Source organism: Pseudochaenichthys georgianus, chromosome 14 (assembly GCF_902827115.2).
Source record: "Pseudochaenichthys georgianus chromosome 14, fPseGeo1.2, whole genome shotgun sequence".
Classification (NCBI taxonomy): domain Eukaryota; kingdom Metazoa; phylum Chordata; class Actinopteri; order Perciformes; family Channichthyidae; genus Pseudochaenichthys; species Pseudochaenichthys georgianus.
Window position 1 is genome coordinate 33,066,256 of NC_047516.1, and position 71,671 is coordinate 33,137,926.

General features: G+C 42.4%; 4 protein-coding genes across 8 annotated transcripts; all 4 read left to right on the plus strand.

The window, feature by feature from the left end:
- The first annotated feature begins 1,989 nt into the window (after positions 1-1,989).
- On the plus strand, positions 1,990-9,858 carry LOC117458601 (nuclear apoptosis-inducing factor 1). 4 transcript variants are annotated; one of them, XM_034099185.2, is made up of 5 exons: positions 1,990-2,079; positions 6,690-6,885; positions 7,115-7,531; positions 8,059-8,112; positions 8,193-9,858. In XM_034099185.2, the coding sequence occupies exons 2-5, from the start codon at positions 6,759-6,761 to the stop codon at positions 8,732-8,734; spliced, it is 1,140 nt and encodes a 379-aa protein (XP_033955076.1). In that variant the 5' UTR covers positions 1,990-2,079; positions 6,690-6,758; the 3' UTR covers positions 8,735-9,858. The 4 variants fall into 4 exon arrangements, with proteins under 4 accessions (XP_033955076.1, XP_033955075.1, XP_033955077.1 ...); XM_034099184.2 differs by having other exon boundaries at positions 1,995-2,084; XM_034099186.2 differs by lacking the exon at positions 1,990-2,079 and adding an exon at positions 2,237-5,728.
- Positions 9,859-22,806: 12,948 nt separating this feature from the next.
- Positions 22,807-27,965, plus strand: dlb (deltaB). The gene is made up of 7 exons (XM_034099397.2): positions 22,807-23,038; positions 23,131-23,370; positions 23,506-23,563; positions 23,713-23,970; positions 24,962-25,323; positions 26,061-26,277; positions 26,490-27,965. The coding sequence occupies exons 1-7, from the start codon at positions 22,988-22,990 to the stop codon at positions 27,206-27,208; spliced, it is 1,905 nt and encodes a 634-aa protein (XP_033955288.1). The 5' UTR covers positions 22,807-22,987; the 3' UTR covers positions 27,209-27,965.
- Positions 27,966-28,899: 934 nt separating this feature from the next.
- On the plus strand, positions 28,900-40,049 carry ppp1r14aa (protein phosphatase 1, regulatory (inhibitor) subunit 14Aa). Its single transcript, XM_034098393.1, has 4 exons — positions 28,900-29,137; positions 35,628-35,708; positions 36,058-36,090; positions 39,147-40,049. Exons 1-4 carry the CDS (start codon positions 28,937-28,939, stop codon positions 39,282-39,284), a joined length of 453 nt encoding a protein of 150 aa, XP_033954284.1. The 5' UTR covers positions 28,900-28,936; the 3' UTR covers positions 39,285-40,049.
- A 1,823-nt stretch (positions 40,050-41,872) lies between these two features.
- On the plus strand, positions 41,873-59,239 carry exoc3l2a (exocyst complex component 3-like 2a). 2 transcript variants are annotated; one of them, XM_034099891.2, is made up of 13 exons: positions 41,873-42,015; positions 44,346-44,887; positions 46,203-46,420; positions 46,890-47,640; positions 47,738-47,852; positions 47,935-48,045; positions 48,142-48,242; positions 48,510-48,620; positions 48,715-48,850; positions 52,386-52,508; positions 52,607-52,762; positions 56,095-56,216; positions 58,369-59,239. In XM_034099891.2, the coding sequence occupies exons 2-13, from the start codon at positions 44,370-44,372 to the stop codon at positions 58,682-58,684; spliced, it is 2,778 nt and encodes a 925-aa protein (XP_033955782.1). In that variant the 5' UTR covers positions 41,873-42,015; positions 44,346-44,369; the 3' UTR covers positions 58,685-59,239. The 2 variants fall into 2 exon arrangements, with proteins under 2 accessions (XP_033955782.1, XP_033955783.1); XM_034099892.2 differs by lacking the exon at positions 41,873-42,015 and having other exon boundaries at positions 44,805-45,036.
- Positions 59,240-71,671: the final 12,432 nt, after the last annotated feature.

Here is a 71,671-nt window from a genome sequence, read left to right on the forward strand (position 1 = left end):
AATCAGAGGCCAAGGGGCTACTGGGAGAGATGTAAGTCCAGAATGAAATACTGGAGAGGCTGACCGGTGAGTAATGTGTCAACTAATGTTTCAACAGGTATTAAAGTAACTGAGGTTTGAAATGTAGAAAGAACATATTTACAGTTAAGCTAAAACATAGTAATGTAATGAGACACAATGTAATTTAGACAACATCATGTAACTAGTCTGGTAAAGAAGTAAAAGCCATAGACTTTATTGTTTAGGTCATTATGGGGATATACATTTCATCTACATTTAGAAAGACATTTGATGACAGTTGGTGCGAATTCTGTATTCATTTTTTAGTAGGATAATATCTAAGAACTGACGGGTAGAAGCAGTATCACCAGGAAGCCATTCACTTTGTTAGTATTGTGATTTTGGTTGTTTTTGAATCCATAAGATTAGTGTGTTTCTTTACCAGAAACATTAGCAGTTCATATTATATTTAGATTTTTAATGGGATCTCAGGGATTTCATTTAAAAATAAATACAGATGCTTGTCAGAAATTCAGAGCTATTGAAATATGTTATTTAGTTTACCTAAAGATGTTGGGGTTCTTATTTAGTTGGCACAGTCCAAGTATTAAGATTCTGAAGCTGCACAATTAATTTAGAAAACCTGTGCACCGACGTCTGTTGTTTTAAGACACCCCACCAACAGGCTCCAAGTGGCCAGGCACTGGTGGGTCAAACAGCCGAGGGCCCCAGAGCCCGGAGCGTAGGCTTGAGGGATTGGTATCAGATTTCTCCACACAGGTTGTGGATGCCAAAAGGGGGACCCGAGACGCAGGAGGCTGACTGTCAACCCCAGGCTCTCCAGCCCCGACCGAGTGACCCAGAGGACATCCCGTGCCGTCCGCCTACAAGGAAAGGGGGACAACTGGTACCACTGTGCGGAGCCAGTGTGCGGCGGGGGAAAACACCTGCGAGGACCCTAGACGACATCAGGACGGATCGGGCTCTCATCAGGGAGGTCGACTCGGAGGCTGTCATCAGCGGATTGGAGGAGAAGGACATCCATCATCCATCCAGCAGTCGTCCCAGGAGGCATCATCAACGGACCGGAGAAGGAAGATCGGGAGGACATCTATTCAGCATCGACTCAGAAGCCGCCGTCAGCAGATCAGAGGGGACAAAGACACGGCAAGCCAGGACGGCACAGGGGACTCCACTCTCCGCTGAAACAGGAGTGTGGGTTAAGTGCAACAAGACGGTGTATGGAGCCAGCCAGGCCTGCCAAGCTATGGGCAGCCTCTACCATGACAGCTGCTTCACCTGCAGCGCCTGTAGTCGAAGGCTGAGAGGGAAGGCGTTCTACTATGACGCAGGAAGGGTTTTCTGTGAAGAGGACTTTCTGTACTCTGGGTTCCAGCAGTCTGCAGACAAGTGCAACGCAGGTGGACATCTAATCATGGACATGCAGGCCGGCAGGCCCTGGGGAAGTCTTACCGCCCCGGTTGCTTCCGCTGCGTCATCTGCAACGAGAGCCTGGACGGAGTGCCCTTCACTGTGGACACTGAGAATAAAAAGTATGGAGACTCAGCAGACAAGGATGCAGTTTTTTGCAAGTGCCTTGTGTAAATTGCACTCTCTTTTTAAGAGTGCAAAAGAGGGAATTGTAAGGAAATATTTGTATGTATTCGTGCAAACTGTGAAGAAACTTGAAAATGATTTGTGTAGACAACTGGGCTGGTTTTGGGCCTGCTAACATGTGGTTTTGTGAGGACAAAGGAAGAAGGGCTGGTAAGGGTTTTATTGCTGTGGGGGAGCTGGACCGAGACCCCACTGTGGTCTCGGAATGTGATGGGGGATGTGTGTCGGTGCAGAGGCTGCAGAAATAGGAGACAGTGAGGGTCAGAGGTGTTTATATGAGATGACTGGACCAGTTGTCCTTAAACTCCACCCCCTCCTGTATCATTTGGTATGAAAGCCTATCCAGCTTGCTGTTCTGTCTCTCTCTTCACGCGTCGCTGGGACAGGAGGTCGTGGTGGCCTGTGGGCAGGAGCCAGGAGTAGGCCAAACTCCTGACATTACACATAATACGATATGATTGTGTATGGTAATGTATTTGATTGTATTGCATTGTATATTACCATTAAAGTGGATTATTGTTAAACGGTTAAGTGTATGCTCTGGATTCCCTTCATGTAAGATAACAGCTTGTAGGAACGCGAGGAGATTTAAGCCTATATCTCCTAACAGGATGTGCAGGGCCTTTAAGTTTGTTATGGCAAACCATAAATCATTCTGAGCTGCACTCGACTACTAGCTATGTAAAGAGAGTGTGTCTACCTGGGCAGAGAACGAGGTCACGCCACTCGGTGTTGTAATCCCAGTGTCTCTGTGCTTTGTTTACTGAGCTAGTTTCCGCATGCATGCAAGTCTGTGTGTTCACTGGCTCGCTAATGTCTGCCGCCGTGCAATGTGCCAACGCAGCACTTATAGCTGATGACACCTCTGCTAACACCTATAATACCACTTAAAGTTGAAACGGGGAATAAACCTAGGTTCAGTTATTGTGGCGGAGTAGACCTCTAAACGGGTTGAAGTAGGATGAAGCTGTTCTGAGAATCACTTGGTCACCAACTCCCATTACTCATAAAGATCATAGGGTGCAGTTGTCCCCTTCTAATTGGAGTGTATAGAGATGGCTCTCAGTCCTGTTTATTAGACCACAGACATTATCTGTGAAACCAGCCCCAAACCCATTCACAGGAGATTCTTCTTCAAAAACAACTATGAGACAAAATCAAACCACTTGAGGTTGAAGTAAGGTACTGCAGCCTAATTCAAACGGATCAGGGTTTTATCATTTGTACACTCACATATGGGTCAGGGAGTGGGACGCCAGGGTCCTTTACTAATAGTCATTTGTAACGACTCAAGAGACAATGTTTTGTTTGGCAATTCATATTTAAAGTGTAATGATGGTAGTACAACTTGGCCATGGCTTTCTCTATGGTTCACTAACTATTAGTTATCTCTGTACTGTGTACTTTCAAATTGCCTGCACCAAATAATACCAGCACAATCTGTAAATTGATCATATATATATATCATGTTTATGCCACTAATGCACGCAGCCAATAGCAAAGATGCCAATATTAAATGTGTTTAACGATGTAGTTAGCCACAGTCATTAAACTGTTATTAATAATGCTTGGTCAAATAAATCCCTGTGCCATATTTGGAATAATGGTATGTTGAATGTGTTATTATTGGCAAATGTTTCGGGATACTTTGAATCATTAGTCAGTCATGTAATGAATGTCATTATGGTTGAATTGGCGATCTGTTCTGGCCCAGCTGATTGACAGTGACAGTATTTTGAATTGAAAGTTTGACCAAAACAATATTTGTTTGCTCAATTATTGAGTTAAAGCCAATATTTTGTGTTGACAGTTTGCTCAAAGGAGTGTTTCAATGGTGGGTCTGGTATTTCGTAGCCAGAGGTGGAAGAAGTACTCGGATCTTGTAATTAGGTACAAGTAGTACCAGAGTGTACTCTGTTACAAGTAAAAGTTCTGCATTCAAAATGTTACTCAAGTAAAAGTATTCTCATCAAAATAAGTACTCATTATGCAGATTGGTCCATTTCAGATTATTATGTTTTGATTATAATTATTGATCATTAAAGTGTTCTCAAAGGTGCAGCTAGTTTGAATGACTTTGCATACTGCTGGGTATCTTGTGAATTTACTCCAGGTGGAACTAAAGTCTGATTTAAGACTTAATTACATTTCACATCATTAATCCAAATCTGTAAAGTAATTTAAGATATTAAGAAATGTAGTAATACATACTTATACTACAGGGGAGAGTGGGGTAAGTTGAGAATTTTTATTGTTATGCTGTCCGCTAAGCAAGGAGAAATGACACATAGTAAAAATGAAAACGCACCTATAATTCAGGATGTCTCCTATCAATGGCAATGATAATAATTAATATTTGATCAAGGGCAGTGAAAATATTACTTCTTTAAAAAAAAAAAAAAAGTCTCGTGGTTCAACTTGCCCCAGTGTAGGGTATAAGTTGATCCAGGTCAGGGGGTACATTGAACCACTGTTCAAACCTGGGAATACCTACAATAAATCTTAAAGGTAACTATAAACAATAAATAACAAACCAAATACAAACTTAGTTTTTCAAACAATTTTAATATAAATTTCGATTGAATTGATTCATTTTTTAACATGTTAAAAGGAAAAGTAATTGGGTGCTGGGCATTACCTTTACTTTGGACCCAGCACTTTATAAACTGGGTATACTGCCCAGTGATATGGACAGAAATGTAGCTTTCTTACTAAGAATCCTTCTAATTGCGAAAAAAATGATAACGGTCTCGTGGCTGAACCCCCAATATAGTCCACTGGAGAAACAGGGTAAAAAATGTTTATTTAATGGAGAAAATCACAGCAAGACTACAGCTGAAAACTGACAAATTCGAAGAAAAATGGTCCCCATTAATACAAGCAACACCAGATCTCTAGCAGCACCTCTTTACTTATTTATTTGTATTTCTTTATTTTTCATTTATTTTATTCACTGCACTTGTACTTGTTTTATCTGGATGGTAAAGCACTGGCTCTTACTATCATAATGGTTCAGGTATTGTGCGATCATGTTTCCGATGAGGGGGAGTGATAATATCTGTAATATGTTGATAATGTTTGCACAATATAGAAATTGATAACACTAAGAAACTGTATGTCTTTTTGGTGCCCAAGGAGGGTATGTATGATTAATCCTGGTGTACAATAGCTGCAGTTATGTAAGCATCTCCATGTATGTTCTATTGATGTTATGTATGAAAAAAATAAAAAGGAAAAGTAATTATACAAATGGTGATACAATTTCATACATCTTACCAATCAAACACAGGGTAAATTAAACTTAAATGTAGCCTACAATGAGCTCTTATTATCAACTTGGCCTACTTTCATTCATTTCTCCATTGACAAACTGGCTCAATTTACCCCAAGGCCCATGGTTCACTTTACCCCATAGCCACCATTTTAGAAAAAATAGCCTAGCATTAAAATTCAGAGTCATCTTTAGCTTAATGATTCACATGGTTTAATACACTGCCAACACATCAACATATACAATATGTGTTTAACTTTAAACCTGGATTTTTTTTTTGACATGACAGCCGATATAGCTGACATCTAGAAAATGTACTTTGACAAGCAAAAAACGTTTTTTTTGTAAAAATGTTTACTTACCAGACCACAATGAGTATCTCTCTTTCACAGGCAATGAGAAATGGGTGGAGCTTGCATACTTTCTGGTCACTTGATTACAACTATAAAGCGTTGCCTGGTTACAGGGGGTGGTTCAATTTACCCACTGGCTCAACTTACCCCCTTCTCCCCTACCTCTGAAATGTAGTGAAAAGTACAAAGTAGCAAACATTCGAAATACTACTTACTAAAAGTCTCTAAAAATTGTACTTAAGATTGAACAGTACTTTCTTAGCTATGTTTACAATACTATTCGTTGCTATCTATCCATCCAACCGTAATGTTTTTCTTCCAGGCTTGTAGTCGATCTGATTCCTAAAATGCTTTGAATGTGTGTTTGTGTGAATGTGTGTGTGTCAAGAAGACCATACATATGGTCAAGACAGCCTACGTTACCAGAAAAGGCGTGCTCCTTCAAAATAAAAGCATTGTCACAACGGGAAATGTTTAAGAAACAAAAGTAAGTGAACTCAATTAGCAAATGTGCTAGATATATCGTTGTTATTGTTAAACTTTACATGTAAAATAACACCTAAACGACATGAACTATATCCATACTAAGATCAATGTGTTCATCAATACTTGTTTTAGCCAGCGCCTTTAGTTAGCTATTACCTGAGGGTAACCGGACATCTTTTTAGGAGCGTTAGCTGCATTCTGGCTAGCTTGACATTAGCTATCTTGAAGATAGGGACATTTATCATTACGTTTCTGGACCAAACCCCAACTTCTTTGACTTTGGGGTATGTTCACCATCTCAATAACTATGTTTGGCATTAAGGTATTCGTCTGGAAGTCAGGAAACGTCAGGTTGTCGCTTTATTAGTCATTTGTGAGTCTTGTGTTGCGTTAGCTAACGTTATCCTGCTGCAGAGAGAGCTAACCTAGTGTGTGCTATGTGTTGTATTAAGTGCAAGTTGCACTATATAAGAGACATTTAATAACCGATACTCATTCAAAATAATCATGGAAATGTGGCAATCAAGGTATTATATGTGTGTAATGCTAACTACGAGTGCTCTTTAGCTAACTAGGCTGTCGCGTGTGTTAAGCGTCGATAGCATCGTCCATTGTCCATTCACTCTGACGGCTAGCAGACATACATTGTTGTCATCGCACAGAACTTGCTCCATTTCCTGTTTAACGATATGAGACCACTTAGACATATGTATTAAAGTTCATTTCAGTACAAGTGTTGATAATATTAATGTATTATCTATATTGATCAACTCAATACATCTGCACGGACGGTTATTGCTAAGCTGTTAAGCACGAACAAGTGCAACGCTGTCACTGAGCGATACTACTAATCTTATAAATGCAAGTATAGTTTAATAATCAATATATTTGTGACACATGAGCACATTCATATACATCACATAATTAACACTCCCATGCTTTGTGTTGTTAACTGTCATCAGACAGCAGGATAAGTGGAAGCACAGCAGAGACTACACAGTAGCTGGACACCAATTGACACTTTGGGGAGGATGTCTACACCAATATTCTACAACCAAGACAGTTTTATTCGCTTCAAGAAAAGAAAAGCTCGCTTCTCTTTCAGTGAAGTCCACATACTGCTGGACGAAGTGAGGAAGCATCGTATGGTTGTTGTGGGTAAGTTCATTCAGATGAAAGAATAACACTGAGGTCTGAGTACCTGGAAATGAGATGATTGCCTCGTAGCTTGTTAATCAAAAACATTAAACCAAGTAACCAATACAATGGTTAAGTCATAAAAGTGAACATTACAGTGAAGCTGTGAGAAATACAATGTTAATGAGATCTGAGACGCAATATCATTTTAAGGCAAGTGCTTAGGGTCATTTTGTTTTGTCCCCCAAAGGCAAATTCAATCGTGGTGTACCAACAGACATAAAGAAGCGCACGTGGGCAGAGATTACTGCCCGTGTCAATGAGATCGGGGAGTGCCAACGTGAGATCATCGAGGTCATCAAGAAATGGTCCGATCTAAAGTGTGACACGAAGCGGAAAGTGGGTGCCATGCGGTCAGGGGTAGTGCCCAACAGAGGCCTCAACTCTCGACTCTCCCGAGACCTTAATCAGACGGAAAAAATAGTGCTCCAGATTCTAGAGATGGGCGAGGAAGACCAGAGCTCCGGGGACTTTGGCCCTCTGGGAGATGACGATGATGTGCCAGAGGAGGAAGAAGAAATGGAAGAGGACATTATTGGAATGCAGAGTTCTCCTAATGGCGGGTTGGACGGGGCATCGATGCCCCCACCAATGTCCTACACAATGAGTAAGTGTCAGAAACAATCATATGTCACTATTTACTCACCTTCAGTTCATTCTAAACATCAGGGAAGTTCATCTATCCATCCATCTTCTACCTCTTATCCGAGTCTGCTCGCGGAGATATCAGTTCCAGTAGAGCAAGTTCATATGTCTACATAATCCACACACCAAAATATTCAGAGCAAATCCACCTCACCCTCTTCTCAAAAGCAAATAGGATGCATTTTCTCACTGGATACAAAGGTGTGGAATATGGGTGACACAGACACACAAACAAATTGTTGGAATTTTTAGCCGGCCAGCTAACCAATCAGAGCAGACTGGGCTCTGGTTTCAGACAGAGGGTGAAAAGAGGTGCTGCAGCACGAGAACAATAAAGTGCTTTTTGAACATTAAAGCATGGAGACACGTCCCAGTACAAGCACAAAATACCAATATGAACCTGAACATGAGTAAAATGGGTCCCCTTAAATAAGTTCCTGTGGAGAAATGCATTCAAATTGTTTCATTAAAATGCTTTGAATGTTGCAGAGGACTCTTCACAGACTGCCTATGATGTGCAGTATGAGATTCCTGCAACAGAAGGTGAGTTTCTTCTTTGAAGTACAGATTTAGGTTTTTTCAGAATAAGAAAACACTGATGAGCCTTTTCTCTTTACTTCAAGATGTTGACGCTGCATTCGGAGACTCAGATGACGACCAAAGGGAAGATGTGCTTCCTTCCACAAAACCAACTGAGATTCACCAAGGAAACAATGGCATCCAAAAACAAGGACCACCTCCGACGTCTTCCGGCCCAGCAGCAGCAACAGCAGCAGCAACAGCAGCAGCAGCAGCAGCAGCAGCAGCAGCAGCAGCAGCAGCAGCAACAGCAGCAGCAACAGCAGCAGCAGCAACAGCAGCAGCAACAGCAACAACCCCTACGCGTCCACTGCCAGGTCAGCCCTTGCAGAACATGAGAGACAACATGCTACACACTGCATCGCTGAGCCTTGAAGAGCAGCATGCCACCAACATCCTGCTGGAGACGGTTTCACGCTCCCTGGAGCTTCTGTCCGAGTCGGTGCAGCAGCTGGCAGAGACTCAGCAGGAGTTTGTGCGCGAGTCGCTGCAGCTCCAGAGGGAGACGGTGCAGGTTCTCAGAGACTTTACAGACGGAGCTATTTCTCTTATGCATGACAAACTGAATGGACGGCCAGCATTATAGCAAAAAGGTGTCAAACAGAGATGTTGTTGTCATACATGGCCTTCAGGTGCAGGAACATTTGAGTTCCGCTGGACTCCACCGCTAGTTGCTGTACTTTTTGATAGTACTCAACAGGTTCTTTGTTGTAAGTTTTAAAAATTGTATTATTAGAAACATTTTATTGATTGAATTACTGTCTGTGGGGTTACATTGTACATCGATAAAGAAAGAAGATTTTAGTTTCCCCTTTTGCTACTGAATTTAGCATTTTTTATTAAGCCTACACCACATTTAAAGCCTCGATATGCTTTAACAATGACTTGCAAAGATCTGGTTTATGTTCTTGGATAAGTTGTAGTTGCATCAATGTCTGGAGATGATCACATGAACTGTAATGGTCAGTGGATTTCCGCACCTGACCATTATATGGTCTGTATGTCTGAAAGCTAAACAAGGTGTTAGATATTTTGAAATACATGTAACTGAATAAGTTGTCATTGTCTGATTTACTTTTTTTTTTACATTCCAAACATCAACACTTGAATATGAAGAGTTTCAACAGGTTTCTTTTTAAATGTTAAATAAACCTCTGATTTATTGAAACAGAACAGAAGTAATATTCCTTCCTGTGACTCTAGTGGACATAGATCCAGTGATCTGAATGTGTTAATCCATCTCTGTCAAGAGCTGCACTCTCCCGTCTTCAATGATGGTATATTTCAAGTTATCTTAAATTAGAAATGATGAAGGATGTCTTACATATGTACAAACAGAACATGTGTAATACACATTACAAAAAGACCGTACAGAATAAAGCTTGAAATATATTCAAAATATTTCCTCAGAAAAGACCAAAACCAACATTGTATTGATACTAACAAGTATTACCTCTGTATCAAAATCATGATGTATCTTATTCCTCTGTGCCGTATAACTATATTATCGTGCAAAAACTATTAAGAATCAGCAAGCCATGTTAAATTCATATCTCTTAGAGCACAGAATGTATTAATCCGCTTCTGAAAATAGTCCCTAACAAATGTGAAATCTCTCCTGTTTCATTATCCTTTTCTGATACTTACAGTGCCCACTTTATTAAAGGAAATACTGAGCCTTGTTTAAAAAATAAAGTACTTGTATATCTATATATATATATATTTTTTTTTTTCCCGATTTACTTCAATAATAGGCTTTACTAATAGCTACACACAATATGATTGGAAATAATTAAGACAGTTGTTGATTTTGGTCTTATTAAGATAAGATAAGATGGAACTGTATTAACCCCGTGGGTAAATTCAGGAGTTTAAAGTGTGGTGGAAAAGCAGCAACAGAGTGAGAGTGAAAAACAGGACAGCACAGATTCACACAAGGTTAAAAAAAAGTAATACAAAAATAAAGTTATATTGTAACTCATAAAACAAGATATCACAGCAAGGTAAACTTGATAATTAGAATGAACATATAAACATACATATTTGAGTATGGACTATTATAGGATGTATTAATAATAAGAAAATGGCAGAATACCACCAGATTTATGCAACATTGCAGTATCTTTGATCTTCCTTTACTGAGACACATGTTGACACTACAGGTCCAACAGACACTGATGTCCACCCGGTGTTGCAGGTTCACAGACCTGTCAGCAGGGGGCTCTGTTGCAGTCAGTGGTGATGACACACACCATGAACCATATCCAGAGTTTGCTCTTTTCAACGATGTAATCAACAATACTATATGTAATCGAAATACCTTTTCAGAGGTTTGCATGAGCATCCTTGGCGTTTGGCTTATTTTACTATGTCACCTTTTCATGGGTATTTGGTTTTCCTGTGTACAGTATGATGCAAACATACTTTCATCATTGTCAGATCAAGCCTGCATTTTTACAGCAGCTCCATTTGCGAGAAACAAGAGAAAAGACTTTTAATATTGAAATCACTGAAGATCATATGTTCAAGACCCTCTAGATTACGTATGATTTAACTTTCTATTCATCATTTCCATTATATGTACTTTTAATGGACAATAAAGTATTCTGAATCTGAATTTAAGTTAAGGATTGACTGGTGCACAAAGGAGTGCATTTGTCTGTTTATCACATCAGGATATATTACTAACACGTAAAAAGACCCAAAATTGTAAAAGGGGGAAGAGAGTCAGTGACACACGCTCACATACACAGTCACACACATAATGAGTTCAGTCACATTGCATTGTCTGCCTGCAGCCCCTCCTGCCTCAGTTGGCCTAACAGCTGCCGAGGCCAGCCCAGCGTGCTGCAGCAGGAGGGGGGGGGGGGGGGCTTGGGTCTGCTGGGGCTTCCTTCAGAGCTCGAAGGCAGGGGGCAGCATTAGGGACTGTCTGGGGGGTTGAGGTATAGGCAGCTGCATTCACATTGTGGTCCTTCAGTTCTTTACGGAGCCCTTAAACCTGCAGACTTAAGCCTCTCTGAAAGGGCATTATTCACTTTGAGTGCCAATAAAACTGTTGTCTACTGTCTTTAGAATATAAATACAACTCGGTTCGGTTTACTTGGAAAGTGACCTGTAACTGAATAAATTGAGTTTTTACATTCCTGTATAGGCTGATCTTCTCTGTTCTATTCATCTTGAAACGTTGCATTCATGTGGTTGAAAAAGCATGCCACATGAGAAGAAAACAAATATAAGCTCTAACTCAGATAATATGTGTATTGAAACGTATCACAGTACATTGAAACAACATTGAGACCAATTTGATTGTACACAAATATTTTTCCAAAAGGGCCAATTCAGCCGTTATATTTTGCTCCAATGTCTGACTTTCTCCAAGACTTTTTTTCCGTTTTTACAAAGTTGGTCGACATCTGGCGAAAACAGAACTAGGTTTAGGGAGGCACAATGTAAAGGAAAAAAATCCATCCATCGATCGTTCCCTCTGCAAGTCTATATGTACGTTTCCTCCCCCTTTCTATTGCCCCAGTTGACCCCTGTGCCCTTTCTTTTTCTTCAGTTTTCACCCCCACCTGTTCTCATTCCCCTGCTCCTCCCAGCTTCCTCTTTCATCCACCATCTGCCACTGAAGCTGCAGCAGAATGAGTCTGGAGAGGAAAGGTAGGATGGAAGGAAGGCAGATCTGCCGCTCAGATTGGATGGGATTAAATCATTATCATGCCTCCTTTTGTGCCTCAACAAAAGAGTCATTATAAATCTGCGGCTAAGCCTAACACACTTGTCATATATGTGGACGTGGGGAGAGTTTCTGACAGGATCAATGTCTTATAGAGGTAGATTTGTTTGGTCCATATGCTAGGAAATAATCTGATTGTATATAATAAAAACACTATACTACATTTTTGTCAATTTTTTTTTTTCTTTGTTGCCTTTATTTATCCAAGTAAAAAATCCCATTGAGATCAACGATCTCTTTTACAAGGGAGACCTGCCACACATTGGTTACACATGTAGCAGAAAACAAAAGGACACATACAACATAATGCTAGAGGAGCTGCGCACATAAAAGCTTTAGTGCCTAAAACAGTCCTAGCACTTGGTACATGTAATGAAAACACATCCTGGGATCCTAGGCAATAGCTACTTGCGACACTCTGTGATATCAGTGAGCAGATGTAAGGTAGTAGTTTACCCAGCATGGCTTTGTATATGAACATGTACCAATGACTGAGTCTCCGAACAGTAAGTGATGGCAGACCTGCTCTGGGGTACAGTGATGAGTAAGTGCTTTACAGTTAGTAACAAATCTCAGAGCACTGTGAGGCGGCATCTAACTTGATAAGGCAATGGGCAGGTGCATTCATATATATCAAATCACCATAGTCCAGCACAGGTAAAAAGGCCACAGAGACTAGCCTTTTCCTGGCTTCAAATGAGAAACAGGACTTGTTTCTGAAAAAGAAACCTAGCTTCACCCTTAGCTTTCTAAGCAGATTATTGATCTGAGGTTTAAAAGAGAGACAATCATCAAGCCAGATAAGGTATTTATAACAGGTAACCACTTCGAGTACTTTTCCTTGCGTAGTAGCAATATCCAAAGTGGTCTCCGGTGTCTTTGTGGCTTTTGAAAATAGCATTGCCTTCGTTTTATCCACATTTAAAAGAAGCTTAAGCTCAGAGAGCTGCGTCTGAATAATATTAAAAATAGCCTGTAATTGAACAACATCCTCCTTAATGGAGGGACCTGCACAATACATCACGGTATCGTCTGCATAAAAATGTGAAGTTGCTTCATCCACATTTTGACCTAAACAGAACTAGATGGAGAATAAAAGTGGACCTAAAACAGAACCTTGTGGTACACCATTTGTAATGTTTAACCACTCAGAAGTGAGCCCATCAAGATATGATGATCGACGGTATCGAAAGCTTTGGAAAGATCAATAAACAATTGATCTAGACAATTCAGCAGAAAACCAAGGATTATCTCGTTCCTTCACTATAAATGTACGCAGGTGCATGTCTATCAATAATTTTCATAAAACCAAGATAAAATAAGACCATGCAGTTTCAACATCAGCACATAGATCGATTTTTCCCCAATCAAAACCAAACAGATCATGAACAAAACCCTGCTCCACAAAATGTGTTGTGTCTCTCTTACTGATAATACGTTTACCGTTTTGGACTTGTGTGTCCCTAATTGTGGCTACAACACAGTGATCACTCAAATCATGAGCAAATACTCCCACAGATGAGTATTTATAGGGAGCATGAGTTAAGATGAGATCAATTAAGGAGGATTTATTTGGGAACTTAATGTTAGGGCGAGTAGGACTGTCAACAATATGAGTAACATTTAAAGAGATACAAAGGTTTTTAAAATCCTCTGACACTGTAGTTAACCAGTCCCAGTTCAAATCTCAAAGTAGCACTATTTCCTTGTAGTCAAATTGAGATAAAAGTTTTGCCAATGAAGACAAGGAGTCCTTGACAGCTGAGGGGGGTCTGTAACAGCCCACCACCATGACCTGTTGACCCTTTGCCTCTTCGATATTTAAGGGTAAACATTTTAGTTGTTTACTAATTGATTTGGAAACCAATGTGGTTACACTAAACGTATTCTTCACATAAATGGCAAGAGATTTATTTAGCCATGTTTCAGATAAGACAATGACATCAGCGTCAGTCGAGCTTGTCCAAATGCGGACAAAATCTAGTTTAGGTAAAAGACTGCGCACATTCAAGTGGATGAAACCCAACCCAGACCTAGCTTTAAAATCAGCAGGAGTAGCGATCTGACTACTGCTGGGCGGACCAGGGTTAGGTTGTACATTTCCTGATAGCAATAATAACAAGAAAACCAGACATCTTTTCCTCTTAATCGACACACATACATTATCATCTACTTTAAAATCACTGCGAGTTTCTAAGGTGGCCTATACCCAGCCACAGCAGATCAATTGTCAGCAACGGGGAAATGTATGGTACTACAAAAGCAAGAGTGCAGATTAATTAAAAAGAGTAGACTTACATATTATATAAAAAAGTACGAATAAGTTATTAATAATAAAAACACAATAAGTACACTATGGTTATAAAAAAATACTAAGTAGGCCTAGCAGTAGTTTAAAATAAATGATCATAAAAAAAAGCAGAAGCAGCTTGTACTGTTTTCAGCGTGAATTGCATGAGGGTATATTGCACAAAGTATTATGGTAAATCCTGCAGTTGCATGTGTTCAGATTGACTACATCTAAGAATAGTATCCTAAAATCGAATGATATAGGTAGTGCAAGGCTAGGCAGCACCCCCTTAAAATATATGAAACCACAAGGGGGTCTACAAAGACTACTCACAATGTTATCATCTTGTGCATGTGTCAATACATCTTCTTTCCCCGTCAAAAAAAAGACTTGTGTGCACAGAGAGCATTCAAAAAGAACACAGAAAGAATATATAGAGGGGGTAACATAAGTCACCCCAACCTTAGAAATGTTCAGACCCTTGGAGATAATGAAGTCCACTGTGGCTCTTATGGTGTGTGGTCTTTGTCACATGCTGAGTCAGTCCACATACTAAAATCTGACACACTTCTCTGGCCCTCAACATGGATGTTATAATCACCAACAATTACTACACAGTCAAGGTCAATGACAGCAGTTCAGTAGAGTCAGCTAAAGTGTTGCACAGTATTTTACAGATATTTAGATGCATAGCTTGAGAGGAGAAATTCAGCTGAAGAGCTACATATTCAAAAGAAACCACGTTTAGGAAAGATATCTGCTTATGTTGGAGGGAGTTATTAAAGAAAACGGCGGCTCAACCTCCTTTCTTATGCTTTTCTATGCCGCGGTTTCAAAAAAGATGACACAGCAGAGGGGGGAGGGGGGGTTGTTGGTTTGGCAGTGACAAGCTTCTTCGTCTGGTCAGTGAACTCTTACTTTAAGTCCTTACCCTGCTGTGTGAAGACGCTGGTGAGTTGATCCTCAGATCCCGGGCACTGGGGAACACCAGTTTGAATCCCGCCTTGACCGCCACTGCAGTCAACATGCCGTTGTGTCCTTGGGCAAGACACTTCACCCTAATTTGCTCCTGTGGGTATTGTCCACAGTATCGATGTAGTACATGTCTGATATGTGCAATATGTGGAGCAAATCTGTTCAGCAGTAGCACACTTGGTTGTTGGGGATGATAGTTGCCAGTTTGCCCGATCATAACTGTCAATGGAGCCTGTGTCCTAGTACAGGGGGGGAAGAGGCGCTCTGTCAGGATGATAATCATGCAGGCCAAAAAGCTCAGAGTGCCGGGCTCTGTCTGTTGCTCATCCTCTCAGTTATCATGCAAAGGATTTACTTAGGCATTGGAAGATATAGGGAAGATAACCACTTGTTGATGTTTTAACCGATAACAAGCCCTTCTGTTTCATGGTAGTTTTATACAGATAGCCTTGTGTTAGCATGACCTTGTCCACTCTGTTGAGATATTCGTAACAGTGTAGGTCATTTCCAAAGAGTGCATTCACTTCAACGTTCCCTTCTAACCAACCAAATCTTAGTTCCAGTGTATTGTTGTTTATGGTAGGACCATGGGTGAAGAGGAAAATCATACCACACCACAAGGAAATGGTGGCAATAAAATAAACCTGTAATTCCCTAATCTTCAATTATTAAACTGAAACATATGGTTTCCTTGCGTCCATTTAACAAATTCTCAAAGACCCAGTATCACTCCGCAGCCCCAGGGTTAGCAATCTATAGCTTGGTAAACGAGACTGCCTCAACAGGCTGCAGCACTAAAATGCTGATCACATTATTAATCTTCAGTAATAGTAATCCAACAATGCAACCTACGTCATGTTACTTTTAAACCTTTGCTGGAAAGAGTATTGTTGCATTGTGGTATCTCAACCTTTACTTATATAAAGAATCTGTATATTCGTCTGAATACTGTTGTTTTGTCATATCGTAGATAGTAAACTAACAAACAACCTTATTGCTGTGCTGTCTGCATCTGTATGGGCTTTGGGAAACAGGATCATCAAGCCAAAAGGAGTCAAGGAAACAAGGTACAGAGGCACAGCAATGTTACAGTGCGATGATCCATGTGGTGGCTACGGAGTACAGCAACCAGCTGTTCAAGAACAATGGGAAGAACAGGATCCACCTGAGCCCAACGTGGTATCGACTATTAGGCCTGCATGACTCCAATTACCAATATACTGACGATATAAATACAATTACTGAAAATACAATAGAACCTTTACCCTGCAAAGGAGAGAAAAGGTGGCCCTTAAGTTCATGGTGGTAACTGAATGAGGTTTTGCCAGTGCGGTAAAAATCTGAGCTGATGGGTAATAAGTAGTGCTGTCAATCAATTAAACCATCCGTGTAATGTGCGCTACATAGGGCATATTATCTCTGGTGCTATCATACTGCGAGCACTATTTGGGAACCCCTGTCAAATAGGTGTGCCGTCTATTACTGCTTTATTCTCCAGTCAGTGCAACTACATACAGTATGTACAGTAGCTTGTGCCCATTTCTCTGCTTTCTTTGCCTTTTCACTGCCATGTAATTCATCCTGCGGAATTACAGGAGAAAGTTTTGGTCAAATTTTGTAATCTGCGTTAATCTCTATTTACGCGCTAAGATTTCCAGATTGATTGAGAGCGTTAAGCATTAATGTTGACAGCCCTTAATTAGTGACGATACTCATCATACTGGGATCACTGACTATGATGATTAAAAACAACAATTTCACTGATTTTGAAGAGAAATCAATCGTTCTTAGGTAGCGACCTCATTTAGGAACGTAGTGGCCTGAAGGTAGAAGTTCTTCCTGATCCTACTTACACACATAAACAACACAGAGAAAAGACCATTATCTGGATGGGCAGGAGGACCCTTCATTTGTATGTGTATCAATCATTCCCATAGCCCTTCCTCACTTTGTATCTCGTTTGTGGCTCCAAATCATTACCGACTGTTTCTACAAACCTAATCAAATTAACAGTGGCTGTTTGACTGCAGCATCGTAGTATATTTATTAAATATTGAAAAAAACATGAATAACTTTTATTTTTATAGTGCTGTTTTCATCAGAACAACTGCAATCACAGTTGCTGCTGGTCCTGCTTCTTCCGGTCGGTAGCGAGCAGGATTAGGTGTTGTCTTGAAACCAGCGGGTAAGGGTCTCCACTCTGTTCAGGTGGACCATTTCTTTGTTTTCAGCAAACTTGATTATGCTGTTTGAGTCGAAAAGGGAAACATAGTATTGTCTGTATCCAAAGTACAGCAGTGGGCTCGAAACAAAGCCCTGGTGTTCCCCGGTGTTAAGGACGAATGTGGAAGACTTGTGTCGCACGCTTGTCCTTGGGGTCTGCCTGTCAGGACGTTAAAGATCCACAAGCACAGTGATTCATATCTGTATACAGGGTATCACAGGTCTTGAGCGTGTAAGGGAACGTGTCCATTTGAATGAAATGTTATGTGAAATGTGTGTTTTTGCATTTGACACAGAAATATGTTGCTTTTGACTGTTGGCATGTTTTTAGAACCCTAACCCTAGATGTGTCTCTGTGAAGCACTTTGCTAATCACATGGTATTCTTTATATTGCCTCCATCTATACATCCTCTTTGCTCTACTGTCTAAACAAGTGTAATAATCAGACTTAAAGAGGACCTGAGGGCTCTATGTGTTGCAGGAATAAGAAGGAGGAAGACTTTAGAACGTGGAGGACATCTGAGGTGAAAGTAGAGAGAACAAGGAAAGTGCAGCAGCTCTGACTGTTTAACAGGAAGTCAGCTGTCCTGCAGGTGTCTGGAGGAGGGAAAGGAAAGGAGATACAGTATTTAAACACCGATGGAATCAAGAGTGTTTTAAAACACTGATTCAAACAAGTAAAGCCTACTGTACATATATTTAGGCTTATTGTAAGTCGCTTTGCATAAAAGTGTCAGCTAAATTAAATGTAATGTAATGTAATATATCACAGTATTTCAATATGTTATGTTGCTTGCTAATGCACCTCTACCGCACCCTCCTCTGACTCAGCATTTTGTTTTGGTGATGTTGCAGCGCTGTGCATCTTTAGGCACCCAGCAGCACTAAAGCATCCTGAATCTTAATGAGTTCCACCAATCAACCAAAGGACATGCATACATTTGAGAATATATGTATGCACTGACAAACGCACACACAACCCGAACATCCTGGCCATCCACACCTTCTATTGTCCCAGAGTCAGACAGCAGGCTGGGGCTCCAGAAGTGGCCACAACAGGCGGACTTCTCCCCCGAGAGCTGCAGGGTCAGACCTGCAGCAGCTCCCCCTCTCTTTCTCCCAGTGTCCTCTGGGAGAGGGATCTCCAAGCTGCTGTGAGGAGGCAGATGCCGGCCACTCTTTCTAATGGGAGGTCCGAGGGTGGGGGTGACATGACTCTTCTTGGGTTCCCATGCCCTGTAGCACACTCATGTCACACTCCTGCAAGTCATACAGATGACAACAGCAGAGAGGGTGCACTGTCCATCTGCTCCCCCGACACAAAGACACTAAGAGATGCAGCGGTACTGTAACTGCACGCTGAGCATTAGTGCGTGTGTACAATAGGATGTGTGGGCAGTGTGTGTGTGTGTGTGTGTGTGTGTGTGTGTGTGTGTGTGTGTGTGTGTGTGTGTGTGTGTGTGTGTGTGTGTGTGTGTGTGTGTGTGTGTGTGTGTGTGTGTGTGTGTGTGTGTGTGGCATCCGGGTGGTCAGATATATAACATGATGTATAGGAACAAGTGCCACACACACACACACACACACACACACACACACACACACACACACACACACACACACACACACACACACACACACACACACACACACACACACACACACACACACACACACACACACACACACACATTATGTGGGATATATATATCTATATGTGTTCCTTTATGCTGAAGGCAATGTAATCCTTGGGGATGTGAGCAGAAGGGAGTCTTTATCTTTTCACATCCAATATTCATCACATTTTACTCAGATTTATTTTGTATTATTTGGAATCAAGTTGTGATGACAATATGATGATGCTGTCGAGCAGCCACAGATTGCCTGTGCTTAGTTCCCTTTTATTCACAATTGTTTTACCTGCTATTTACTAAGATCATCGAGAAGCTGCAACTTATCTGTTTAGGTTCTATAGATACACAGAATGCCTTTTGTCTTTGTGAAGAAAACACACAACACACAACATCAACCTCAGATAATGAAAACACACAGCATGCTGATACGACACCATATTCATAACAGAGTCAGTAGAACACATTTCAAAATGTGTTAATCATTTACACTAAGCTACACAACAATGTGAGCCGTTGCTAAGGAACGCATGAGGAACCAATTACCAATTGTTAACCTTAAGTTAATTCCTTATTACATTTGAGTTGCTTTTGATCAATGAATGCTTGGGTACATTTGAGAAGGCAGTGAGAGTAGGTAAGATCTTAAGATTCAAACAAAAAACCTCGCTCAATGCCGCCAATCCTTTTCCAGCAATAAGAGCATCAGCACTCGCTTCAAAAGGTGTTACATTTAGCGAACAAAGTTCTAATGTTGCTATTTTGACAACCCCTACAGACCACTTCACCATAATAATGTCCAATCAATACATTCGACCGGACGAGATGATATATCACCATTAACGCATGAGTACTGAATAGTTACTTCATCCTAACTATTCAGTACTCATGGTGATATATCATTTCGTTATCTTTACAATTAGTTATTAATGAGGAATCAAAGACAGGTTTCTTTAACACGTTTATTTTGTTCATCATATACGTTAACAATAACACATGGATATTATGAACATTATATAACTTCACACACTAACCCCATTGGCTTCATTATCGTGTGTTGGTTAGCGTAGCATGCTAAGATGTTCACTCCAGTCACAAGTTGTTGTTGCATGGAAACAGTTATTTTCTGACGTTGACTAAAGGAACATAAAAAGTCAACCTGACCATCTTATCTTCATACACAATGTAAGTTGACTGTTGGTGCACAATCTATACACCCTACCTGCAGCCAAGCGACATGCACATGTGCAACTCTCAACCAACACAGATGGGAAATCAGTGAGATGGGTGAACATGCGGTGTTTAATAAAGAGTGTTTCCCCTTGGAGAGAATATTCACAGCATATACCTCATCGGAATGCATCAAGAAGAATTTAAACTTGATGATCACTGTTTCTATTTCTGAAGCTTGGCATGATTATTAGCTGTTTGTCAGATAGTCAAGTTGAATGATTTGGTATTGTTACTTATCCTGACATAATGATTAAGCACGAGGGACTGCGTAGGAACTTAAGAACCACGTTTCACTTTACTTGGGTGCAGAAAATCACAGGCTAACACATTTTTAAGAAAGTCCTTCTTCTCTTGTTTCTTATTTGACTAATCATTAGCTATAATATGTGATAAGGAGTTACTCGTTAACTTAGGATTCACCAGCAGTTATTTCCTCTTTCCCCCTCACGTGTTCCCCGTTAACTCCTTTGTGTGTCCCTTTTGTAGTGTTCCCAAAAAGTGTACTTTGATGATGACCGTCTTCTCCTTATAAGATACATAATGCTATAAACAAGCCATTTTCATTTATAAGCATGTTTTTAAATGTACTCTCCAAAAGTTGAATGAAACTTTGGAAAACAAAAGGAATTCCTTGGCCCCCCTTTTGGGACCACTGTTCTGGGCTTGAGGTTTGACATTAAAGTTAGTGAGCTAACCTTGAATAACAACAAGAGGCTGCTCCAGTCTTTTATCTTCACATACTTTGCATACAACTGTGTGCTTCCTCCTCCTTTAGGACTCTGTCCTGCACAGAAGCGTGCCAGGATGTGCAAGGGGCCACCTCAGGCACGCGTCCTCTTCCCTCATTACAATATCAATGGAACCCCACCCCCAGCCGCCTACTACCACCATGCACACACACGCGTTCCAGGGTGGAATTGATAAACACAGAAATGTCATGCAGTTGTCATCTTGAAATCTCTGACTTTATGTCAGTTTGTTGAATGTGTTCCTTCCCTTTCTGAATCAAACTGGCTTTTTATATCCATTAGTGATTATGTGTTGATGTATTACTACCATCGCTGTTGGGATACAGAAGTGTACGCGCCTTCAAGCGACCATAACCATGAAGAAGCAAACAGAACACCAATGCTTATTTTAAGGTTGTGAAACTTAAATGACCTTATATTATAATATACATCTGATGCTATTCACTCTTGAATCGGTCGTTCGGGTGGATCAGCCTTAAAGTAAATAACCGTGTAGGTGTGTTTGCCCTCCCTCCTCCATCCAGCGACGACAGCTGCTGAAACCGACGGCCAGCCAGAACCCTCCTAAATCAATACTGTGTGTGTGTGTGTGTGTGTGTGTGTGTGTGTGTGTGTGTGTGTGTGTGTGTGTGTGTGTGTGTGTGTGTGTGTGTGTGTGTGTGTGTGTGTGTGTGTGTGTGTGTGTGTGTGTGTGTGTGTGTGTGTGTGTGTGTGTGTGTGTGTGTGTGTGTGTGTGTGTGTGTGTGTGTGTGTGTTGGAGAGGGGGCGGGGGTCCTGCAGAGTTTGGACTATCATGTTGCTTTTGTCTGGACTCATGCGAACAGCTGTATGGTAATCAACGGCACATGGTCGACCGTGTGGGGCTCCAACCCGGCTATTGTCTCCCCAAAGCGTCCACACACACACACACACACACACACACACACACACACACACACACACACACACACACACACACACACACACACACACACACACACACACACACACACACACACACACACACACACACACACACACACACACACACACACACACACACACACACACACACACACACACACACACCTCCCCCTTCCTTCTTGTATACCCCCGCACCCTCCTTCAGGAGCGCGACAGAGGTCTGAATAGCCGCCAGACGCACAATAGTCCCTCTCCGGGACCTGCCCACTTTCTTTGTCACCCCACACGCGTTGGAGCAATTACAACGTTGGCATGAAGAAAGAGAAGTTATATGTGCTATTCCTCACTGCTTCCTTCTGATCTTGGTGTAGGCAGCTCCAAAGAAAAAACAAATAATGATCTGTATATTGGTGAAACATTTAATGTAGTGATGATGTAATGCACGAGTCATTGATTGTATAGTTTCCTGGCACGCTCATTGTTTGACACATTCCCACAAATATGGATGTAAAAGTATTTTTACATATGTTTATGGCGTGTGTGTTATATAAGGCATATAATCTACAGTTTTCCTTCCACTCAGTTATAAGATAGAAGACATTAATGTTTGGCCTCACGAACTTGGATAGACCTTTTGTGGCACGTTTGACTCAATTCCACCACCCACATGCATTAGGACGCATTCAGATATGCTTAGATATCTGCCTTGCACTAGTTTATGCATATCCATATTACAAATTCAGTCTAGGTGTAATGTGGGTTTCTAAATCCCCAGGCAGGCGGGCAGGCTGGCCCCCCGTGTCGGGCTGCTCCCCTGAGGTCTGCCCCTGCTCCTCCTCTTTGCCAGTGACGCGCAGCAACAAAGAGTATAAAACCACTCTGCGCCTTTTACGTAGCAGAACCAAAACAAGTGGAGTACCAACCAGGACCGAGTAGAAGCCTGTCACCAGAAGACAAGGATTTAGGATAGACCACCGGGATAACAGATGTCAAAGGGATGACACTTTTTTCATTTTGATCCAAAATAATTTGGGAATATTATCGCAAGCGACGAATGCGAACATTCACATAGAACTGGAATCAAACTCCGAAAAGAAAATGGCACATCTGCACCTGAGATACCTATTAGCTCTGGCCTTAGTGCACGTAGTAAGTTGGCTACCTTGTTATGTCCTGATAAGATCATCTTAACATGTCTTTACGCACAGCGTGTCTGACTTCATGTGTTTCTGTCATTGCAGGTTTGTTCCTCCGGTGTGTTCGAGCTGAAGATAAACTCATACCACACGGCGCAGCGGATCTGCAGAAGACACAGGGACTGTCACATCTTTTTCAGGATTTGCCTTAAACACCCCGAGGATGTGATTTCAGCCGAGCCACCGTGCACCTTTGGCACCGGACACACCAATGTTATCAGGGCTGATCACACCTCCATCTCTAGCAGCGCTCCTATCAGGGTGCCTTTCCACTTCAAGTGGCCGGTAAATGGAAAAATCATACTTAAACAATTACACGTTTTAGATTTCGGAAGTTTAAGGTTTGAACTCGGGCAATGTAACAATGACAGATTCGTGCGTAAATACCCCCATTGACCAATTCCGTTTTCTCTATTATAGGGAACATTTTCGTTGATTATTGAAGCCTGGAATGCCGAGAATCCGACTGAATACACAGGTGGGTTGTTTATTCTACGAGATGCTAAATCATTGAATCGAAGTTGTATGTATATCACTAAAACTTGATTCTGATATAAATCACAAGTGCACGCGGCTTTGGGCTGACGCAGGCAAGGGTAATAACAATTGTGCTCGTTCCCTCTTCAGACAACCAAAACAACCTTGTGAGCCGCCTGGCCACCCGGAGGAGACTTGCCATCGGGGAGGATTGGTCCCAGGATGTTCACTTTGGAGAGCAGAGCGAGCTGCGCTACTCATACCACGTCTTCTGCGATGAGTACTACTTTGGAGACGGCTGTGCCGAATACTGCAGGCCGAGAGACGACACGCTGGGCCACTACACCTGCGACGAGGAGGGAAGCCGCATCTGCCTGGAGGGCTGGAAGGGAAACTACTGCTCTGAACGTAAGTTTAATAATAAGTACCAAAGTGTTCTGGAGCAAGGCGCCTTGTAATAGTTTGCTGAGGCACTTTAGGGACTAAGATATGAGAGAAAACACTGCAGTTGATGACCAAAACACATGTACAAAGTGAATAAAGTACAATGCAATACAAGAAAAAAACAGTAAGAAAAAAAGAAACACATTCATTAAATGTCATCATTCTGGATGTTTACTGTAATTCTATAGGAGTTTCCAGTCAGTGCACTCTCTTCACTAAACAAAACAATACATCACAAAACACACCAACACACATCTAAGAAAGTCAAGAAATGTAGGGCATTTATTGAGTGGAGACAAATGTAGGCATTTGTTGCTCAAAAATCTGTTAAATGGAGGAAGAAACCCAACTCGTTGTCCTCCCAAGGCTTGAACAATTACACCCAAGCTTTGTCAAAGCAGAGATAAACATAGCTTTTTTACTTAGCACTCAGGTTGATCTCTTACAGTTCGATATGTGTTCAGAGCTTATATCAGAGTGATGTCCCGTAGTGCTGCGTTACCGGCTGTGGTGCTCCATCTGCCTTTTGTTCTCTGCTACAATGAGAGAAAGAGCTGTGGCCCCTATTACACACAAACACACACACACTCACACACACCTACACTCAAACCACACTGTGTGTGTGTGTGGAGTTGGAGATAAAAGAAAGCGTTTTCTCCGGCAGTGTGCCTACCAGCTGCTTGGCTTAATACTTAACCAACAGTGAAGTCTGGAGCAGCGCTGGGGTCAGACATGGGGCCCTGTACGTGTGTGTGTGTGTGTGTGTGTGTGTGTGTGTGTGTGTGTGTGTGTGTGTGTGTGTGTGTGTGTGTGTGTGTGTGTGTGTGTGTGTGTGTGTGTGTGTGTGTGTGTGTGTGTGTGTGTGTGTGTGTGTGTGTGTGTGTGTGTGTGTGTGAGTGAGAGATGTATGAGGAGGCATTCCCATTGTAATCATGCCCCCCCCCTCCCTCTCCAGCCATCTGCTCGGCGGACTGCAGTGAGAAGCACGGTTACTGCGAGGCCCCTGGGGGCTGTACTTGTCGCATGGGCTGGCAGGGCCCCTTCTGCACCGAGTGTGTTCGCTACCCAGGCTGCCTCCATGGGACCTGCGGCCAGCCCTGGCAGTGTACTTGCCAGGAGGGCTGGGGGGGCCTCTTCTGCGACCAGGACCTCAACTACTGCACCAACCACAAGCCCTGTGCCAACGGGGCCACCTGCACCAACACGGGCCAGGGCAGCTACACCTGCACCTGCCGGCCCGGCTTCGGAGGGACCAACTGCGAGCTGGAGACCAACGAGTGTGACAGCAACCCCTGCAAGAACGGAGGCAGCTGCAACGTGAGTACAAGGGGATCAAGTATATTCGTTTGATTTTAAGGTGCAATTATACTGAAACACAAGCTTTAAAGATAGGATAGATAGGATCCCATGCGTGGAATATCAAGCGGCACAACAGCAGAAAAATAAGAACAGTGTCAGAATACTTTATTTATATAGAAACTGAAATAAATGAAAATTGAATAAAAATACACATGAGAAGTTAAAGTAAGAATGTGCAATACAAAGTGGAATACTTTATAAGATTTAAATAAATAAATGTATATAAACTGAGGAAATGAAAGTAAATGTTTAATTAAATTAAATGTAATACAAATATGTATATAAAGATAAGAAGCTAAAGTAGAAGGGTGCACATTGTACTACAATATTTAAAATGTATATTGCAATATATACAGTGGGGTATTAGTATTAATAAGATAATAATGCAGCACAGTTTAAAAGGGGTTGGCTGCTGCTGATGTCATAGTGCCAGTCTATTAATTTACAGTGCTACCAGTATAAAGATTATTTTGCATTTAAGTCGTGTGAAGAGACTATTCATTTGCAATAAACAAGTAGATTGCTGAACTACAATGTACAACTTCATGTACTCATTTGATGCATATTGAAAATGAAGAGCTTGTATCATCCCTTTACCTAACATTAAAACAGCTGCAGAACAACATGGCGCCACACATCCATCCCGAACTCTATTTCTTTCTGAACATATACCTTTTATCTCCCTCTGTCCACAGGACCTGGAGAACGACTACTCATGCAGCTGCCCTCAGGGATTCTACGGTAAAAACTGTGAGATCATCGCCATGACCTGTGCGGACGGTCCCTGCTTCAACGGAGGCACCTGTGTGGAGGCCATGAGTGGGGGCTACACCTGCCGCTGCCCCCCCAGCTATACCGGCTCCAACTGTGAGAAGAAGCTGGACCGCTGCAGCAACAGGCCCTGTCTGAACGGTGAGTGTTCCTCTGGCGACATCTAGTGGCCGAAAGACAACCCAGCAGTTACTTGGCAAAATATCAAATCGTTTTCCTGAATCACTGTCAACACCCCAGCATCGTTGCACCTGCTGCAGGGAGTGTTAAGATGCAATCACATTAACAACCCTTTTAACAAAGAGTCGTCTCAGATCTCTTGGATGCTCAACAGTTTTTTCTCTCTCCTGCAGGTGGTGATTGTCTGGATCTCGGCCAGAGCGTCTTGTGCCGCTGCAAGGCCGGCTTCACTGGTGCCAACTGCCAGGTCAACATCGACGATTGCGCCTCCACCCCCTGCCAGAACGCTGGAACCTGCCAGGATGGTGTGAACGGCTACACCTGCTCCTGCACCCTGGGGTACACCGGCAAGAACTGCAGCGTGCGCTCAGATGCCTGTGGAGTCCTCCCATGCCAGAACGGGGGCACCTGCTTCACCCACTTCACCGGGCCGGTGTGCCAGTGCCCCAAAGGCTTCATGGGTCCCAGCTGCGAGTTCACCCTGCAGCCCAGCTTCAAGCCCGCCCTGCGTCAGACCTCGCGGCCCTCCTCCGCCACCCTCACCGTCTCCTGCATCCTGGCCGTCCTGGTGCTGGTCCTGCTGGCAGGTATCATCTTCCTGAGGAGGAGAAGGAGGAGGCTGCAGGGGAGGAAGCAGCTCAGCGACGTTGCAGTCTACAATGACTTAGAGAATGTCAACAATGTTGGAGGAAGCGAAAGAGACTCCTTCCTCGGTCCCAACGGCTTGTTCAAGATCAGCAACGGCACGGCTCGCCTCAGCCTCTCCCTCTGCCCAGACGGAAGATCCGGGTACAGACCCCCTCCTGCTGAGAGCAGAGCGGCCAGAGACGAGCGGCAGGACTTTATGTGGAGGGACGAGGCCAGCCTGGGCTCTGCAGCAGGGCTGAGATGAAACACTGAAGGAACATAGACGTTCATACAGGGGTAAAGAAAGATTAGCACTTGTTGCTCCTCTCTTGTCATGCACAGTGAAGAAAGGAGCGAATCCATGAGTTGAAAACCACTCGTGCAGAAGATGTACCATTAAAAATGTAAGCATACAAAAAAAAAAAAGACAAATGAAATATTTTGTTGAAGACGATTTTCAAAGATTTTGACTAGGTGTATGGGGCAAAGCTCTTCCACGTTTAAGATCCAAAGAAACAAATAATACGATCAACCCTTCATAGGACCTACAACACAAACCAAATACAGGAAGTCACAAAACTCTTTGGAAAAATATGTATAAGTGAGTTATTGTTTTTTTAATATGTTCACTTTGTTTGGCTGTTTCTCATTTTTTAAACACTGATTTTTGTGTTTGCTTTTCAATCTTCCTTTGGACTTTATTTCCTCATTGTGCGTACCATCATAATTATAATTTATATTATTTATTTACAAAAATGTTGTTATTAATGTCTTCTCTTCGATTGTCAAAGATGTAGAGATATATTTATATGATGCTGAATGAAGAGCGACACGTGATGTAGCTGGATGTTTTACGGCTGTGTGAAATATCCCAAAGATATTCAGAGCAGGGATATGAAGACAATGTGCTTCTACACAAAGGCAGCCGTTACTGTAATTTATATATATATAGTTTATATACTACTGATTAAATTCATGTGCCATTTTATGTTCATGCCAAAGTTTGTGTTATGTTTTCATTCATATTATTTAATTTCATCATGTTGTTGTTGTGATGTCAAATAAACAATTTGCTTTAATGCTATTCTGGTTTTGTCTCTCAATACTTAAGGGAAATAAAATGAGATTTTCGATAACATTGCGTATAATCAGGTGTCAGCAAGAAGACTTAAAGGGGCCCTATTATGCTTTTTGGGGTTTCTCTGTCCTGTGGTTTGTTATGGAGGTGTGTGTGCATGTCAATACGTTCCTTCCGGAGGGAGTTCCTCTCACACACCCCCAGTGACATCACTATACACTTGCGCTTCTTTTGGCTAGCACCTTAACACATCGTACGTGATAAGCGGTATAAGTGGTTGACCAATCACAGCAGAGTCAGCCAGCTAACCAATCAGAGCAGACTGGGCTCTGGTTTCAGACAGAGGGTGAAAAGAGGTGCTGCAGAGACAAATAAAGAGCTTTTTGAACATTGAAGCATGGAGACATGTCCCAGTAGAGACACTAAATACAAATATGAACATTTGCACAAGAGGGCCGTTTAATATATTATCCACTGAAAACGTACACCCTCAAAAACCACTTAGAATATAAAATATATCATGCCAGTGGCCATAAGGACAGGGAACACTCAGGAGAACCGAGCAGTGTTGTAGGAACTTTTCATAAAGGAATTCAAAAACGGTAATCAATCATCTTATTGATTGGTATTGACGCTACACCAATGTACAAATACAAAGGTATGTTGTAGCTATCCATGTCGCAGAGGTCGGATGCTGTGAGTTGTGAGTCCGCCATAATGATTCCACTTTGCAGTGCTGGAGTAAATACACTATGTTACCTTGTAGTTTCATTCGAAATACCATTTAAGTCATGCACTGGTTCAGATGGTTATTTGTATACCCCGTGCGTAAACATCCCAGGAGAACAGAATGTCCCCCCCCCCCCCCACACTCCTCCAGAGGAAGGGAAGCAGTCACACCAGCGCACAGCAGACATGGCAGCCGAGCGCACCGGAGCTGCTCTCGAGGAAACGGACGAGGTTCATTCATCAGATTTTGAGTTTCAGGAACACGGTGGTAACATCCCGAAGAGACATGCCCGGGTTACCGTGAAGTACAACCGGAAGGAGCTGCAGAGGCGGCTGGACGTGGAGAAGTGGATCGACGAGAGCCTGGAGTGGCTGTACGCGGGGCAGGTGGGTGGAGGAGCGACCTTAAATACTAAAACAAGTCTGTATTGTACAAAAAGCAGTGGTGGGACAAATGTTCAGATACTTTACTTAAGTAAAAGTACAAATACATCAGCGTCAAGATACTCCAGTAGCCTACAAGTAAAAGTCCTGCATTTAAAATATCACATAAGTAAAAGCAGGCTATAGGAGTAATATCAGCAACATGTAATTAAACTATTAAAAGTAAAAGTACTTATTCTGCAGAAAATGTGCCTCCATATGTGATATTTTATTATGCATGGCATTATTAGAATGTTAATAGTGTTGCATTAATAAGCCATTTACTTTTGTGGACAAACAACATAAATACACAGATACATAAATTATTGTTGTTTTTTTAACTTTCTTGTCATGCAATTGGTTATTTGTCCTTTTTACCTTAAACTGATATTCCACTGGTTTGTAATGCAACATCTGAAAAGTAACTAAAGCTGTCAGACAGTACATCTGTTGGAGTAAAAGTACAATATTTATATGAGATGTAGTAAAGTATGAAGTAGCATTAAATGGAAATACTTAAGTGAAGTACAAGTTACTCAAATTGTACTTAAGTACAGTTCTTAAGCAAATTAACTGAGTTACTTTCCACTGCTAACAATAAGACAGTATCCTAATCAAACAACATGTCATTAAAGATGATGTGTGAAGGTGTGACTCCAGTATGGGAAATGAGGCAGGACGCTTTCAATATAAAGTTATTATATTTCAATAATTTGGTATATTGAGATCACACAGTCCTGAGCTGCAGGCCTCCTGTGGGGGGTGATCATTACAGGAGAGGTGGCCCACCCTGGTTCTCCTTACAAGGCCAAGCATCCTGTGCTCCACAGAGATCTGTATGTGTCTCTGGGCTCGCCTTACATGGTCACTGTGGAACTGAGAGGACTTAATTTATGTGAAAAAGGATTCGGAGCAGAGAAGGAGCTGTTGTTCAAATCCCAGGAGGACACCTCACAGCTGGACTCTGAGGCGACGGACAGGGGTTAAGGGTCTCTCAAGAGGACATTTTTGGACAGGAAGTCCGTGTTTGTGCTGTTTAGCCAAGTATGTTAAATTATAGAACATATCCGCAGATCATCTCAATGATAAGGCAGTTCTTTGAAGCAAAAGGAGCAAACAGGGCTCAATGGATTCAAGGATTCAAGGTCTTATGCAGAAAGCTATTTCGTTAGCAAGGACACTCTTAAGTTCCAAGCTCCTCCAGCAATGCAACTTACTATATACTTAACATAAAGAGAACAATACACACAATAGTACAATAGACATTACATTGCAGGAATAAGACGACATGAGTTAATTTGACATATTATAGAGTAGAATAAACATTTCAATAATATATAAATATGTGTTTTTTTGGAATGAATAGATGTACAGAGTATCAGTGTAATTTAAACACAGAGAATGAAGGCTTCAATAAAAGCTTTAACCCAAAATCAATGGCATATCCACAAGAACCTCACATCAAAACATAGATTTGATGCGGTATTTCAGAAAATTGTCACTTTAGAAACTCTTATTTTCATTGTAATGGTTCGTATCTGTTTTGTATTCTCTAAATACTCTAGACAGGATTTATTTAGTTGAACACAAACAGAGGTGTGTTTTTGAGCTGGACCTGGATGTGGACGATGTGAGCTGCATGTGATCTGTGGGGCTGGAGAGCAGAAGTCCTGTCTGTGTCAATGGGATTACACAGTTCAGATTCCACGGTCCCTTTCGCCCAGCTAAACTGGAACAACAACTGTTTGTTTAAACAGAACAAGCCACTCTCTCATTGCTACGTGAACATTGTCACCATTCAGCCCTCAGAGCCTAAACATGCAAGTGATGGATATGCAATGTGTGCAGGCGGCCTCTGAAGTCTTCAGTTGCTCGACACATGGTTCCAGGATGCTACATATTTCCTTCTGCTATTATACCTGAGGGTTCCCTGGAATGAACTGCTTGTGTAAATGGATCATGGCTCCTGCGTATATTTACAGTTGCACCAATATTTGTAGCCGTGGTATTTCTATGGCTGCAGGTCAGTCAGTTTGTTCTTCGGCCGCTATGAGGTTCATTCTGCAGTGCAGAGGGAAATAGCTTGTCAACGAATGAATGGATTGCCCTGACATTTGCTACAGTTATTCAATGTCTGTACGGATGATAAATGAACGTTCCCTTTGACCCATTGACTTTCCCTCTTGCAACACCAGATGCTCAGAGTTAATCTTAAACACATATTTCAACATTTAGGCTATTGATGGATTGAAAAGGATTGTTTTTTTAGATATCAGTGGTCCTCAGAAAGTCAATTGTTCTCTGACTTTTCCTCTTGCGCCACCATCAGCGTAACCCTGGCATACTGTTGCCCTCAGGCAACAAACCACTTCTTTCGACCTCACACTGGCCCTCTAAATATTTTATTTTTTTAATATATACAATGTCACCTGACATGCTGGTTTCCAATACAATGAGGGAATGATATGGGTGTGGCATTTTGTCTGGGGGTGGAGCAGTCCTTTCTGCAAGCAAAGCTGCAGGGACTCAGGGCCACCACTTGGTAAGATCATTTCACTTTTTAACATATTAGAAATGTACACAACTTAAAATAAAACATATATGCATGTGCATGAATACATAAAGAAGTATATTTGATTGTTTAAAGACTATTTATAAATTTGCTAAAACTATGTTTTTTTGTTCGTTGCCTCAGAGCAACACTGTGCCACTTAGACCACTTTTTTCCAGGCAATATCATGCAAGTGTGCTCAGCTGTAAAATGATAAACCTAATCAATGTTTTTACATCTACTGATATTTACAGGAAATTGACCCCAACACATGTTATGGGCAGAAGGGACACGATCAGGCTGTTAGGGCTATTCCGTCTGACAGTGAGGACAGTGAAGGTCAAGAAAGGGTTAGGCACACAGACATTACATTTTTACAACATCCTCCGAGGGCCGTACAAATGATTGACCTCTGCTTAAAAAAACAAAAATCACAGCCCATTCATTTGGCCTTTCTTTCATGCTGTGCAAACCTTAAACTCTTAATCCAGATATCTTACCATGACTCGCGCATGCATGCACGTGCACGGGTGTGGCATGACCACCAAAATATGGACACAAGATGTGTGCAAATGTATTTAGTGCGGTGTGAAACGGGGAGCTAGTGGAGTTCTTTGAGGACCGGGGGGATGTGATGCCATGATTTGGTGTGGGTGAGGAGTCTGGCGGCTGCGTTCTGTAAGGCAAGTTTATTTATATAGCACTTTTCAACACAAGGCAATTCAAAGTGCTTTACAAAAAATGAAAGACATTAAGCATTAAAAAAGAAAAGCTAATAAAATAAACATTAAAAGAAAAAATACATGGATAAAAGTTACAGTGCAGTTTAAGATATGAATAGTTCAATTAAAAGCAGCGACAAAAAGAAGAGTCTTCAGCCTGGATTTAAAAGTAGTCAGAGTTGCAGCGGACCTGCAGGTTTCTGGGAGTTTGTTCCAGATATTTGGAGCATAATAACTGAACGCTGCTTTACCATGTTTAGTTCTGACTCTGCAGAAAGCTGACCAGTCCCTGAAGACCTGAGAGGTATATACTAGGTAGATACTGTATAGTATTTTATACCTGTTTACTTTATTCTCTTGTTTTTTGATAACTATAATGATCATATAAAGATGTGCCTTTACCTCACTGGTTGGAGAAAAAGCGTCTTATATTCGTTAGCATAGCTAGCTAACCAGATGCTAATAACAACAAAGTTATTGACTGATCAGTATGACAGATGAACAGATCGCCACTGGGCTTTCAACTAAGACACAGTCGCAAAAACTGCGGCATGTGTACGCAGTGGCGTTTTTATATGTACAAAAGTGGTGGGGCACAAAAAACATAGATGTCTATATATAAGCTTCTGCAGTGATGTTCATGGCTGGTGAGGCACTGGCACTGACTCTTCAGGTTTACAAATATTATATTTTGACCTAAATCAAAATATAATATTATTTTCAAAAGCTTTTTTAGTCTGATGCTTCGATTAATTTTAAACAGACAGTTCAACAAAAGGATACCCAAAAAATGTAATTTTATCATTTAAATATTGAATTGTTCTCTCTTAGTAAGATCCCATTTTCAATAGAATGGTGGTCTTACCTTGACTTGAAGATGAAGTCCATTTGCCTATCCCTCTGGACAAACATCTCTATTACTTTTTTGTAAAAGTCCTCCTTATCTTCTTGTAGTTTCAAAAGTCTATCATAAATCTAATCGATAGATTTATGATTCGAAAATGATAAAAGTAGGGTAGACATGTGGATATTATCCGGCTGAACAAAACGCGCATTTATCTAACAGGTACGTTTCCCACAGATCTTATTTGGAGCTATTTTCTAAAATCCTATGGAGAAATCTCTGTCACTACCCGATCTGTCCCCCTGCCCGATCTGTACATGTGCATGTGCGCATAACTCATAACTCATCTCGTTCATAACTTGTTTTTGAGCTTTGCTAAAAGCCACTGTGTCAAGTGTCCTACTTGGGTTGCCGTCCGGAGTTGTCCAATATGGCGGACCATCTCTCATATGCGCAGTACAGATCGGGTAGTGACAATCTCATTGCTTTTTTGTCGAGGGAAACAATTCGCAGCTTACTTCCGGGTTTTAGGACGGGTCACTGCAACTCTCTCATCTCCTCTTCACGCGGCACACGTACTTACAGCCAATCAGCTCTGAATTATGTGAGATGACGTATGGTGGGGATGGCAGCTCAGTGCCCCGATGGTCATTATTTTTTTGCCACACACATTACATTGAAAAATACTCTAAGCATGCGCAGTGTAGTGACTTAGACAGTGAGAGGGAGGGGCATGATCGGGTTTTGTCGTTTTCTTACACGACCACTAGAGGTGCTACACTTTAAAACGTGGCTATGGGTCGTAATAAGCTGCTGAACAATCGACCTCTTTGGTCGTTTTTTGTAGGAGGACAGGCTGTTTGTCCCACATGGCCCAAAACGTCTCAATAGGCACACACTGTAGACACTAATTAGAATAACACAGACTAAAACAATATACAGACGAATCAGATGATTAAACGTGATCTTAAAATATATTTTATATATATTTTTATTTATTTTGTTGTAATCATTATTTTTAATACTTTCTGCTGACTGGGTGGGGCTGTGCCTGTCGCCACTGTGTGTACGGCTCACGGGTACTGCAATTTCTGAAGTACCGGAGCGGCGTTCTGGTGCTCTCCGTCAGAACTGCACCCCTGTCAGACGAGACATATACCACGTGATGACACGTTAGGCTCGTGTTGTGTTCAAGGACCCTGACCGTGGCCAGGAAAAACAGGCACTCGCTTTTTTAATTATTTTGCGGTCTAGATTTGTTTTCTTTTTTTGCGTGTGTTTATAAATTACCTCCAGGGCCGTATCAAATGGTCTCGCGGGCCGTATACGGCCCGGGGGCCGGAGGTTCCCCACCCCTGCCATAGAGGGTTAACATTTGTTCTATTTTTATTAAAGTATCTCAACAATTATTTCTGTGACATTTGGTACAGACATTCATGATTTTGGCAATTGTGACTGTGATCCCCAGACCTACTTATGACCTGATACCTGATGGCAATCCTATCAGCCTCAGCTGTACTTTGTGTTAAATGCTATCTAGCAAACGTTAGCATGCTAACATGCTAAACTATCTGCAGTCTCGCAGACCCACTTATCTACAGATACTGAGATATTTTCCTAATCCTAACACTAGCTGTGTGTCCGCACAAAGACCTAAGTCCTAGATCGTTAGATCATAATATCTGCTTAACATCAGCAGGCTAGCATTGTTAGCATGTTGACACCTTAGTGAAGCCTTACAGAGCCATGAGCATGGCAACACACCTTCAGGCTTTTCACTTTAACAGTGTATCAACATTAATGATGCTTAAAGGTTGCTTATTATACTCTTTTTCAACAATATATTATAGGTCTTAATTATTTACAAAACAAGTCTGAAGAGTTTGGCTGAAATACCAAACAGATCATGCATTGTAGCATCTAGCATGCCATAAACCCCTCTGTTTCAGCAATGTTTCAAAAGTGCCGATTCTGTGTATTTAGTTTTAATGCTAATGAACTGCTGCTGGCCACGCCCCTCTGAAAAGTGATTGGTTTGAAAAAACACAAAGGTGCTCTAGGAGGAGATTCAGGTAATAAGGTGTGTGGGGGGGGGGGGTTACCTTGGTTGGTTATTGGCTAATGGTTGCACAACCCAAAAAAACCTTGTGACATCACAAAATGGCCAACATCTGATCAGCTCATTTTTAGAGAGGTTTTTATATAGATGGATCAAGACAAAAAGAGAGCGAACCTTTTTCATCATCATCATCATCAAAGTTTATTTATATGGTTCAGTATGATACTTTATTATAATGTTTATGATAATTAAGAGTCTGTACGGGTTTGTTTTATCAGGAAGGTGACATGCCAGAGGAGGTGAACATTGACGACCTGATTGGCCTGCCTAACGATGATGAGCGAGTCAAAAAGTTACAGGTAACATGACCTGCGTGTGAGAAACTTTAAGAATATTTAATAGTGCAGTGTTAAATAATGGTTTAAATTCACCTCATGCTCATGATTGAAGTCTTTCTGCACCAAGATGAAGATATTGTGTGAAGAGAACCAACATTAACACACACATATTCACAATAACCCTTACACATCATTGCTATTTTATGATTTTATGAATTTCTTTTTAATCTTAATTACTTGGACTATTCTGTTCAACAATTCACTCATAAACATATGTTATAGTTGATACTGTAGCAGTGATTGATATTGTTAGGTCTTAAAATTACTATGTGTCTGGTTTGTTAAAACACTATCCCTCTTTCTTCGACAGGAGCTCCTTCGAACGTGCAACAACAACACAGAGGTATGTTTAACTTGGATGTTTTTAGATTTGTAATTATTATGCATACCTTATATGCAAATGTACACTTTAAGTGTCTGTGTACAAATACACACACTGGTCACATGGACCTAAAGGGAAGCTGCAGCTTCTGACACCTCGTGCCATAGTTTCTCCACATGCTTTAACAATGGCTTTCTGTGCTCTCTTGCCTTTTTCTGTTCATTTCAAACTGAAACAATGAGTCTTTCTGGACTCAGGCGCTGGCCTCGCTGGGGCCTGGTCTGAGATGCAAGCGCTGGCGAGGGTCAGTCAGTGTAGCTGCTGCTTTCTAACTCACACTCTGCTGGGGAGCATTGTGAAGAGAAGTCCATCTTTTTTTCAAGTCTTAAAACAACATGTGTGTGTGTACACTAAAATCATTCCTGTTTAAACTGGACATATAAAGATCCCCTTCTCATATGCCTCAGATGGTAATGATTGCGAAACTCAAAGTCCTTGCTCTGTGTAAAGATTGATCCCAACGTGTATCTGAAGTCAATATGTGACTTCAACAGTCTGAGCTTTTCAAATTAAGTGAGCATCTTTCAAAGTAAATCTTATAACACCGGTTCTGTGTTCCCATGCAGTGGATGAAGAAAATTCATTTGTTACAGAAATGTGTGTAACATTAGAATTATGTAAATGTTGTAACCTTATTTCAACATCAGATGAATGGCAGAATTTGCCTCTCAACACTTTCTTTGAAAAGGTTTTAAAGGGAATCTCTTGATAAGGAGTATGAAAAGAGGACAAATATTTATTTTTATTTGACTGCTGATTAATATCTATAAAACTATAACAGATGAATCTACAGTCTAACAAATGTTCACAGTCAGTATCAAGATAAATTTCCCAGTTGTACCTGTGTTGTTGCCATAACACAGCTTGTCACTGTGATTCCTATCAGGCTAAAGATGCTCATACTCAGTATTTCACAAAGTAAGCAGGAGAAGAGGTCACCCAAAGTTTATGCTCAAATAAGTGTTTTTGGATAAGTATTCATGAATCAATGTCAAATATATATATAAAAAACAGCAATTAGTATCATTAATAGTGTCAATCAATTTAGTTTTTTGTCCTTTTCCATCCCTTTTTGTTGAATATTTGAGATGTTTTAATGTCCATAGATAGAAAAAGCCCTTGGAGAGCAGCGAGGGCCCAGGACTGTGACTGAAGGCTGAGAAACAGTTCCATCTGTGTTCTGTGTTGTGACGTAAATGTGATGATCATTTCTCAAAACTGACAAAATAAATCACTAAAAATAAGACACCAGAATGTGATCTGTGACATGCCAGAAAAAAACCAGAAACACTTTATATTAAGGTACACAAATTAACCATGAACTAGTTGTTAATTAACATGCATATTAGCAGTATATTGGCTCTTTAATAGTCATTATAAAACACTTATTAATGCCTTGTTCTACATGACCATATTCTACAAGTAATAAGCCATTAGTTGAGAGTTTTTCCTCTAATTAGTGCTGATTTATTGCAAGTAAGGAAGTTGTTGTACATGAGTTGTGGTCTTAATATGGGCCTAATAAGGCAGTAGTACCACAATAATAGTAATTCTCCCTGAATATATTCAACACACAGGGATGGAAAAGGAAAAAACAACTAAATTGATTGACACTATTAATGATACTAATTGCTGTTTTTTGTATATATATTTGACATTGATGCAGGAATACTTATCCTTTCAAATGTCTTTACTGTAATGGTGGTTTCCTTAATGTTGCAATTGTCCACCGGTAGTCAAGTCTCTCCCCTGAACTCTCCACCCTGCCTCCCACCTTTCCCTCCCACACGCACACACACACACACACACACACACACACAGCACACGCACACACACACACACACACACACACACACACACACACACACACACACACACACACACACACACACACACACACACACACACACACACACACACACACACACACACACACACACACACACTTCCCTCATCCAGCACCAGTCACCCATCTGCCCATCTCCACTGCTACTGCACTGAAACTGTACTTTGAACATTTAAAATATATTATTAACATTTTAAATTGTATACCCCGTTTATTTAGGCCCTTTTTGTTTTTTAATTTATGTACATATGTCACACTGTGGGACTGCGGGAAACGATATCTCGAGATTTCTGGATGTATAACACATAGTAATTTTTTTTTTGACAATTTTTTTGACTTTGACTTTTGAAGTAACCTTACCCTAAACATCACCTGTCACTCCTTGGTAACAGTATGTTGTTGTTTGTTTGTTTTTGTTTTTTTCACCAACGCTATTTATCAATTTCTAAAATAAATCTTTCAAGTTCTGACTAGCTTAAATACAGAATGTATGTACTGACCATAATATGTTGGTTCTATGGCATATATGTAGTAAAACTGTTTAATGTCTCTTGAGACAGGCTCAGATCTTACACATCCTATTTGTTATGCTGCAATTCTGCTACTATGCTCACAGACCATATCACCATGTGTATGTGGCAATCAGCAATGCTTTAATTGAAGCTATGCTGAGGAAGGGAATAAGCAGATGTGTTTAGTTTAGCAGTACTAAATGTAGCAGAGAAACAGGCCCTTGTGTATCTTGTCCTGCTGCCTTGTCCAGGATACAAATAGGTTCACGTATACAGAAAGGAAGGAATCATTAGCCATTACTGCTAAATGTTAAAGGGACGGGTTTCGTTTCAGGCAGGGAGGGGAGAGGAACTCCTTCTGGAGGGAACTTTGGGAATGTAGCCTTTGCAGAACATTCACATGAAACCTATATACTGTAACACACTACAGGAAAGAGAAAACTCCCACAATGCAACAGGGCCCCTTTAACATGGATACTGGATCATCTGGGATCATGAATCATATTGAATATACCTGACTTTATATTAGTGACAGCAGACGTTATACTTATGAACAAATAACATATAGGGGTCGTTTTGACACATTTAAAAGACCCATTGGAACTGTTTAATTGTAGAACATGAATCCCTCTCTACTTCCTGTGCCGCTGTTCCCTCAGGCCTTCATCAGGGATTTGGTGGTGAAGCTGGAGGGAGTTCACAAGCAGGAGGAGCTGCAGAGTGAAGGCATCGAGCATCCCATCATCAGCCACAGCCACTACCGCCACGAGCCCTACCACTTCAACAACCACCACTAACCCCCCCCCCAAACCAGGCTCTCCGAAGACCCCTCCACCCGGACACACTGCCGCAGACTGGCTGTTCTTTTGAACTATGTAAGGCAAAGACGGACACAACTCACTAACTAAGACATTATATCTCAAGTGCTCCTGGTACTGTACATAGCCTAGCAACAATAAATAACAACAACAATGTTTATGGTCCCAAAATGTCTATTCCTATTTCTTAAACCACTCATCAAAGAAATGAAAATGTTTGACTTATCTCATGTGCTAAATAGTCAAGAATATTAAATGAAATAGAAATTCATTAATATATCAATACATCATAGAAACAAATATGTTCTTCCAGTCCCAGTATCGACCTTTAGATGCAGCACGATAAGCTGTAACTCTGTTTTCTCCACTGGAACACACTATTTGATCTTGCTCTTATTGATAATATCCTTCTGTCCCCAAGTTAGATGCAACAGTTCTGCACTAACTGATCAAGTCACTGAATAACAATATCATGTTTAACACTTTAGACACATATGACCAATTAACATTAGTTAGATTATGATGTCATGAATGTTACAGTATTTATTGTCATGTTCACAGTACATGAAGATAGATCCATGTGTGACACTGGAAGTAATCCTGTTGCATTGCTGACACTTTTTAATCCTTTACTGTCATCCATCCCTTCTGTTTCTGAGACATAGTGTGACTACTATTTAAGTTGCAAAGTGACACTCGTCCTTTCAATTGCAGGAATTATAAATAAAAATGTTTTTCTCTGTCGGTTCATGTTTCATGTAACACATGGTGTTCCCCAGGTCAGGAAGCACTGACAGTGTGGATTACCTGAACAGTTTACACAGGACACTGATTACCTGATTATTATTATTATTATTATTATTATTATAATTATCTACATTTTTGCTGAACGTTTTTAAGGTTCAATTTAATAGATTTATACTGTGTTGTATCCTAAAACCGAGTGGGAAACGGGTCACTAGCTTATCTCTTTTTAATGTGTCACAGTAGTCACACTAATGATGCAGCATGGCCACGACTTCGTGTCCGATGCATGTGCACAATGTGAGCAGGAGGGTCAAAGTAACACGAGTCAATACATGCAGACAAATTGAGTACATGGCAACTGCAAGGGGACGGAATATAACACAAAAATAAATGCTAAATTCTTTACAGCCCACACTCCACCCTTCCCACACCAGAATGACCAAAGCAGGCTATTACATGAAACATGGGCCTGTATGTTTAAGATAAGGTTATTTAGAACACTCTCTAAACTTACAGGTGAACAAATCTATTCAATTGTCAAAGAAGCTGTGTAAAGAAACTCAAATCAACCTTTAAGCAAATTCTAAGTATTATATGTCTGCTGACCGCAGGAACTCTTCAGTGTACCCATACTGCCCACATCCAGTGACTCAGCCCATGAAAGACCTTCAAGCATCAGTCATCACAGCTTATACACACTGAACCTCTCATCAGACAGATACACCATACAACCACAATCACAGCATTCCTGTTTGATTCCAGCTGGGTACCTATCTCTGCCGCAATACCATAAATAATCAATCAATCTAATACTCCATTACAAAAGAAACATTTAAAAAAGCTTAATATCCCATTACACATTTATATCAGGGTGGGTTCAAGTTTATCCAGCATACAACACCTTCTGTTCTGACTCTACTACTACTACTACTACTACTACTACTACTACTACTACTACTACTACTACTACTACTACTACTACTACTACTACTACTACTACTACTACTACTACTACTACTACTACTACTACTACTACTACTTTGGGGAGGAGGGGTCCCTCTCCCAGGAAGGACATGCAATAGATACAAATGATAACATAAGCAATACAAAAAGATGGATCCGGGTGAATGTCAACCATATTCCAGGTGCCGCCACTAGGTGGCATGTGTGGGCCACAGAGTTCAGCTGTGTTTGGGAACTGTTCACCAGAGCAGTTCTTACCTTGTTGATTTGTTTCTTTGCTTGGTTATTTTTTTAAATTGCACAACACAGCGCTGAGCCATTAGCACAGACGCACACACTCCTCTCGTAAATCCCTCAGCTTTACGATTCTGTTCTTGGTGTCACAATAGAGCTCTGTCATTCCTTTAGCGACCTTGAAGCTCTGCAGTAAAGCAAAGACAATATAGCGACCGCACCAGAGTCGATGGGCATTTTAACTGGGATTAGTCCACTAAAGGTCTTCCGCTGAGGAAGATGGCGTACCAACGGGATTACAACTCAAGGCCGTGGACACTGAATCATCCTCATAGTTCCCTTTCTTCCTCTAACAGAAAACACACACGCACACATACTTAAACACACACACATTAATAGACAGACAGACAGGGTGTGGAGAGCTAATAAAAACTTTAAACACTGCAAAGGAATGCTACAGCAATTAGCCTGATTAGAAGGGTCCCCAGGGTGCAGGACGTGGGGTTGGAGGGTTGGTGGCACAGGAGGGGGAGAAAGGACAGGACGGGCCTTTCCTCAGGAAAACATATCACCTTCCACCACAATAGAGGCCGTCAGGAAACCACAGGCAGCCACATTGCTCTCTTGAGTCACAGAGTACTCTCAGACACGCTCTCACACTCATCAGTCACACACACACATCCACAGTGTCCACAGCCTGGCAGCCGCTCCGCCAGCACACTCCAGGATGACATTGTACTGAAACACTGCAAGGCAATCTCATCAGGTAAGTCTCACACTCAGTGTTTCAGTTTGGAATGTGAAGCTTTTATTTTCATCTGGGCTCATGGAGATAACAGGGTTTGCTCATTCACTCAGTTAACTTAATTATTAATGTCAATGTTCAATCTTATAATGTTTCTCTGTAGAAATGATTGCGTTTGGACATTTTCAGTCTATTTGTCCTTACAGAAATTGGTGCCTTGACTTGCTGTGTTCTTGAAATAGGTTTGAAACAAATGGCATTGATAGAAATAGAACACATGGTGTAAGTGTTGGTCTTATAACTGAAAATAATCACACTTGCACTTACGTTATAGGGTGGAAACTCACATTTAAAGGCGATTGTCCCAATCCTGGTTAGACTTTAGAGTACTAAGTGTGTGAACATAATGAGAGCTGAATTGTTCTATAATGACGAAGAGGCCCTCACAATGTCTGCTTTCTTCATGTCACCTTTTGTTCTCTCAAGGAACTGTTTAGCTTGAAAAGAGTTGTAAACATTTTTACAACCATCAAGTGTTTCCCTGTCCTCCACCATTCAGATATCTGATGAGCAGTAGAGAAGACGAGTTACCTTTATACAGCAATGAGAGGACGTCTAGCTGATGCTGAGTTTGAAAGAGTTTGCTCCCAGATTCTATTAACAGAGACAAATACACCGAGATGATCACCAAACCTTAACGATGTGGAAATGGGACTCTGAGGTCTGAGGTCAGTTTCATGGCAGTCATTTTGAGGTAGATCAGCTTTTATCAAAATAACAATTCCATCTCTTCTATTTGTCATGGACACATTGATATCTCTCCATGGTGACCTAAACATTCAGATGTTAAGAGAGAAATACAGCATATTTAATTTCACACACCCTAAGATTATTTCTAAATTGATGAGTTGAGGCGTAATCATAATGCTTTTTTATTATTAGTAAAACTTTATTCATCGTTATTTTTTGGATAACATCTAGTATTGCAAATGCTTTATATCAAGTGTTTCGGAGATGTTGTGACCACTAAGCTCTCATGTCAAACAGCCATTGAAATGATAGCTTCACTCGCCTCCTACATGCGCACTTGCTGTACATTGAAACTGGATGTAGTCAATCCTCCTGCTTGTGTTGTGAAGAGATTACATTTAAAGCTAACACCAGACTTCCGCCTGACACTCATCCCAAGCTTCAGTGTAGCTTAAAACACGTCTGTCTTCTTTAACAGTGTTTTCTGAAACATAGAGACTAATAGTGAAAGGATCACTTGGTTTGTCTCGCTCAGATTTATGTTAGCTTTGGTTGGAATGCATTTATGCAAATAATGGTAAGTACAGAAAACAAAATACGTTTTAAGTACATAAAGACTTTGTAGCTTTGTAGTTGTTAATGTGAAAACAGGACATTATTTCTATAATTTATAATAATCATTATATGTTGAGCAGGGTGGTCTAGCAGGTACGACTGAGATTCAATAGTTAACATTCCAACAAGGAATATGTTGGCATCATCTGACTGGTTTCACCTTCTTTTGTGATTATCTGACCCCAAAAGTCTCTTGAGATGCATATCATCGTGTTTGTTTTCTGCTTTTTGAGCATCTATTTCTATTAAAGTTGGGCTCATGTGATTTCTAAAATGGATTCACACATTCCTCCAATAAGCAGGAGAAAGACACACATCATTAATTCTTATAATATTAACTGTTATAATATTTATATACGCATGTGAACAGGCAGGTATTTTGAATACATATGTCCTTATTGACGTAGTGAAGTGCCTTGCATAACCGTCATGTGAACGGATGTTTTTGCTTCCAACTATATATAAACCGTCTGATGGCTGGTGCACCAGCAGAAAAAGTTTTCCACTAGTTCAATTTCCTATGCACTGAGAGGATGGAGACATGTCTTCTGCACTGGGATTTCACAGGTATTTTGTAGGATATCCTGCTTATTAAAGCTCTGTGGTGTAAGTGTTGCCACACAGGATTATGTGTCATGTTATAAATGACCAAAAAGTCCCTAATAGAGTCTGAGCCAGCATTATTTCTGAAGGGAATTTGATAAGCAGATGCTACACTGAAAACGGAAACGTTGACTTTAATTAAATGTATTATGTCAACAGATTTCACACAACTCTATTCATTAATTGAAAGCAATAATATTACATTTGAAATAAAAATATGAAATAGGTTCAACTTAATGTTATTGTTCAACTACCTACTGTAATGCAGTATGTGAAATCTGTTGACATAATACATGTAATTAAAGTCACATTTCAGTTTGTCAGTGTTGACCTTGCTAATAATGAACATTATGACTAAATCTGACGTTGTCCTTGTTTGGCAGTTTGGTAAACTCTCAAGTCCAACCATGCCGATTCTGAAGAAGCTCCCGGGAAGGTCCAAGAGCTCCCAGGAGTTCCCCCGAGCGAACGGGGAGCTGATCCTGCCCCGGCTGGACCTGGACCTCCAGAACCTGAACGACCTGAAGGTGCTGAACAAGAACTTAAACCCCTTCGAGGACATTGACCTGAATGAGGATGAGAGGAAGGATGGTGACATGGGCCTCTTCATGGGGGAGGTCAGGGGGAACCTCCAGCTGAGGTCCACCCGCGATGGAGAAGAGGAGGAGAACGAGGTGAACGCAGAGAGGCACGGGGCGGGGAACCCTAAAGGGAAGCCCTTAAGGGGGACCCTGGAGCGGATCTGTGGAGTGACGCCGCTTAAAACCCTGGGAAAACTGGGGAAGGGGCTGCGCATATCGGGACGCAATGTATGGGGGGGCAACTCTCCTCACTTCAGCCCTGGACACTCAAACAGTCTCCCACCAGAGAGGGAGAAAAGGAAAGGACTGCGCAGGGGCTCTGAAGGAATTATGTCCCTGCTCCGGTGAGGAGGGGGAGGGGGGGACAAAAACATTTTAGCCGTTAGCTGTAGGTCAATGAATTGTAAAGAAGTTCTAATACAAAGAGAAAACATTTGCAGCTGTGGAGGATAATCTTTTGGAAGGCACACAGAATGAGTGAAAATCGTATAAGGTATTATTGTTATATATAGTGTGTAAACACAAATCACCAAATTAGAATCAGAATCAGAAATCTGGTTTATTGCCAAGTAGGTTTACGCATGGATTTGCTTTAGTGTGTACCGTTGCATACAAACGAATGAGGGTGTACAAAAGGAGTGAATATAGACTTTTAAAGAAATATATACAATTTACAAAAATGTATTTAATTTGTTTTAAAGAAATATATAAAAGGAAATACAATTAAAGAAAAGTATGACCTGAGTTTAGAAAAGAGAACCGTGTGGTTTTAAATAGGAAGCATTGAACAGGAATGTACAACATATACAAAGGAATGTGCAAGGTTCACAGTATTTCTGATGATGTGTGTAAATGTAAGGCATAGTGTCTATGGGAGGGGTTGGGAATCCTTTTCAGTGGGGGCCCGGGGCCTTGTTGATGAGGCCGGTTGCTGACAGGAAGAAACTGTTTTTGTAAGAGGGGAGCTGATTGAACAGTTTGGGACCAGGCGTCAAACTCATTTCTTAAGATTACAAAGGAAAATGCAGTTATGCAACATGTACAAATGCATTGGTAATGCGTTTGTAAGGGCCCCGCTACAATCCACCATCCACCATTCTCCGATGGAGTAGAATAAAGATAAGAATAATGTTGTCTGCAAACAAAAGCAAGATCATTTAAAAAACAACTAATAATATCCTAAAACATCAATGAAAGGTAATCAGAATCCAGATAAAGGAGTGATGTAACTATGATGGGAAAACTGCAAGACACTTAAGCGAGTCAAGGCCGTTTTTAATGGTAGCACAACAACAGTTTTTATAGTATGTTGAATTAGCCTCAAAGTCCCAGAGGAGAGGGTGAGAGAAGGACAATCCCGTGTTACTCCCGTGGCCTGTTATAGAATAGAATATATAGTTAGCTTATGTAATATGCATTACCTCTTTTGCTTTACCCTGATATGTTGATTACTTGCTTACAAAGGGACTATATTTAACTGAGGCATGCGCACGGTTTAACAGATGTGTGCTTCATTCCAAACATACCGTGTAGAGTACAATACAAGCCTCAAGTCCCATAGATGCAGCGATGTATGAAGTAACCCTTTCATGTGAAGAATGCTTGTGTCTCTTCGGCTGCAGTCATTCATGTTGTTGGTTGCTGCTCTGCACTGTTCAGCTTCACAGGTCGACGTAAGGAAGAGCGCAGAGAAAGCCTGCCCTGCGGAAACCTGAGCACAGAGTGTGAGGCGGACGCTTCCAGGCAGCCCTCCTTCCTCAGGATGGTGAGTCTGGGCAAGCTGAAGAGGGAGTCCATGTCAGACAAGGCATCCCAAGAGGCTGATGAGGAAACAGATGAGGAGGAGCCGGTGGTGGTAACCAGAGAGCCCCTCTCAGGTAACAGTCAAGGAAGCATCAGGTGTAAACACTCCAGGTCCTGATTGAAAAGAACCACACCTTTTGTCAGGAGTTCCCATTCCATTGGAGAACTTATCTCTTCCTGGTTAAGCTTCAGCAGCACTTCCTCCAATCCTAGACAACGCTCTCGTGAGGCCGAGAGGTCCCCAGGTCCCTGAGTCACTGGGTTCAATCACCACCAGACTGTGAACCAGGAAATGACCACACTTCCTCCAACCCCAGGTTGCTTTTAGATAGAAGTTCAACCAAGCTACTGTTCACAGACTCCACAGGGGACCTATAGGAATAGAAGAGTGTGCAGGATGAGCAACAAATAGCCCTGTTCGTCAGTCAGGCACACGCACACCACTCAATAAAGAAAAAAACACATCCTTTCCCAGTTTGTTAGTTAACCCTTAATTTTGTGACAAATAGAAATAGCTGTGTTTTCTCTTCTTGCTGCCCACAGTACTAGAGATCCTGCAGTTGGTCAACCACAGGGATCTTCTCCTGGCCGACACACACATTCAGGAGCTGGAGCGCGAGTGTGAGCTGCTGTCTCACTTTACAACCACAACTAGTTCCACCCCTACTCCAACTCTTTCTCCCAGCATCCCTCCTGGCATGAATACCTTCTCGTCCTCATCCTTAGACGACTCCCTCAGCTCCAACGCAACACTGGACTCAGGCGTGCGGAAGGCTAAGGACGTGGAGCTCCTGTATGAGGCCCTGCAGAAAGAGATGTGGGACGTTGTGCGGGAGTCCCTCCGCCAGCCCAGTGCGGGTCCAAACCTGGGGCTGGTGGTGCTGGTGATCCAACAGGAGGAGCATGCCGATGCTACCTGGGCTCTGAGAGATGGAAGCAAGCCAGAGCAAGAAGGTCTCCAGATCCATTCCAGCCATCGTCCTCGGAAACTGAAGCTGAAGTGGAGGCAGGCTGTGATGGAGGCCGCAGACTGGAGCCTGCCCCATGAGGTGGACACCCAGGCGGGTCAGCTCGCCTTATACCTGGAACGCCTGAGGACTCGCATGGTGGATGACCTGGACGCAGCGAGGAGGAATGCTGTGTCCATTTACCCAGAGGAGTTTGCTGCTTTCCAGGTTTATGTGGATAGCTACCATCGCGCCGTGGCCAAACGTCTTCGGAGCATCACCAGCGGACCGCTGCAGATCACCGATGTCTACTCTTTACTGGACTGGTTCTACAACATCTACAACAGGTAAGGCCGTGGACATCCATATGCTCCAATCATGTATTCAACTGTAACAAACCTGGAAACTGGACTGGTTTAGTAATGATTTCAAATGTTCTACCAGGGATGTGCTGGGAACCATCGGGACAAAGACACCCATCAACTACTCTCCACTGGAGCCCATTCTGCCCCAAGACACAGTGCAGAGGCTGGAGGAGGACTGCATCAGCATCGTCAGGGTAAGAAATGTTCTCTCAACACAGTTGTGGGTTTTTTTGTTGAAAATGGATTCAAATTGATATTTTACTCTGTGATTTTCAGGAGAAGGTGACAATAGAGTTGATTCAGGTTCTGGATGAGGAGGAGAGACGATGGGCCCAGACTCTGCACATAGAGGAGTATCAGTCCCACCTGGCACGCTCAGTCATCCAGGTACAGGTCACATGTTGTTTTCACTGGGGATTTTAGTAAATGTCTTTTTAGCCTAGGAAACAGCTGTTTTACCGCTAATGTATTTCACTATTCCAGAGGTTGAAGGTGGACTTGGACCGATCTACATCTGTGAACCAGTTTCTGGGGGCAAGAGTGGCTCGCTGCAGTCTCGTTGGTCTGGCTGACTTTCTCTACTAGTGAGTGTTATTATTATTATTATTATTACAAACGTGAAATAATTGCACTCAATTGCACATTTGGTGTGAAAAATGGTGTGATCTGCATTTACTAAAAATAATACATTTGTTATTCTTTATCTAATCTGGCCTTTATTTAATATGCTGGTATTTTTATTGATTTAAGGATGTCTTCAATCCGAAGCAGTGTTTTGACAGGACAGGACAGGAGTGTCCATTTATTGATTGTTTTAGCATTCAGCATGTTTTTTTTTAAACTCTGTCCAGTTTCCAGAGGAAGGTGGAGATGTTTCATGATACTCAGGAAGAATTCGGAGAACGAGGGGACGGATATGTGTCCAGAACCATATCTGTGGTCAACTGCTGCCCTCCTCTCAGGTAGACAACATATTTTTTATTGAGCTAGAAATATACATTTGGGGATTTGTCTGCAGTCATTTTCTGAAGGTTTAGCTTCATGTCTCCTGTGTAGATCCTTAGTGGAGCGCTGCAGGCAGTGTGACCCACAGGGCAGCGAGGACACTGCACAGAGAGCCAACTCCTCCCTGGACCGCATCATCAACCAGTCAGTGAGGGTGCTGACAGAAAGGCTGTTCGAGAACATCAGGGTGAGTAAGACACAAGCAAATTCCAGGCTCATGGCCAGGAAATATGACAACGTACCAGTGGGATGACACATTTGAAAAAATCCCGTAAACGTATTTTATTGAAACAGAAAGTAACATGTGGGTTTCTCAATTTCAAACGATCCATGTCTGCTGTTTAGAACTGGAAAAAGTATTCCGATCACTAAATAAGTAAAAATAACAATCGTACAACGTAAAAATGTACTAATGTCAGTACCAATTGAGTTATGTGCCTGCCAAGTCCAACAGTTAGGGAAACCGAAAACATGTTTCATTCCAAATGAAGTAAAGATAAGTAATACATTATGCAGTATACACATTATGAAGCCTAAGGACCCCCGGCAGCATTAAAGGTTCAACAAGTCCTCCAACTCATACGACCAAATAGGTGGATTGTTTAAGCACCTTAGATTATGACCCATAGCCACGTTTTAAAGTGTAGCACCTCTAGTGGTCGTGTACGAAACAACATGCTCCCGTTTATTCACAAATAACCCTCACTGTAAAATCCTAAATTGTAGAATAGTTTGGCCATTAAAACGCTTTTTGATTAGATTTCTAGCGAGAAGTGTATATTGTACTTTTAGAATCCACGTCCAGTCGATATGTAGGATATAGCCTATAGTTTGATAGATCTTACGAAGATGATTTGAGGTATGCGGCAGCCTCCATGTAAAGTTACGGGTTGAAAACAGTATTTCCGGTCTCGACGTTTTCAGAATAAAACCAATGATCAAATGAACATTTAATATTCATTATTAAAGGTACAGCCGAATCATCACAGCGCACAAAAACTATTACCGCCGCAGATGGACCAAAAAAGGGAGAGTTTGAAAAAAAAAAGGGGGCGGGTCTGCTCAGTGAAACGATAACAACGAAACATGGAGGAACAGAAGTCTGCGTTTAAATCGTGTGTGTGGAGGTGTGTGTGGTTAAAACCATAGGTTAAAACACATCAGCCTGCGAAGGCGGTGCGTGAAAGGCGGTGCGTGAAAGGCGGTGCGTGAAAGGCGGTGCGTGAAAGGCGGTGCGTGAAAGGCACTGCGCGCTCCTCTTCTCAGAGGCTGAGTTAACCCTCCCGCTGCCTCCTGGTGCTGCAGAGATTTCATGAAGTGAAGGAGGTTTTCCTTCTATGAAACAGCTGTGGGCAGCAGATACTGTGAATGTCACATACATGAATACATAGATCAAGGCAGACTGGTGCACACACACTCCTGTTTTGCCAATCCGGTGGTTAAACAAATATAGCTCTAAATCCCTGGCCGAAATGTCCTTAAAATGAAGTCCGAGTTCGACATTTTAATTAATTAATTAATTAATTAATTGCCTTTCCAACTCCTCACTCAGTTGACTGTTACAGGTCTATACAGGTTCATGGTACAATGCATAAGCTTCACATCGAGAGACTGAAACTGTATTTTCCTTTACCGTTGTGTTTTAATTTCACAATAAAGTTAATAGTCATATTATGTTTGATATTATTATGTTTTATTAACTACACCACTGTTTTTTTAAACCTGCGCCGCCTAGTGGTTAAAGCACGCTATTGAATTTTGTTGTTGAATAAGTTTTATTTGATGAAAACATTTAAATATTAAGAGTAGCCTACATACAAAATTGAAAATATCAAGAAGATACTGTAGTGATCTCTACAATAAAACTGTTTAGTGCAGGACGTCCAAAGATATTAACAGGAGAATGTGCAAAACAGACCAACTAGGCTTTATTTAAACATTAAAGAATACTTTAAGTTAAGGTCTTCTTTTGAATAAGAAAAAAACGTTGGGGTTATCCACAGATAAATATGAAGTCTGACAAAGTACTTAACGTCCATTATATTGCATAGTTTATTTTGGCACTTGACAATCACCTTCCCTGAATTTGACTCAGGTGTAACTAAAGTCTGATTTAAGGGTTGTTTATATTTCACATCATTAATCAGAATCTGCAAAGTAACTAAAATAAATGTAGTGGAGTAAAAATACTAGGTTAACCTCTGAATTGTAGTGGAGTAGAACAAAGTAGTATGCTGCTGTAACAAAAACATTTCCCAACTTGGGATCAATAAAGTATCTTATCTTACGATGATCGATGGCTACTGCCATATTTGCAAAATTTGCCTCTGAACCTTGACAAGTGCATGTTTCAGGCTTATCAATGAACAACAGGAGGGCTCACAGACATAAGGCCAGCTGTTAAACAAAGCTCTTCTGACCTTAGGTGTCATGTGGGTATATTATTTCACCCATTTATTAATTATATGTTTTACATTTGATAACACCACTGTGTTTTGTATCCCCTAAACCTCCAGGGTGTACACATTTAATACTGGCAACTTCTAATTGTGGGAAATACGAAAACGTCTTATAAAGAGACGTGCCATATATTGTGAAACACACAATAGCCAGCATGTGTATATCTGGGGGGGGGGGCTGGAGCCGGGGGCTGGACCCGTCCAATTCCAGTTTTGGAAAGTCTGCCGTGGTTCCATTCCATTTCAAAGAGCTGTTGACGCTCAGCGTAACCTTGTCGCACTGCCACTCCAACATCCAATCACAGGGCTTGATGACTAATCACTGGGTTTGTAAAGCAAGGCGGATGTTGTAGTCCCAAACGATAGCTTGGGATTCTGGGTAGTATAGTGTCTTCTGAAACTGTCTAAACTCCTAAAAAACTATTTATTTCTCTGAATCGAAGGTTAAAAACACAAAAGCATTGTACACCATTTAAACCAATCAATATTGTGTAATTAACAAGGATAAACTGATGTTTTTTAGTGGATGAGTAATGCAGATATCACTGTGTAATCATTTGACAGTGAGGGGAATATATCCGGTTTTATTATGAAAACTTCGAGACCGGAAATACTGTTTTCACCCACGCTGACTTTACATGGAAGCTGCCGCATATACACGTTATCCTGGCGAGACCTCAAATCATCTTCGTAATATCTATCAAACTATAGATCCACATCCACTGGACGTGGATTCTAAAAGTACAATATACACTTCTCGCTAGAAATCTAATCAAAAAGCATTTTAATGGCCAAACTATTCTACAATTTAGGATTTTCCAGAGAGGGTTATTTGTGAATAAACGGGAGCATGTTGTTTCTTACACGACCACTAGAGGTGCTACACTTTAAAACGTTGCTATGGGTCGTAATCTAAGGTGTTTAAACAATCGACCTATTTGGTCGTTTTTTGTTGGAGGACAGGCTGTAAATGTTCATTATTTGATTACAGTCACTGCAAAAGCCTGTAAGCAGCATTTCGTTGTGTATAGCTTGATTTAAGTAATGATTAATATATTATATGATATTTTTTGTTTGAAAATCTCATTCTACAAAGTAACTACAGCCATTAGATCATTTTATCACATTCAAGTTGACTTTATTGGTGATAATATAATATAAGAATTGTAATTGAGTCAAAGTAAATTACCTTTACACTTAACTTGAGTAAATGTACTGTGATGGCGTACTCTGTTAAACAGAACTTGTGTGTTGTTGTCTCAGCCTTTCCTGGAGAAACTGATAAAGAGGAAATGGCTGAACAACACGGAGGCCTTTGAGGCCATCGAAGCCAGCATCAAACAACACTTCAAGAAGTTCAGGAGGATGGACCCTCCACCTTACCAGGTAACATTTCTTTGATAAAATAATTATAACTTGTGTTAAAAGGTTACATGTAACAGAAGGTGATATGTCAGTGATTTGTTTTTCTGAACGCCTGACAGACGCTGGTGGGAGAGGTGCACCGGCGGGTCCTGGTGGAGTATGTCCGCGCCATCATGAGGGGACGGATAATCTGCACATCCTCCAAAATGAGAAAGAGGATGGCTTTCCGTCTGCAAGATGAAGCCAAACAGCTCAAAGGACTCTTTAAGGATCTGGTAAATCTGGACTTCACTCAAAACATTACATTTATAAATTATTCAGACATTGTCTTTAAAGTCGGATTTAACTCTTTAGTGTGGCAAAGTACAGTAAGGTTCTAGAAGGAGACCAAAACTCATTGCAACAAAACAGAGCTAATAATTGCTTCTCAGGAGATGCTGAGCATTGTATATAATTCCAATATGCTGATTCTCAAAAACACTGAGCAGAGCTGGCGCCGGGAGTGCAGAGTCTGTTGGTTGTAAATGGAGCCTGACCCCCTAACTTCCGAGGTCAGGAATAACTCACACTGTTGATACAGGACTGAGCTCTGAAAAATGGCTGCCGTCAGTGAGATGGAGATGGATGGAGCACGCTTACGTTAGCACTCGTCAGAGGAGGGAAGAGGGTGTAAAACAACGAGACCTGACAGCGTGGCATTTGCCCCCTTTCTGTGAGCGAGTTCAAACAAGTGTCCGTCACCTCGGCTGACAACAGGAAGCTGCTGTGTTCAGAAGGAACTTCCTGTTCCTGTCAGCTGGCCAGCTTTGATGTGGCTCTGGGATGGCCTTGATGGCCTTTTTGCGCCGAGGAGCGGGATGAAGTGTCTATGGAAACTAGAGGGGAGGGGGGGGGGGGGGGGGGGTTCATGCCTGTCTAAAAAAGACGTCGTTATTTTTAGTGCATGCCAAGCCAAATAATTTATTTTTCCTGAGTGTTTGAAGAAAAACATGACCCAGAAAAACAGAGGTGGAGTTTTGTTTTTCACTCAGTAAATCACCTTAATGCTTGGCCTCTGGCCTTTGAAGGTATTAATCTGTGTTTCCCCTGACGGGTTGATTGTTCACGGGTAGACATGCCTTATCTTTAAAAGAAACGTTTTGATGAGCGTTTACGAATGCTGTACCAGGGTTTCCCACACATATACTTGGGCGGGCCGCCCAGGTATATTAACGGCCGCCCAAGTATATATATCTTTTTTTTTTCAAACGATTCTTTTTTTTTTTTTTGTCCGCGACCACGACACCATCTGCGATCGATTAACTTGTGGACACTGATCCCTCGCTCTACGCCTCCTGTACCCAGTCCCGGCCTGTTAAGTGGCCTGCCTCACATAGGGTGACTGGCTGTCTACATGATGTGGCCTGCCGACATGGCCACTGTCATACAGATCATAAATCAAAGCCCTTGATTGGTCTCTGTGTGTCATTCAAGCTCGGGATAAGCTCAGCTCAGGTGAGGGAAAGGACTCTCTGAGTGTTTAGATAGTTAACTTAGTCTAAGTTCTCAGTGGGTCTCAAACGGTTTGGTCACCATTTATGTAAACACATATTTCCATTTTAGAGGGTAGTGATTAGTAAAATATGCATGAATAAAAAATAAAAAAGTTAACTAGGTGAAAAAAGGTAAGATACACTTACACCGAGAGACCTCGGTACCGGGGCACTGCCGCAACATCTTGCAGGAAACAGTGTCTGAGGGCATGTTCATTTAATAAACTATGAATGTTTTATATTCATGTAACGGGAAGAAACTCATCTAACTGATAATTAAAAAAATGTTTTTAAAAGAAACCCCTACAATGCTAACGCTGAGCCTCTGAATTAGCAACGAGCTAAAAATGCTAACAGATGACTGCACCGAAATTCACTCACAAAACCTTATTATTTATCTTTGCTGCACATCCAACCCATCGTTTCACATCGTGAGGTGACACAGAATCGAAGGGTACCCTCTTTATCACTCAATTATACGAACTCGTGGAGATAATAACAAGAAAAGACATACAAATATATGGCGCTAGGTAGCTAAAAACGCTAACATGGCTCACCTGTGTCGTAGTCTGGTCAAAAGTGGTCTTCAATGGCATTAAAACGATAAAAACGCTGCTGAAGTTAATCCATAGGTTAGTCCAATGTGTCTGTGTCCCTTTCAAATTATTTCTGATAATCCATTAGCAATAAACCTGCGTTTCCGTTTCTAGAAGTCAGACCTAGAGACAGCTTCACTCTGGTGCAAAACTGCGTGCGCAAAGCCCACACCTTTTTGTTTTAGACTGTGTGTCTGTGGGGAGATTCCCCTTCGATTCTATTGGCTCTAACGGTCAGAAAGAGATGTCAATCACCAAAATCGACCAATGGGTTCCAGAAAAACGGTAAAGCCCCCATTTCTACCCAAATCACCTCAGAGGTGGAGTTGTTTTTGCTAAACCTCTCTAAAAAGGTCAAATGTCACTTGTTTTGCATCAATCTTGATACAGGGTACTTATTATATCTTGTACTTTGGATTCCTAAAGCTTTTAGTTTACCTTACCATCATCCAAGGGTAGTTTTCACTGTAAGTAAAAAAGATTTTTTGGACGGACACTATAATTTACAGTTTTTTACTATGTTCAATCTGAATTTTCTTTAAAATAAAAAACATCTATATTGATTCTGACTTTTCTACATACAACGCACAGGTTTATCATTACTTTGAGAACAAATATTATTAATTTAACCCTTTTAGAAGGGAAAATATGGTCATTTGTTCTGGGAATGTAATTTTCGTGCCTGAGACTTGAAAAACAGGTTCAGGGCTAAACTGGTTAAAACTTGTTGAGAGCTAAAACTAGTCTTTGCTGCTGCCACAAAGAGGAGCAGAGAGGAGAGGGGGGAGGCTGCACAGACACACTCACAACTATAAATGAACCAAAAATAAATAAATAAACAAGTTTCAGTGTTTTTTCATATTGTATGTTATTGGTTATGGCCATGATTTTATGATTATTGAAATGTATACAGTTCTGTTTCATATAGGTGTTTCCATAGATCTAGTCTCTTTATTTCCCCCTCAAAGTGCACCAGATTGATGCATTTAACTCCAACATTTAAAAACAAATCTTACCGGGGGAGCATGCCCCCGGACCCCCCTAGAGGATTTGAGGTCCACCCCCACTTAAAATGACATTAATAGATTCCTAAATACATTTACCATTTTTTTTAAATGGTAACCCATGTCCATATGTTTATTTGTGGGTAGTAGATTTAAACTATAGGGCTATCACTATGGGCCCTGCCTGTACCTGTTCGCTCTGCCATCGCGTGAAGGGTCTGCTAACAAGTGACCAACAGAAAGGTTAATGTTGTTGCACGTCACAAAGGCACGGCACCTCAACCCCCCCCCCCCCCCCCCCCCCCCCCACTATCACCACCCCCCCAAGTATATTTCAGATCTGTGAGAAACACTGAGTATAGTTGACCACATTTCCAAACAGATTCCAATTTATCGATACATTTTAAGTTTCCTTAAAATCTGTTGCACAATAATAAAACTGTTTGTCCTCTGCTTTTCTACAACTCTGCTTCAGGAATCAAGTTCATCCTGGTTAGACAGCGTCATCTGCCACCTTGCTGACATCATCCTCCTGGAAGACACTCCCTCCATCCAGATGGAAGTCGCTGTCCTAGTGAAAGAGTTTCCAGATATACGGTAAGGACTAACAAAGTGACAGTGTTGGAACTATTACTTTGCAACCAGGAAGCATCTATAAAAACAAATATTCTCTCTACTGTACCCCCGAAGGTCCTATTTTCTTTTATGCTTATTGCTGCATTTTCACAGTTGGCTGTTCTTGGCACTTAGCCAAAGCAAGGAAAAAAGTCAGATTAGGTATGTTTTGTTTTTAGTTTTTTTTTTGGTCACAAAGGATCAAAACAAGGAAAAGGAGCGTGGAAACATATCTAGCGTACATTAACGTTGCTATATTTGGAGACGAGAGTGGGTCTGTTTTGAGAATGGATGTGGCCGGGAGGCCTATGGGAGTGAGGGGGCAGGGGGGCTGTTTGTGCACAGATTAAGGTGACCGTTGTCAACCTACGGCCGCGTGTGACGCATAACTCTCCACGGAGCAGACAGGAAGCTGCTGCCGAGTACTTCCTGTTCCTGCCACCCTGCAGGAGACAGACTGGTGCCACCAAGAGGGAGAGGTGTGGAAGAGGAGAGAAAAACATAGAAGTTCAGAACGGACATGCTAACTCACTGCTTGACTCACCCCTTCTGTTTACTGTATGGCATCCCCTGCTGGTATTTTAGGAGATCAAAGACTGCCAGCCTCCATTCATGCACATGTGCGCATACACATGGGCATACAATTGAATCCTCTAAACGGAGATCCTACGTATCCAAACATGTACTTAAATGCCGATAGATGTATCTTCAAAACAATTTACAAATGCTTTATTTACTTAATGCTTTGCCTGCTAGTGCTAGGGCGCTTACACACTGCCTTAATATGTGTTGGTACTCCCTGTTAGAGCATAAGTGCTATTACTTTGTTATGCCGTTGCCAGCTTTATCAACCTTTACTTGCCAAAGAACCAGTTTTTTGGCTTTTGAATTAATTGTTATTAAAGGTCCCATGTCATTGCCATTTCTACTGATCATAATTCCATTGTTGAGGTATACTAAAATAGATTTATAGTGTGCAATTTTCCAAACTCACATTGGTTTCTCACACAGCATCTCTGTATAGTATGTGCATTCACTCTCTGTCCTAAACGGCTTGTTGGAGCTCCTGCCCCCCCCTCTCTGTGAGCCCAGTGGCCGTCTGCGAGACAGCGAGACACAGCAAAACCCAGCCTGAAACACACACACACCCGCAGCCTGGCTGGGAGTTTGTGTGTGTGCCCAGGCTGAGTTCCGCGGTGTCTCGCTGTCTCGCAGCAGCGAGCCTCGCAACGTCCCGCCGAGTGTGTGTGTGTGTGTGTGTGTGAGGAAGTCCGCGGATTGGTCCAAATGTAACGGCTCCGCGGACGTTACATTGCGTCACTATACCCAAATACGTCACTATATCCAAGAACAAAACAATGGGAGCAAGAGAAATCCCCAACGAGGCGTTCTGGGGCAGCACAGACAGGTCTTCTCTGTGTTAGAGTTGTACTCCCTACAGGATGTACTTTGAGGGTTTGTGACTCTGCAGACCGTTTACATGCATAAAAAGCTACATAACACACAAGGGGACGGGTAATAACCAGAAAAGCATGACATGGGACCTTTAAGTAAAAACACTTATTCAGGCGAGACACTAACCATTTTTTATCATATCATAAAAAACGCATCTTCGAGAATTTACAGGTTGGAGCTCTTAGGAGCTGCCAGCTGTATCAGAGCAGATAAGCAGAGCGGCTATAAAAACAACGGTTTTTATATTTACTCACTGCCGTAACGTCAGACACAGATCTGCACTGCAAGTCTAACCATAGGGTGTTAAATGAGAATTCAGCCAGCCACTTACAGAATATGGAGGTAAAAACCATTCCGTTGCCACAGTCTAGCTGTAAATGTGTCCAAATAAAAATCATTTTAAACAATGCTAATAATGCTAAACTGGAAGAACGTACATGAAAGCATTTGAACCGCAAGTGGGTAAAGGGGTGGGGGTACATGAGGTGAATAGATCAATTAGATGTTCTTGTACCAAAGTGGTACCAAATGTTCTGTTACTTCTCAGAAACAGATGCTATTACTTAGAAAGATGTGACTGTTGCTCAAACTGATGACAGCCTTTGGCAACACCAAACAGACCCAATTTCCATTAACACCCGTCTACCCCCCTTCCTCCCTGTATCCTTCCTCCCTACAGGAAGAAGCACGTCTCCACCCTGCTGAATATCAGAGGGATGATGCGCCAGGCGGAGCGCCAGGAGATCCTCAACATTGTCAAAGACTTTGAATGCAGCAATGCCCTCATGTGCAGGGACCACGCCCTCTTTTCTGACATCCCACTCACTTCAGAGGTGCACTGCATCAGCCTGGGATTCCTCCGCCTTGCCATGACCGTCTCCAACTGGTTCTCAGAGCACCGCCCGAGGCGAATCCGCAGGACAAGTGTCAGAAATGCAACACCTCAACCTGTCAAGAATATGGAAGACATAACTAAACTTCACAGAGAAGACTAGCTGTTGGTGTTTATGTTGGGAGAGCATTCACAGATATAATGTGAAAATAGTGATGAGATGTACATGCACCTTGACCAAAAACTGATTGTACCAAATATTGATACCAAAAACTTGACCTCAGGTACTGCTCGTACTGTACAGGCTCACTGACTTTCTCCATCTCCAGATGTGCATTTTTAATGGAAATGTGAAACTGACTGTACCATAATAATCACCATGGTTTCTAGTATTTTTATGTCGATCTACAGAAGTAAAGAAAAGTGATAGTCTATTAAATATTCTCAAAATGTAACTTCTTTAGTCTTTCTTAGCCTTGTATTCCCCCAAATCATTGTAGAATCAACTGATAGCAGATGCAATAAAAGAGATCTAGGATGTTCTGTTGTTTAACTTGTATTTACCCAACCATATACCCATTCTCTGGTATATAGCCCTAATGTATGTAAGGATGTAGTCGTGTATGGAAATGGAAATGTGTTGAACTCTCACTGTGAATGAAATAGATCTGTTGCTGGAAACATAATAAAAACCCATTGACTGGGTCGACTAAACAGATTCAAGAGCTCTGACGTTGTGTTCAAGTATTGTCTTCATAATGTGACAGTTTTGACAGCTCTTGGAGTGAATATGGTACTATACAATGAATTATATTTGTTTTGCCTACTTCTATCTTTAGGTGTTGTGGCCCCTGGACATAGGGGAGTCAGACACGAAGTCCACAGTTATTTCAAACAATACATACCAAAAGGCACTTTGACAAACAGACGGGGTCCTGCGGGTCTGACGCAGAACTACATACTTCATGCCTTCATTGTTTATCTTAAGGATATGGCAGCTTTGTTCAGTAAACACTGCGGCTGCTATATGACGCTCTGCCGCCATACAGCATGAAGGGTCATACACCCTGAGGCCAACAACGGGATGTTTTGCGATAAACAAAGATTTCCTGTTGTCCACCGAGGTGCCAACGGATGCCTTTATTGGAGCCAAGTTTACGTTATGTACTAGGAGGGAACTTCCCCTCCGTTCAGAGTGAAGGTGAAGCAGCGACTCTGAGCTGGCTTTTTTCAACAAAATCAGCCAACCTCAGCGGGGAACAGTGTGCACGCTGACCTCTTTGAAGAAGGGCTTGGACCTCAGGGAGTTAAGTTAGTGGGTTTCTTTTTTTCTGAATAACTTTTTATTGTTTTCTAGTTTCCCTCACAGAGGGACATGTACAGTGCATCCGGAAAGTATTCATACCCCTTCACCTTTTCCACATTTTGTTATGTTAGTCATATTTCAAAATTGATTAAATTAATTTGTTTTCTCAACATTCTACACACATAATGACAAAGTGAAAAAAGTTTGTAAATGATTTTTGCAAATGAATTAAAAATAAAACACTCAAATATCACATGTGCATAAGTATTCACACCCTTTACTCAATACGTTGTTGATGCACCTTTGGCAGCACTTACAGCCTCAAGTCTTCTTGAGTGTGATGCTACACGCTTGGCACACCTTTCTTTGGGCAGTTTCTCCCATTCTTCTTTGCAGATCATCTCCATCAGCTTGGATGGGGAGCGTCGGTGCACAGCCATTTTCAGATCTCTCCAGAGATATTCAATCCGGTTCATGTCTGGCCTCTGGCTGGGCCACTCGTGGCGGTGTGCTTAGGGTTGTTGTCCTGTTGAAAGGTGAACCTTCGCCCCAGTCTGAGGTCCGGAGCAGGTTTTCATCAAGGATCTCCTTGTACATTGCTGCATTCATCTTTCCCTTGATCCTGACTGGTCTCCTAGTTCCTGCTGCTGAACAACATCCCACAGCATGAAGCTGCCACCACCATGCTTCACTGTAGGGGTGGTGTTGGCCAGGGGATGAGCGGTGCCTGAGTTCCTCCAGACATGATGCTTGGCATTCAGGCCAAATTTGGTTTCATCAGACCAGACCATTTGGTTTCTCATGGTCTGAGAGTCCTCTCGGTGCTCCATGGGGGCTTCCATGTGCCTTTTGCTGAGGAGTGGCTTCCTTCTGGCCACTCTACCATAAGGCCTGATTGGTGGAGTACTGCACAGATGGTTGTCCTTCTAGAAGGTTCTCCCATCTCCACAGAGGAACACTGGAGCTCTATCAGAGTGACCATCAGGTTCTCGGTCACCTCTCTGAGCAACCCGATCTCACCAGAATGCGTGACTCCACCACGACTCCTTAACACCGCATTGCGTGGTGGAGTCACGAACTTTGCTACAGTTACGTGTCTGTACCACGCAAACAACCCCAATGTAAAGTGAACGAGGCTCCTTTGTCGTGGTGCACACACGCATTTCTACAACGTCCTTCAGGGAGCTTTTATTCTATAAAACTTTTTAAAATCTACTTTATAGCTTGTAGTAACTCACGGGAGGCTTCTTTTATTTTATTTGTATTCATAAGAATTTGTATTTTTCGTCAGAATGTATTATAGCAACCCTGTCTCCTAAAAATTACGTTCCCACAGAACTCAACTGCATTCTAAATTACGTTTAGCTAGAAACGTATTTTCTCCCACGTCACGTTCGTTATGAACGTATCTCAAATACGTTTATTTTCTACATATCTTCTAGACACATATTTTCTCCCACGTTTTACGTTTTCTTATGAACGTATCTTAAATACGTTTATTTTCTACATATCTTTGCCATTTATTGTCTTGCTTATAATGATAATAGTCATTTATAAATATCATTTTAGAGCACACATTTGAAATCAGTAGGCGAAGCTGTAATTTTGTCAGCTGTTACTCTCATGAGCGAGGCAGAAAATAATACTTTTAACATGCCAAAAAGCTGCTGTGTCGTTTATTGCACCTCAAACATTAAAACAAATCCAGAGTTACGTGTTTCTGTACTTCCTCTAAGAAGAAAGGACAGTAACGGTCAGTCCACACTACAGCTTCAAAAAAAGCTTGGAGCTGGGTGTGTCTGAAGCTCGACCAACAACCAATCACATTAATCTCCCGCCCCTGACACACAAGCAGCGGTTTGATTGGCTAGAGCTTGTACTGGCATATGATTTGATTGGCTGACGCTTCCACCGAAAGCTTCAGAAGCTTCAAAAGTCGAACATTGCTCAACTTTTGCAGCCTGAAACGCCAGGAAAGCTCTGCTCTGCTTCCCACAAGTAGCTGGACTGATCTCTTGGGATTGCAGTTCGACGAAAAGTGACGTCACCCCATTCAAAGTGAATGGGCAGATGCGTTGGAAACCGTTTTTGAAGCTGTTGAAGCTGTAGTGTGGACGGGCCGTAACAGAAGATTTCTGTGACGCCAGATGTGGTGTTGTTAATGAGATATGATATCCGGAAAAGAAATCAGTTTAGGGTGGCCGAAGACACTACACTACCCATAATCCCCAGCTATCGTTTGGGACTACAGTCCCGTTGACAAACCCCGTGATTAATCTTCAAGCTCTGGGATTGGATGTTGGAGTGGCAGTGCGCCAAGGTTACGCCGAGCGTCAAGCTCTTTGAAATGGAACGAAACCACGGCAGACTATTCAAAACTGGACTCGAACGCCCCCCCCCCCCAGAAATACACATGCTGGCCATTGTGTTTCGCAACATGTTCTCTATGGCACGTCTCTACTGGGAATTCTAGTTTTTCCCAAAATTAGAAGTTGACAGTATTAAACTGTGTACAGCCCTGGGGGGTATACTACGAAGCAGGATTTTCGCTTAGCCGGCTAAAATCAGGGAAAACTCCGGCTTTCCGGTCCTACAAAGCTGGTTCTCTTTTTAGCAGGCTAGATCTCCATGGTAACTTATGCTTAGCGGCTAACCTGGGGGTATACTACGAAGCAGGATTTTCGTTTAGTAAGATAACTTCTGGGATTTCCGGTACTACGAAGCTGGTTCACTTTTTAGCGGGCTAGATCTCCATGGTGACTTATCCTGGAACCTAGTCTGTGCTCCGAAGCAGGATAGGTTCCAGGATAAGAGATCAACTCAGCGAAAGCACCACGCCGGCTGACCAATCAGAGCTCAGTGTGCGGAGGAAATACAGTTTAAACTGCGGTTGCAGGAAAGACGGCCGGCCAAAATCACCGACTGTGTGAACGTGAAAATGAATAGAATATCACCTCCCATGTTCAGAGCAATCGGACTATTATAACTATCATTATACTATTATGTTAAGAAAGCTTAATTAAATATCTGCCACAACATAAGTAACCAGATCAACGTAACATTACGTAGCCTACAGTCCGCGGCACTGTGAGTGCAGACGTCGATGTGTCCCATTATCATTCATATCACATCATATCACATGCATCATAATGTATGATATATTTCGTTATCTGAGTCAGCCGAGCCGTATCTGGCTGTGCAACACTCACAGTGTCACATACTGTATGCAGAAGTATTATTTTAAGCAACACATTAAGTTGACGAAACACTCGAGTCAAATGTAATTAAAGTCAGATCCACTCGTGTCTTGGATTGGGCAGTATATCATAAACCTGTTAATGTACGCATTCAAACACTTTTACCAGCTGTATTCACCTTGCAGGTGCAGCTATGTAGCTTTTATCCTGGATAAAGTGTTTAAGTCATGGATGTTTAAAGTTTAACTTCTTCATATTTGACTAATATTAGTTGACTTTTCATTCAGGAAGTATGACCCGACCAGGTTAGCCGCTAAGCATAAGTTACCATGGAGATCTAGCCTGCTAAAAAGAGAACCAGCTTCGTAGGACCGGAAAGCCGGAGTTTTCCCTGAATTTAGCCGGCTAAGCAAAAATCCTGCTTCGTAGTATACCCCCCAGGTGTCTAGACTTCATGTCGTTGTGTGTCACCTGCTAGCTTGTGTGTCTCATGTGATCATCATCACCAGCAGTGGCGTAGCGGAGGCCCCCGCACCCCCGGCGGTGCGGGGGAGACCCGGAGCTTAGGGGGCCCCGCCCCGCCCCGCTCCGCCCCCACTGTAGGCTATCCTCTTAGATTTCGTAATGCGGGAACAGGGCGCAGAGGGCGGGCCCCCCCCCCCTCCCTGCTATGTTGCTACGTCATGTGTACGCTGCCTGTAGTAGTACAACAGTGTATCATTATAATTATTTGCTCACCTGCGATAGGGCTAGCCGGCTGATAACTAATGTTCATTGGCAGGCTGGGCAGCGTTCAAAAGAAAGCGGGAAGCATTGCTCATATAAATAACGTTCGTTAGTTGCGTTGCCAGTAAACATGAAAAATGAAGCGCCACTACCCAAGCGGTGCTCAGAATGAGAGCGAAAGCCGAACAGGAGAGGGCAAAACGACCTAAAATAACGTCATTGTTCCGGCAGGCAGCAAAGGTAGACGTAAACTGTAACATTAATGCAGATAGACCACTAGCAACCTCCCCCCGGCCCCCGGCTGTCAGCTCCGAGTCCAGGCAGACAGCCCAGCAGCCCCGTTACAGCGGAGCCAGCTAGTCGTGCCTCGCGCTTCGAGACAGGTTAGACATTAGAATAATAGAACGTTTTATTCGCCATAACCAGTAAGAGTATGCTACAGGTTACATTGGAATTGGAATCTAATCCGTTCCTTTTTGCAGGTCAGCAAGAAGTCAGCTGTGCCCCCTCCGAGGCCAGTTCAGACATAGGCATAGCCAAGGCTGCCCAGCCAGCTAGCCGTGCCCCCACAGACCCCAGCAGCCCCGTTACAGCCGAGCCAGCTAGTCGTGCCTCACGCTTCGAGACAGGTTAGAATAATAGAAAGTTTTATTCGCCAATCGCCATAAAGAGGAACGTGCCGAGGCGACTGGCTTGAAAAAGGCCATGGAGAGCTTTGAGTTTGTTGTAATGACTGTAATACAGGGCAAGGTCCTTGAAACAGTCAACATTGTGTCCCAAGCTCTCCAGCGCAAAGACGTGGACCTCTTACAGGTGACAGCAATGCTTGGTAACGCAACCGATACACTTGCCCAACTCCGAGGAGAGTTTGATGGCTTAAAAGCGCACACGCAAGACCTGGCATCCTCATGGGGTGTCCACAGTCTCTTCAAAGACAGACGGGCAAGGCGCACAAAGAGGCACTTTTCAGAGCTTTGCGAGGACCAGCGGCTCCAAGACCCAGGGGAGCATTTTAGAGTGGCGGTATTTTACGCAAATATCGATATTGTCGTTGCCCAACTCAAAAATCGATTTGTTGGAATGAGCGAAGTTGCACAGCGATTTTCTTTTCTGCTTCCCCGTGAACTTTTGCACACAACAGACAAGGATCTGTCTGAGTCCGCAAGTGCTTTATCAGGCCAGTATAAAGACGACCTGTCAGCCAAGTTTCCTTTCCAGATCCTGTCCCTCCGTAATGCTCTTAGGCCTACTATAAAGAAAATTGAGTGTGGAACAATCAAAGACCTTGCACAAACCCTGCTCATTGAAAATCAGTCCATTTTGCCAAGTATCCCCGATGTTGCCACAGCACTGAAATTGTTTTTAACTATACCCGTGACTGTTGCCAGTGCTGAGAGATCTTTCTCAAAACTTAAATTAATAAAGACATATTTGAGGAGCACAATGTCGCAAGAGAGACTGTCTGGGTTAGCAGTCCTTAGTATTGAGAGCCGACGCGCGCGCAGTATAGATTTAAAGACTGTTATACAGGACTTTGCGCAGAAGAATGCCAGGAGACGCGCTCGTATAAAATAATAGGCCTACAAAGCAGCTCCTGATTGCATCCTCTATGTAGCCTATAGGATGTGTTTTATTTGTTTGTTTTTTGTAGGCTACTTTTCTTTTATACAGAATGTTATATATATGTGAACCGTTCCGTTGTGTGAACTCCAATGATGATAGGCTATAACGTTCTACAATATACCTTCATGTTACAAAAAATACACAGCCACTTGTTTGTATTTGTCAATGATGTTTAAATCAGATGTATATTATTATACAGTTCCTACTGACCTTACTGTTTAAATCAGATGTATATTATACAGAAAGTTCCTACTGACCCTATACTGTTTAAATCAGATGTATCTTTATACAGAAAGTTCCTACTGACCCTATAGGCCTACTGTTTACAAAAGATGCCTGAAAAAATAAACATTTTAAAAAGTGGCCGCGATGTCTATCCCATGTCACTCTATTATTGATTTAGGGGAGGGGGCGGGGCCCCATGGTCCGACCTGCGGGGGAGCCCCGAAATATTGCGCAACGCCACTGATCACCAGCCCCACCCCTGATTGTTTTCACCTGTGCCCCATTAACCGTTGTGTGTATTTATAGCCCTGCTCTCCTTTTGTCTTTTGTCGGTTTGTCTTGTCTCCACGTCGAGTCCATGTCTGTAAACATTAGTTATCTGTTGAGCAACCTAGTTCAACCTAGAGATCTTGTGAGAATCCTAGTAGAATCTAGTGATCTTTTGTTTTTGAAAAGTCTTTTATTAATAAAAGATATTTTTGGAAGTCAACCGAATCGTGCATCTGAGTTCTTGTGAGTCCTTTGTGTCAGAACGAACCAACCTTACAAGATGGACTCAGCCGATTCCAACGCGTTAAAGACGGCCTTGCAGGCGCAAGGAACACTCCTTCATCAACATCAACAATCAAGGGGTCCAGGACTTAAATGCCCGTCAGCACAACTTCCAGTCAACAGTGTCAACGGAGATAAATCACCTGGCTAAGAAAATGCGCGACATACTTACACACCTCAAGGCTTACCCTGAGGTTCCTGCGGCAGAGTTTTCCGGTCCAGCGGAGGTCGGGTTTGCTGATATCCCAGTTCAAGTACCCATGCCATCGTCTACACTCCGCCTCGCTTCGCCAGAGAAGTTCTCTGGGGATTCTGGAAACTGTCGTCCATTCCTGGTACAGTGCGATCTCCATTTCAAACACCAGCCCGCAGCATTTCCCACAGATCAAGCTAAGGTTGCTTTCATAGTGTCTCACTTGACAGGTAGAGCGGGAGCCTGGGCAACAGCAGAATGGGCCCGAGACTCGCCTGTTTGCCAGTCTTTAAGGCTATTCATGGATACTATGAACAAGATTTTTGACCAGACATCACCTGGGAGAGAGTCAACGAGAGCCCTGGTGAACATCAAACAACGGCAGAGGAGAGTGGCGGATTACGCTATCGAATTCCGGACCCTGGCAGCGGAGAGTGGGTGGAACTCAGCGGCTCTTTTTGATGCGTTTCTGCATGGATTAGCGGATCCCATAAAGGATCAGTTAGCTCCATTAGATCTGCCTGAAGATTTGGACTCTCTCATCGCCATGGCTATCCAGGTGGACCAACGCCTAGCAGAGAGACGCCGGGAGAAAGGAGAGAATGCAGGATCCACAGTTACCGAGGTAGCACTACGCTTGGCGGAGAAATACCCGGACTTCGTCTCCAGAACGACCAGCACCCCCTGCCGCCGTGGAGGAACAGATGCAGCTCGGAAGAGCCAAACTCACCCTTGAGGAGCGTCAGCGTCGTCTACGGGAGAGGCGGTGCTTCTACTGCGGCCAGCAGGGCCATGTTCTGGCAGCCTGTTCGGCAAAAGATCAGGCTCATCAGCAGGAAGAGGGACGCTGGTGAGCCGAGTGACTTCTTTCGACCCTCCCTCCAGAAAAATTGATTCAGGTACAAATGAAACGTAATGATAAAACTGTGACTCAGGATGCATTAATTGATTCAGGGGCTGATGAGAGCTTGTTAGACTGGGAGCTGGCTACAAGTTTGAACTTAAACATTGTCCTTTTAGATCAGCCATTAGAAGCTAGTGCTTTGGACGGCCACCTTTTATGTACAGTCACACATCGCACTGAGCCCATGGTTATTGTCATAGATCAGGAGCACCGTGAGCAGATTAGTTTTCATTTATTTAATTCTGCGCAGCATCCTCTCATTTTGGGTTACCCTTGGCTTGTTAAACATAACCCTCACATGGACTGGCTTACAGGAAAGGTTAAGGGGTGGGGGAGTGATTGCTCTTGTTCATGTTTAGTGAACTCTACTATCCCCAAAGGCAGGTTGTACTCTCTCTCTGGTCCAGAAAGGGAGGCCATGGAAGAGTATTTCGGATCATCACTCAAAGTTGGCTTGATTCGGCCATCATCATCCTCAGCAGCAGCAGGTTTCTTTTTTGTGGAGAAAAAGGACGGTTCATTAAGGCCCTGTATTGATTACAGTCCACTAAATCAGATCACGATAAAGAACAGATATCCCCTTCCACTCATCTCTACTGCATTTGAACTATTACACGGAGCTATGTTGTTCACCAAGTTAGACTTAAGGAATGCATATCACCTACTGCGCATCCGGGAGGGGGATGAGTAGAAAACAGGGTTCAATACACCTACAGGACATTACGAATATTTGGTTATGCCTTTTGGACTTTCTAATGCACCTGCTGTTTTCCAAACACTCATCAATGATATATTAAGAGATTTTCTGAATATATTCTGTTTTGTGTATCTTGATGATATTCTCATCTTTTCTCCTGATGAGAAAACCCATGTTAACCATGTTCACCTTGTTCTTGAGAGACTCCTTGAGAACAATTTGTTTTTAAAAGCCGAAAAATGTGAGTTTCATGTCAACTGTCATTTTTGGGCTTTGTGATTTCCCCAAACAAAATGGAAATGGACCCAGCAAAGGTCAGCGACGTGGCTAATTGGCCAACGCCAAGTTCCAGAAAACAAGTTCAGCAATTTGTGGTGTTTGCTAACTTTTACAAACGTTTCATACGCAATTTCAGTGCCATTGCCTCTCCTCTCCATGCCCTTACCTCTCCCCATGTTCAGTTTGTGTGGACTTCACAGGCAGAGGACTCTTTCCAGAAACTGAAGAAAAGGTTCACAACAGCTCCCATCCTGACTGTACCTGATACCAGCTGACAGTTTGTGGTAGAGGTAGACGCCTCCAACGACGGGGTTGGGGCTATATTGTCCCAGAGGTCAGCGGCGGACAACAAGCTTCATCCTTGTGCCTATCTCTCCCGAAAGCTGTCATCTGCTGAGAGGAATTATGACGTGGGAAATCGGGAACTGTTGGCTGTGAAGATTGCTTTGGAGGAGTGGCGGCACTGGTTGGAGGGAGTGGAGCAGGATTTCCTGGTCTGGACGGATCACAAAAACCTGCAATACATCAGGAAGGTCAAACGTTTGAACTCTAGGCAGGCCAGGTGGGCTTTATTCTTTAATCGATTTAGTTTCACTCTGTCATATCGACCTGGTTCACAGAACGGAAAGCCTGATGCACTCTCCAGAATGTATGATCCTGAGCCAGTCCCCAAGAGTCCATAAACCATTCTGCGGCCAGACCGAGTGATAGGGAGTGTGACCTGGCCCATTGAAGTCAAGGTCAAACAGGCAAACAGCGGGAATCCTGTCCCTAGAGGGTGTCCTCAGAATCGCTTGTTTGTGCCGGAGCAACTTCGATCTCAAGTGATTCATTGGGCCCATACGTCTGTACTTACCTGTCATCCAAGAAATAAGAGGACCCTCTTCATGGTGAAACACAGATTCTGGTGGCCAGCTATGTGGCAGCATGCCCTGTGTGTGCCAGGAACAAAACTTCTCATCAAGCTGCGGCAGGTCTTCTCCAACCACTGCCCATTCCCCACAGAGACCATGGTCTCACATTGCTTTGGACTTTGTGACAGGATTGCCAACATCGGCAGGTAATACCACAATACTCACTGTGATTGATCGGTTTTCTAAAATCGTACACTTCATCGCCATGTCCAAGTTACCTACTGCCAAAGAAACAGCAGAGGCCATGTTGTCCCATGTGTTCAGGATCCATGGTTTTCCCAGTGATGTCGTTTCAGACCGAGGCCCACAATTCGTGTCACGTTTTTGGAAGGAGTTTTGTCACCTAAACCAAGCTACTGTAAGCCTGACCTCCGGATACCACCCACAGTCGAATGGACAAGCGGAGAGGATAAATCAGGATTTGGAGACCTGTCTGAGATGCCTGGTGTCCAAGAAGCCTACCACCTGGAGTAAAAGTCTGATCGGGGAAAGGACAGGATTAGTTGGGTGTCGTCAGCATAGCAGTGGTATGAAAAACCATGCGGGCTCGGGGCTAATGACAGATCCGAGCGAGTTTGTGTACAGGGAGAAGAGGAGGGGACCAAGAACAGAGCCCTGAGGGACCCCTGTAGATAATTGACAAGGGTCGGACTCCGACCCTCTCCAAGTTACCCTGTTGGTACGGTCTTTGAGGTATGAGGTGAGGAGGGAAAGTGCAGAGCCTGAAACTCCAAGTTCTTGGAGAGTGTGAAGGAGGATCTGATGGTTCACCGTGTCGAATGCAGCAGACAGGTCCAACAGGATGATGACAGAAGAGAGGGAGGCTGCTTTGGCAGTGTGCAGTTCCTCAGTGACAGCAATGAGAGCAGTTTCTGTGAAGTGACCTGCCTTGAAACCAGACTGGTGCGGATCCAGAAGGTTGTTCTGATGGAGATAACAGGAGAGTTGTTTAAAGACAGCGCGTTCAAGTGTTTTAGACAGGAACGGGAGGAGAGAGACAGGCCTGTAGTTTATAACATCAGACGGGTTGAGAGTGGGTTTCTTTAGGAGAGGGTTTACTCTTGCCTCCTTAAGACTATTTGGAAAGTGACCAGAAGTTAGAGAAGTGTTGATGAAATGGTAGAATATCAGGAGCGATAGTCTGAAGGAGGTTTGAGGGGATAGGGTCCAGAGGACAGGTGGTAGGGCGGGCAGAGGTAATGAGGGTACCTCACTTGGCGAGAGAGGGGGAAAGGAGGTTAGTGTGCGGGTGAAAGGAGGGTCTGGTGACCCAGCGGTGAGTAAAGGTGAGTCAGAAAAAAAAGAGCGAATATCATCAACCTTTTTTTCAAAGTGGTTAACAAAGTTGCTTGACAGAAGGGAGGAGGGGGAAGGGCTTTGGGAGGGTCCAAGAGGGTGGAGAAGATGGAAAATAGTTTTTTGGGATTGGAATAGGAAGATTGGATCTTATCTTGAAAGAAAGTGCTTTTTGCCTGAGAGATCGAAGCAGAGAAAGAGGAGAGGAGAGCCTGATAGGTTAGGAGGTCGTCATGGTGTTTGAATTTCCACTGTTTCCGCTCTGCTGCCCGAAGGATGGTTCTATTAGCACGCCATTTAGCCAGGGAGCAGGAGGGGACTGACGAGCCTGCCGAGATGTGAGAGGACAGAGAGAGTCCAGAGAGGATGAGAGAGTAGAGAGGAGAGTTTCTGCAGCAGAGTTTGGAGGCAGGAGTTGGAACGAGTCAGAGGAAAGGAGGGCTGAGAGCCCCGATGAGGCAAAGGTAGAGGGGGAGAGGGAACGAAGGTTACGGAGGACAGGTGCAGGATGAGAAGAGATTAGTTTGTTATGTTTGGAAAGGGGTAGAGAGAATGAAATGAAGAAGTGATCGGATGTGTGGAGCGGGTTTACAGAGAGGTTAGAAGTAGTGCAGTTCCTTGAGAATATGAGATCCAGGACATTGCCAGCTTTATGAGTTGGTGGGGACGGAGACAGTGAGAAAGCAAAGGCGGTTAACAGATATGTTAGTTCGTCTATCTTCCCCGTCTGGAGGTTGAAGTCTCCGAGAAGTACAGCGGGAGGGCCAGTTTCAGGGATGTGTGAGAGGAGATGATCTAATTCCTCCAAGAAGTCCCCCAAGGCGCCTGGTGGATGGTAGAGAACAACAATGGTTAATTGTATAGGATGGGTTACTGTGACAGCATGGAATTCAAAGGTGGAAGGAGTGAAGTTAGGTAGCTTGAAGAGGGAAAAGCTCTATTTGGGAGAGAGCAGGAGACCAGTGCCACCTCCTTTGCCAGTGGGTCTGGGTGTATGGGAGAAGGAATATGCTGTGGAGAGAGCTGCTGGGGTGGATGTGTTGAATGGAGTAATCCAGGTCTCAGTGAGAGCAAGGAAATCCAGGGTCTGCAGGGAGGCGTAGCCAGAGAGGAAGTCAGCCTTAGGAACAGCTGACTGGCAGTTCCACAGGCCGCCTGAAACTAGATGTTGGATCTCAGTGGAGCATGTGGGATAGACGAGAGCAGGCCGGTTATATCGATTAGGAGATACACAGGGC

Excerpts from the sequence above, each read along its gene's own strand:
- exoc3l2a (XM_034099891.2), top strand. The coding sequence starts at position 44,370 with ATGCCGATTCTGAAGAAGCTCCCGGGAAGGTCCAAGAGCTCCCAGGAG. Across the intron at positions 46,421-46,889 it reads AACCAGAGAGCCCCTCTCAG|TACTAGAGATCCTGCAGTTG; the intron begins GTAACAGTCAAG and ends TGCTGCCCACAG. Across the intron at positions 56,217-58,368 it reads AAAGAGTTTCCAGATATACG|GAAGAAGCACGTCTCCACCC; the intron begins GTAAGGACTAAC and ends TCCTCCCTACAG.
- LOC117458601 (XM_034099185.2), top strand. The coding sequence starts at position 6,759 with ATGTCTACACCAATATTCTACAACCAAGACAGTTTTATTCGCTTCAAG. Across the intron at positions 6,886-7,114 it reads GCATCGTATGGTTGTTGTGG|GCAAATTCAATCGTGGTGTA; the intron begins GTAAGTTCATTC and ends TGTCCCCCAAAG. Across the intron at positions 8,113-8,192 it reads TGAGATTCCTGCAACAGAAG|ATGTTGACGCTGCATTCGGA; the intron begins GTGAGTTTCTTC and ends CTTTACTTCAAG.
- dlb (XM_034099397.2), top strand. The coding sequence starts at position 22,988 with ATGGCACATCTGCACCTGAGATACCTATTAGCTCTGGCCTTAGTGCAC. Across the intron at positions 23,039-23,130 it reads CTCTGGCCTTAGTGCACGTA|GTTTGTTCCTCCGGTGTGTT; the intron begins GTAAGTTGGCTA and ends CTGTCATTGCAG. Across the intron at positions 25,324-26,060 it reads AGAACGGAGGCAGCTGCAAC|GACCTGGAGAACGACTACTC; the intron begins GTGAGTACAAGG and ends CTCTGTCCACAG.
- ppp1r14aa (XM_034098393.1), top strand. The coding sequence starts at position 28,937 with ATGGCAGCCGAGCGCACCGGAGCTGCTCTCGAGGAAACGGACGAGGTT. Across the intron at positions 29,138-35,627 it reads AGTGGCTGTACGCGGGGCAG|GAAGGTGACATGCCAGAGGA; the intron begins GTGGGTGGAGGA and ends TTGTTTTATCAG. Across the intron at positions 35,709-36,057 it reads AGCGAGTCAAAAAGTTACAG|GAGCTCCTTCGAACGTGCAA; the intron begins GTAACATGACCT and ends TTTCTTCGACAG.